At 38.9% G+C, this 72089-nt stretch overlaps 3 protein-coding genes across 6 annotated transcripts; all 3 read left to right on the top strand.

Moving 5' to 3' along the window:
* Positions 1 to 11808: 11808 nt before the first annotated feature.
* LOC105043609 (oxysterol-binding protein-related protein 2A) lies at positions 11809 to 42668 on the top strand. 4 transcript variants are annotated; one of them, XM_010921205.4, is made up of 11 exons: positions 11810 to 12401; positions 17192 to 17545; positions 19626 to 19722; positions 20094 to 20542; positions 34141 to 34296; positions 40438 to 40605; positions 40895 to 41035; positions 41110 to 41260; positions 41414 to 41559; positions 42207 to 42402; positions 42483 to 42668. In XM_010921205.4, exons 1-10 carry the CDS (start codon positions 12015 to 12017, stop codon positions 42375 to 42377), a joined length of 2220 nt encoding a protein of 739 aa, XP_010919507.1. In that variant the 5' UTR covers positions 11810 to 12014; the 3' UTR covers positions 42378 to 42402; positions 42483 to 42668. The 4 variants fall into 4 exon arrangements, 3 of the variants coding, with proteins under 3 accessions (XP_010919507.1, XP_010919505.1, XP_019705843.1); XM_010921203.4 differs by having other exon boundaries at positions 41110 to 41340; positions 41446 to 41559; XM_019850284.3 differs by lacking the exon at positions 11810 to 12401 and adding an exon at positions 12939 to 13194 and having other exon boundaries at positions 41110 to 41340; positions 41446 to 41559.
* LOC114914087 (uncharacterized) lies at positions 31641 to 33923 on the top strand. The gene is made up of 4 exons (XM_073255740.1): positions 31641 to 31837; positions 31926 to 32113; positions 32192 to 32578; positions 32679 to 33923. Exons 3-4 carry the CDS (start codon positions 32392 to 32394, stop codon positions 32885 to 32887), a joined length of 396 nt encoding a protein of 131 aa, XP_073111841.1. The 5' UTR covers positions 31641 to 31837; positions 31926 to 32113; positions 32192 to 32391; the 3' UTR covers positions 32888 to 33923.
* A 12373-nt stretch (positions 42669 to 55041) lies between the features above and the next one.
* LOC105043611 (vesicle-associated protein 1-3) lies at positions 55042 to 62421 on the top strand. The gene is given in 9 exon segments (XM_010921207.4): positions 55042 to 55293; positions 55600 to 55670; positions 55794 to 55875; positions 55990 to 56105; positions 56200 to 56355; positions 56499 to 56543; positions 57940 to 58017; positions 62022 to 62094; positions 62097 to 62421. Coding segments are annotated over 9 exon segments (720 nt in total). The 5' UTR covers positions 55042 to 55241; the 3' UTR covers positions 62144 to 62421.
* Positions 62422 to 72089: the final 9668 nt, after the last annotated feature.

Here is a 72089-nt window from a genome sequence, read left to right as displayed (position 1 = left end):
TGGCGACATAGTCGACCTCGGTAAGGAACTAAGGTGAGCTAAAGAGAGCCGATCAATGGCAGCTAGGACCCTTCATCTCGGGTGTAAAGAACACTAGGGTATCTCCATCTAGGTCGGTCACTTACCGATCGAAGCATTTGCTTACCCTTACTGCAATTCGATGCTTTGAGATTGATAATTTTTTGATTTCATATGATGATGTCATGTGGCCTGAGGTCGATTTAGTGCACCAATACTTTGTCTCCCACTTTCTATGTCCGTGGTGATAGTTACTAGATTAGACATTGGAAGTAGAAATATATGATATGAAGATTGAGCTTTTACTTTTGCTGCTTGTGATTTTATCAATCTGAAGATCAAATTTCATTTATGAACAACTTTACCGCTCTGATGGTCTATTCCCATCTGTGCCTTTTGAGGCTTAACCATCATGATGGTTGGACATTACCTGTGTCCTTCGAGGCTCCGTCGATCAGAAGATCGGACAATACCTGGGCCATTCAGGGTTTCATCGATCTGATGATCGGACAATATCTGGACCCTTCGAAGCTTCATCGATCTGATGATCGGACAATATCTAGACCCTTCGGGGCTTCATCAATCTGACGATCGGACAATATCTGGGCCCTTCGGGGCTTCACCGATCTGACAATCAGACAATATCTGGGCCCTTTGGGACTTTATCGATCTGACGATCGGATAATATTTGGATCCTTCGGGGCTTCACCGATCTGATGATGCCGCTGTCAGATATAAATGCACCATATCTTGATAATATTAAAATTAATTATTTAGTTGAAAATGAAAAGATCTGACCTTTCAGAAAATGATTCGTCGGATCTTCCCGCCATCGTTATCGAGAAAGGTGATTTTTGAAAACATCAGATCGGTGTGTGTCATTTGTTAGCATCTGATTGGCCAGTCAATCTAGCATGGCTGAATTTGGTTAAGATGCACTGAACCACCATCCAACAAGGCCACTGGATTGGTGCCAACTACCACAAATCGATGATAAAGTCAGTCGATCCGAACCGTTGATTCTCATATAAAGGGTTTTGCCTCCCAGCGACTGTTCATCTCTACCATTTTTCTTACAGAGATGCTGTCGAATTTTTTTCAGAAGCCTTCTTGTGTTCAACAATCGTCGGAGAGAGAGCTTATCGGAGCCGGAGAAGAAGAGCTTTTTCTCATCTCTGGGAGAGAGGGGTTTCATCCACTGTTCTTAGGTACTAGCCTTCTCTTCGTTCATTTTTTTTGAGTCACTGGATAGCCCCCTTCTTTTCTTTGCAATTTTCCTCTTCAATCCCCCTTTCCTTCTAGGGAAAACATGTCTGCTAGAGGTAGAGAGGGGAAGAAAATTATAGACGACCAACATATTAGGTCAACCCAACCCTTATTAACCTTTGAGATAGAAAATCCTCGAGAGAACCTAGATATCGATCTTGTGGATGAAGGGAGCTCGAATCTCCTATACGTGGTCTTACAGATTATCTTGGATCAGAAATCGAGATATCCATCTTGATCGAGGAGAATTTGGTTATCCGTAGGGCAAAATATGACATACTTGACGAATAGAAAATGCTGGTGCCAGATCTTGAAGGTCTGATTTTCTGAACTTTCTGAGGATCGCATAGCCTTCTATGATGAAGTCCTCTGATCTGGACTTTGATTTTCATTACACCCTTTTTTCTGCAATGTATTTGACTTTTATAGTGTCACCTTCTTCACCTAGAGCTTAGAATCTCCCTATTTAGGTCTGTAGTTTTGTTGAAAAGACATCCAAGTGAGAGAGATTGGTGGTACTCATCTTGAAAAAATTATAAATTCAAGCCTAGCCTTCTTTCTTCCATCCACGGCTGGAAAGACCACTTTTTCTTTGTCTGAACCCCGATACCATGGAATTTTAGGGCTTCTTGGGGGCTCCCAGACACTAGGCATAACTCCAAGATTGAAATCCTCTTCGAGGATGAGTTAGCTCATTTAGCCTTGATAACCATCAAAGTGTCAAAGCTTTTCAGGCTTGTTGATGATTAAGCATTGTATAAAGCTGGTATCAGCTTATACTCTCATCAGGGTAAGATCGATATTTTTTTTTTGCATCATCATATCATTTATAAGTACAACTTTTCATATAGAAATGAGGTTCAATCCAAATAGATTGGAGGATCATAAGAGGAAGGAAGGGCCGAAGCTATTTATTGCTGCGCCTGCCCTGAAGAAGGCTAGAGGGGCATATCCTCTTACTCGGACACCATCCCAATCTTCCTTAGCCACCCCTTCTCCCACCACCTCGAGGAGAAGTGATGCCTCTCGAGGAATATCAATCGAGCCTCGACCTCGTCAATTGATCAAGGTGAGAAGAAAAAATGATTCTTCCACACCGCTTCCTAAGGTGCCTGGCCGTAAGCCGACCTCGACCACTATAGCCTCATCAACTTCAACTGAGAGAAACATAGTGACCCGAATGTCCCTTCTGGAGTGACCTCGGTTAGATCGCAATCTCCTCGAATCAGTACTGTCGAGAGTCGATATGGAGGCACGCCAAAAAAATAAGCCTGAGGAGGTTGCAAATCTCAGCTTTGAGCATCTCATGCATGTGAGTCTCTTCTCCCCACTTTTCTCTTTCTTTTCTTCTCTTTTTTCTCTCTCTTCTTTTCTTTTCTTTTTTTGCATTGGTGTATAACCAATCTGAATCTTTGTCCCATAGGCTACCGTTGACTTCAAGATCAGGTACGAGAATATGATCTATCTACTAGAGAATAAAGAGGCCATGGATGTCAATTTACTGATACTTCAAGAAGAGAAGAAGGAGTCCGAATGAGTTGAGAGCCTCAAGAGTCAGCTTGGAGAAAAGTTAACCTCACTGAAGGAGAAGAATCAAAATCTCCTGAACCTCCAGCGAAAGATAAATGAACAAGAGAAAATTTTTGATCTACACATACGGGCTGAGAAGAATAAAGAATTAGAGCCAAGATTGCAGAAGGCAATTAAGGCCAATGAAGCTCATGAGAAGGCCATAGAGGTTCTGAAAAAGTAGGTCAAACAAGAGCAGGATAAGGCGCTCGATGCGGCGATTAAGATAATAGAGATGTACAAGACTTCTGACAAATTTGAGAAGGAAGTAACTGAGAGCTCCATGGGGGCATATGAATATGGGTTTAGCCAGTGTCAGAATCTGATTAAAAAATTGTATCTCAAAGTCGATGTGTCCAAAGTGACTCCAAAGACAACTATTGACATGGGCATAAAGGGGGACTCAGAGTCACCTACCGAAGTGGCTGAGGAGCTGGTTAAGGATGCAAGTGGTCAGGATAAGGCCGAAGTGAATAGTACCGAAGTCATCACCATGGTGTCAATAACCGTAATACCTCTAGTAGCAACTGAGACTCCTGAGACTACTAAGGAGCCAGGGTCCATAAACTCCATAGAACCTCCTGCCACCGGAACTACCAAAGAGATAGAGCAAGTTGAGGAGGAACCTACTAAGAAGGATTCCAGCACTTCAGTGGTCATCCTGTAGTTTGTTTTTGTTTTTGTTTTTTTTCTCTTGAGATGTATCGACCTAATATGGGTCTTTTTGATCGATAATCATTCGATACAGATCTTCTTTTGTACTTTCTTTCTAAATCAATGAAAGATATTTTTCTAATATGCCGTGATACAATATGAATATTTTTGCTAAGGCATGAACGTACCTTTATCCGATGTAGTCTTGAGTAGATCGGATTTTTGATAAGCTTTTGAGATAACCACAATTCGGAGATCGGTATAAGATAACCTTGACCCTTAGGTTGGCATGAGATGACTTCAATCTTGAGATCGATATTTCATAGAGTTTTTGGGTTACTTTGATCTGTAGATCGGTATTCAACAGAGCTTCAAAAGCATCAATTTGGAGATTGATCTGGAGATTGGTACCTTTAACAAATTGAGAGATTTTGTTGCCTTTCTGGCCCTTCGGGACTTTATTGATCCGAAGATCAGATCTATATAAATTAGGAGATTTTATCTCCTTTTTAGCCTTTCGAGGCCTTATCGATCCGGAGATCGGATTTATGTAAATCAGAAGATCTTGTCTCTTTTCCGATCCGGAGATCAGATTTATGTAGATATGGAGATCTTGTCTTGTTTCTGATCCTTCAGTGCTTTACCGATCTAGAGATCGGATTTATATAGATAGGAAGATCTTATCTCCTTTTCGGTCCTTCGGGGCTTTACCAATCTGGAGATCGAATTTATGTAGATCGGGAGATCTTCTCCTTTTCAATCTTTCGGAGCTTTATCGATCTGGAGATTAGATTTATATAGATAGGGAGATCTTGTCTCCTTTCTGATTCTTCGAGACTTTACCAATCCGAATATCAGATTTATATAGATGGGAAGATCTTGTCTCCTTTCCAGCCCTTCGGGGTTTTAACGATCTGGAGATCAGATTTATATAGATAGGAAGATCTTGTCTCCTTTTCGGTCCTTCGAAGCTTCACCAATCCAGAGATCAAATTTTCAGTACAACATAAGATATGAAAAAATGAACTCTTTAGAGTATTTTTATTGATAGTATTTTTTGAGATTTTTAAAATTTCAAGTATGGAGAATACAAGATCCGTCTAGGTTTTCAATTCTATAAGCTCTCGGGCAAACAACATCAGTGATCCAATAGATCCTTCCCACTTCGGAGCAAGTTTATCCTATTTTGTCGGTTTAGAAACTTTAGCTCTTCTCAGGATGAGGTCATCCCTTTAAAATGACTTCAGCTTCCCCCGAGTGTTATAATATTTTGTAATTTTTTGCTTATAAGCTGCCATCCCGATGTGGGCTTGCTTTCTGACTTCTTCAAGAAGATCCAGATCGATTTTCAATCAATCAGAATTTGTAGCTTCATAAAAATTCCTGACTCTATCGAACAATAGGTTAATTTCGACTGGAATTACAACTTCGGCTCCATAAGTGAGTTTAAAAGGGGTTTTCCTAGTAGGTATCCGATGTGTGGTTCTATAAGCTCATAGAACACTGTGAAGTTTCTCAGCCTATAATCCCTTTGCTTTTGTGAGTCTTATCTTTAATCCATGGAGGATAGTCCTATTCATGACTTCGGCTTTACCATTTGACTGTGGATGTGCAACGAAAGTAAGCCGACAATCAATATGAAGTTTAGAATAGAATTCTTTAAACTTGGGATTATCAAACTGTCGACCATTATCGATAATGATTATTCGAGGTAAATCAAATCGATAAATTATTGATTTTCAGATAAAATCCTGCTTTTTTTCTCAATGGTTTGAGCCAGAGGTTCTGCCTCCACCCATTTAGTGAAGTAATCAATAGCAACTATTAAAATTTTTTTTTATCATACTACCACTAGGAAAGGTCCAAAAATATTCATTCCCCAAATTGCAAAGGGCCACAGGGTGGTAATAGAAATAAGCTCAGTAACGGGTTGATGTTGAATGTTAGCATGTCTTTGTCATTGATCGTATTTGTTGACAAGATCGACTGCATCTTTTTGGATAGTTAGCTAGTAGTAGCCTTACCGAATGACTTTATAAGCAAGCGATCTACCCTCCAAATGATTTTCATATATTTCTTCATGCACTTCTTGAAGTGCATAATTAGCTTTGGATGGTGTCAGGCATCAAAGTAATGGAAGGGAATAGGATCTCTTATATAATTGGCTTCCTTGAAGGATATACCAGGGGGCTTACCTTTTAATGCTTTTAGCCTTAATCGGATCATCAGGTAAATTTTTTTAAGATATATAGTCCACGAGAGGATCAATCCAGCTCGGTTCATGACCGACTTGGAAGATAGAGAGAACCTCAATGTTGGATTTATCTAATTGCTCGATTAAAATTTTTTGATTCAGCTCAGGAAAACCCGATGTGGTAAGGTGCGATAAGGCATTAGTTCGGACATTTTCTAACTTTGGAATTTGGAGTACTTCGAGCTCCTCAAAATTTTTAGGCAACTCTCTTATATTCTGTAGGTATCAAGCCATTGTGGAGTCTTTAGCTTCAACCTGACCTCGTACCTGTTCAACGACAAGCTGCGAGTTGGTAAAAATTTTTAGCCTTTTAAGTCCGAGTTCTTTTGCCATCTTCAACCCGGCCGTCAGGGCCTCATGTTCAGCACCATTATTGAAAGTGTTGAAATTGAACCGTAAGGCTTGCTTGGTGATGAACCCTTCGGGACTTATCAAAATTAAACTAGCATTGCTTTCTTGAGAATTAGAAGCTCTGTCCGCATGTAGAATCCAGAATGAATCATCATCATCTTTTTCAATGTTTCTCGAAATTGATCCATAATCAGGAATGGTGCATTTCACAACAAAGTTAGCTAGTACTTGACTTTTACTATAGTTCAAAGTCGGTATTGGATATCAAACTTACTGACTTCAATGGCCTATTTGGCAATCTAATCTGAAGTGTCGATTCTCTATAGCACTGATCTAAGTGGTTGATCTGTCAACACTATAATTGTGTGGGCTTGAAAATAAGGTCGAAGCTACTGAGCCGATGTAATCAGAGCATATATCATCCTTTCAGCCTTATGATATCATGTTTTAGCATCTCATAGTAATTTGCTTGCATAATGTACAGGCCTTTGGATGTCCATTTCTTTTCAGATAAGAACTGAATAGACCGTATGGGGTGAGATAGATATGTACATATATAACTCTTCCCTTTGGACTGGCTTTGAGAGAAGAGGAGAGCCGAGATATCTTATTAGATCATTGAAAGCATTCTGACATTCTGTCCATCTAAAATTTTTAACTATCTTAATATCTTGAAGAATAGGAGACATCTTTCAGCAAATTTAGAAACAAATCGGCTAAAAGCCGCCACTCGACCAGTGAGTTGCTGGAATTTTCTAATTGAGGATGGACATTTCATCTCTAATAATGCATAAATCTTCTCGGAATAGGCCTCTATTCCCCTCTGACTTATGAGAAAATCGAAGAACTTACCCGAGGTCACTTCGAAAGCATACTTATTTGGGTTGAGTTTCATCTGGTGCCTCTTAATATTCTCCGAACGCTTCTTCTATGTCGGCAATATGCTGGTCTTTCTCAGTACTTTTTACTATCATGTCATCAATATAGACCTCCATATTTCGACCAATCTATCGCTTGAAGGCTTTGTTGATAGGGTGCTAGAATGTAGCATCTACAATTTTTAAGACTAAAAGATATTATTTTGTAACAATACAAATTTTTTTTCATGATGAAAGCTGTATTTTCTTCATCTTTCAGAGTCATTTGATCTGATTATAGTCTGAGAAAGCATCTATGAAGTCGAAGAGTTTATAATCTGAAGTGGCATCCACCAACTGATCAATTCTTGATAGAGAAAAGCTGTTTTTTGGACAGACGTTATTGAGATCTTTATAATCGATGCATATTTTTTATTTATCATTAACTTTCTTGACTATAACAATATTAGCTATCCACTTCGAATAATAGGCTTCTCTGATAAATTCTGCCCTCAGGAGCTTATCGATCTCCTTATTAATTGCCTTTTATCTTTTTGGAGCAAAACACCTCTTTTTCTGTTGAATCGATTTCAACCTCGGATCAACATTCAGCTTATGGATAATCATATCAGCAGGAATACTAGGCATGTCGGAAGCTGATAAGGCAAATACATCGGTATTTGCCTGAAAAAACTTGATCATTCTATCTTTCAGACTGAATTTAAGACTTATCACTATCTGGATTGTTTTTTCTGAATCATCTGCTAATGGAATAATTTTTAGCTTTTCAACGGGCTCACCTTGGATCTTTTCGAGCTCATCTAATGGATCTAGCACATCAACTGATACATTCTTCAAGGATTGCTTCATCTTGGAATCGATCATAAAATATTATTGAGCCACTATTTGATCTCCATGCATCTCTCCAATTTCTTTCTTTATCAGAAATCACACCAACAAGTGGTATATGGAGACAATGGCCTTGAGAGCGTTAAGATCAGGTCGGCCAAGAATGGTATTGTAGGCAGATGAAACTTTGACTATTAGAAAAATAAGCCACACCGTAGATTGTCTTGGTTCCTGTCCTACTGTGATCGACAGAGTAATTTCTCCTTCGATGGCTACTGGATTACTAGAGAATCCGATCAATGGGGTATTGACTTGTTTCAGCCGACCTGATAAATTTATTTTTGAGAATACATCATAGAATAATACATCGACAGAACTTTCATTATCAATTAGAATTTTCTTTACATCATAATTCGCTACTGTCATAGAGACGACAGCAGCATCATTATGAGGGATCTGAATCCCCTTTACATCATTTTCAGAAAAAAAATATTTTCTTCTATCTTCTGCCTCTTGGGAGATGGATCATTAATACTTTGTGGGACACTGGATATCATGTGAATGACCCCAGTAGTAGGTCGGTTGTGGTCCTCAGAGCTTCCTTCTGCCTGGGATCGGTATTCTAGGGTCTTGCCTGACCCACATATTTACCGAGGTATCTCCGGTGCACTAAGGCTTCTATATCATCTCGCAGCTGTCTGTATTCTTCGATATCATGAACATGATCTCAATGGAAATGACAGTACTTTTTTTATTATTTTTTTCGATATAGTCCTCATAGAGTTAGACCTCTGGAGGTATCCCTCTCCTTCAATTTCCATCAATATTTGAGCTCGAAGGGCAGACAGAGGAGCGTAAGAGTCAAAACACCGTGGTGGACTTCTTGACCTCTGATTTTTTCGAGATCGATCGAGGTCTTTGTCTTGTGGGGCTTCATTGTTCTCTCTCGATCGTTTCTTTCCATTTTTATCCTTCTTTGCCTGCCTCAGGATGGTCTCTTCCTCCTCGACTTGAGCATACTTCCATACTCGATCGAGCATTTCATCATAGATATCAGAAAAATTTTTATTTAGAGAGAAGATCAGATGATTACTCTGAAGCCCTCTCTTCAAGGCAAATATAGCAACTGCCTTGTTAAAATTTCTCATTTTCAGAGTGGCTGCATTAAAGTGGGCCACATATTTTCAAAGATCTTTTCTCTTCTGCTGTTGAATAGAGAACAAACTATCTGTGTGCCTCAAGTGAGGTCAGTTAGTACTGAAATAGGTAACAAATAGCCTCCTGAGTTGCTCGAAAGAAGAAATAGACCCTTGTAGGAGTCCAGAGAACCATACCTTCGCTGCCTTCTTAAGGATAACAGGGAAAGCAATGCACATTAGGATATCAGAAGCCCCTTGTAAAGCTATGAGAGCTCTATAACCTGCAATATGATCCATCAGATTAGTGGAGCCATCAAAAGACTCGATGATGGATATCTTGAATCGATTCAAAATTGACTCATTCAGAATTTTATAAGAAAAAGGAGATTGAAGCTATCTTTATTTTGGGATCGACCTCCTACTTGGATCTCTATCAGGCGCTTCTCAAGATCCAAGACCTTATGCTCCAGATCAACCCTCGTTTGGATTTTCTCAATAGTGGGGGAGATTCTTCATTAGCCTCGTCATCGATGTGGTGTTCATCTTGATAGACTGATTGATGGCTATACTGAGACATAACTTTTGAAGAAGGAGCTTCATTTTGATGTTGCTCCTCTTTAATTTGAAGCTGTTGGACAGCTGCTGTTAGAGCTTGAACTTGCTAAATGAGAAGGTTGAATTGATAGAGATCAACGATGACTGATGGTTGTGGCAGTGCCGCTTCCGACGCTTCTTTAAGAGAGGATGGAGAGGGTTATTGTGCTCATCCCTTGACTATCTCTCATAAAAAAAATTGAAGCCCTTTCTCTAACACCAATCTATTGCTGCAAGGCTCAAGATCAGGGAATACGGTGGATTTGGTGAAACCAAAATGGAAGCAGACCGTGATCTGGTCTGAATCATCCTCTAGGAATCTATGAAAGAAGTCAAAAAATTGGATGGAGATCCTCCGATTCTTGACCCTCCGATGCCTAAGTCAGTTCGAGCTTGGAGAACAGGGGTGAAAAAGAGTGAGAGAGCAAGAGAGATCTAGTAGAATTAGAGAGAGGGCTGGATGAAAATTAAAGCTCTTATTCGAGCATTGATAAGATTTTCCATTGACAATCTCTCCTAGTCCAAAAATTTGGACTTATCGATGGAGGATCCCTGGTCCTGTATTTATAGAGGGGTAGTGAGGTCGTTATAGAGTTTGTGAGGCCATTAGAGGGGTCTGTTACACGGTTAGAGATACCTGCAAGTGAGCTGGAATATAACCGTATGTACTAGCTAAGAATGAGATTATATTTAGTTGTATTTGACAACTGTATATGAGATGTGGCTAACTGTAGCTTAGTTGTGGTCCATCTTGATAAAATATTGAGGTGATATTGTTGGTGACATAGTCGACCTCGGTAAGGAATTGAGATGAGCTAAAAAGAGTCGATCAATGGCAACCAGGACCCCTCATCTCGAGTGTAAAGAATACTAAGGTATCTTCATCTAGGTCGGTCACTTACCGACCTAAGCATTCGCTTACCCGTACCATAATTCGGCATTTTGAGATTGATAATTTTTTAATTTCATATGATGATGCCATATGGCCTGAAGTCGATTTAGTGTGCCAACACCACCCATCAACTTGCTGCTACACTTAACCAACTTTTTTGTCAAATAATAATAATTTACATCATAGGTTGATTGGCTGTGTTTTTCTGCTTAGCCCCACTCTATTTTCTCTCTTTTTAATCTACTTTTGGAATTTAACTACAATCTCTATCACAAGGTAATGGTAAGTTATCAGCTAGCATGGGGGTTTGTAAGATGTCACTTGGTTGAAAAAATGGAAAAAGGAGTTTCTTTAAAGTGGCATTGCATCATGGTCAAGTAGTAAAGATAGTTGGAAAATTTAGGATTAAAATTTAGATTATAAAGAATTAATTAGTAAAGTCCTTTGTTTGAGGAAATTGTCAATAGTTATAGTGGCAAGGATCACCACTTTTCCTTCAAATATATATGCTGGATTGAGAATTGGATTATTAAGAAGAAACATTTCCTTTGAAAACATATGCCAGATTGAGAATTTAATTGTCTGAGATTATGTGGCTTGTTTGATGGTTTATATACATATATATTTTTTAATAAAAATTTTATTCTCTCTTTTTTTTTTGTTGGATCGATTGCTTTACAAAGCTTTTAAGTAAATATATCTAGACGCATCAATTATTAGCATATCCTGAAGATACTTCGACAAAGAAAAAGTGGTCTCCCACATGATACCTCTCTCTCAATAATATTGACCAGTACATCAATCAAGTCCGAAATATATTTAGAAGGTACATAACTGAAAAAAAGTCGGGTTAAATAATAATATAAAATATTCTTTCATCTCACGACAATCAAGCTCAAAAATTATAACATATTTTTCCTTAGTAATGCAAATGATACCTTGACAATCAAGCTCAAAAATTTTTTCTCTTGAATATATTGCATTGCATGCCCAATATAATGTGCCTACGTGGTAATGCAAATGACAACGCAAAAAACCACAGGTACGTTAGCGCGCACACACACCACAAAGGGATCAGGCTAATCATAAAATAATGGCACTAAATGAAGTTAGAAATTTAGACGACCAAACTCAATGCCTCTTGGGAGAATTATGCTGCTTTGGCTTAATAGTGGATTCCAGATCATTGACTCATGAATCTTGCAAAATATTTAATGAAGTACGAACGAACAAACTTCGAGCATAAGATAGGATCATAATAGGGCTGCTAAAAATCCGATCTTTCGCTCTCTCCCAGTCACCCGACCGTCCAACGTCACCACCGTCACCAAATTATATAAGCTGCCCCAGCAAAGCGCAGAACCTCATCTTCCCGTATCGGATCTTCCCCTCCCCGTTTCCAAATAATGATATTCTTATGTATTCTTAATTAATATATAAACCCCCACTTTCTCTCTCCCTCTTTCTGAGCTTATATTAACCAAGAACTGGAAGCGAAGCCGTAATTTAATGAGTCTTCTTCTAATGGAGGCCTCGGACTCCGAAACCTTGTGAGATCGAGAGCTCGCGCGATGCGAGCGGGAGAGATGCACCCGCTCTGCTGCATATGTATGGACTGGCCCGGGATCGGCGACCGCTCGCCGGTGCCGGCGGACCCGGAGACCGAGCTTGGGGGCGGCGGCGGGGGCAAGGGGGAGTGCGAGGGCTCATCGTCGACGGTCGCCGTTGCCGGGGTGCTCTACAAGTGGACCAACTACGGGAAGGGGTGGCGGTCCCGGTGGTTCTCCCTCCAGAACGGTGTCCTCTCCTACTTCAAGATCCCCCGCCGGGAGGAGGTCCCCTTCTCCGAGGGTGACGGCGTCCGCCTCATCGGCACCGCCGCCACGCGGCTCTCCCGGGCCAATGCCATCGGCAGCCATCGGAACCCTCCGAAGCCTGTGGGCGTCGTTTATCTCAAGGTAAGCGAATGCCGGAGAATGGTAAAGATCGATTCTTTTGTTTACTTATGATGAAATTTAGGATCAAGAATTCGATCCTTGTTGATTTGTCTCGAGATTTTTGCTACAACTGGAGTCCATTGGATCCACAAGGTCCGAAAGCTCTTCCAATTCGGGGCTTCTCCGATCGATTCTTGCGTCTTGTGGATCAAGTTGAAAACAGTTGGATTTCTGGGTCCCTTCTCTTCCTCTCTTCTGTCTAAAGAAAAGCAGCTGTTTACTGTTTCTGAGCACTTTCTTTTCTTTTCTTTTTACTCTTTCGCTTTATTATTTTCTCTCTCTATGCACGGAACCAAGAAAGCCTTTGGCACTCCACTTCTTTACCTTTCTCCGATAGAAATCGTCTTTTTAGACCATTTGCGCGTTGGCGAGCACGAGCAGGATGGGGAGCGAGGTGGGGACGAGAGGTCGTGGGTCACATCTCCGCGTGCGGGGGTTGACGGAAGCGATACAAAGCTGTGAGGCGTTGCAGTGGATGACGCCGTTGTGAGATGCTTTGCCCCTTGGCCTCTTCTTTTTTGGTGTCATTTTCTTGTGGGGGAGAGGATGAACAGAGGGCTTCTTGTTTTGTTCTTGTTGATGCGGATGTGGGCTTTGTTTCTGTCTCGTGTTTCTGTGGACTTTTGGGGGTGGCTTGGTGTCTCAGTGTGGTGTTGTTTGGAAGGGCGGGGTGTCCCCCACAGGACTTGTGTCCTTGCTGTAGGGTCCTCTAGTGCTTCTTTCTTTATCTCTGTCAGGTTCTGAGAGAAAAGAGGTACAGTTTTGTTAGAAATTTATATATTTTTTCTCTGTTCTTTTCTCTGTTTGTGCTTTCTGGTCTGGAATTTAAATGTGGTTCGTTACACTTCCCTTCTAAAATTTTGATCTTTTATTTCTTGCTTTTGCTTTTGACATTAAAGTAGGTTCAACCATTACTCGTCAAAAATCTGTATTTATGCCTGCTGAATATTTGACTTCCCCCTCTCCCCCTCCCTCCTCCCTCCTCCCTCCTCTCTCGGCGTCTTTTTTTCCTTTTCATAACTGATATTTGGTGGGCAATTTTGCTGTCTAATCTTTGTTTTTAGTATTATGGACAGTTTAATGAGAATTTCATGCTTAAAATGTGTTCGTTGTAGTTGTTTCATAATCTTGATTTTTTGGTTTTTACTAGCAGTAAAGAAATTTATGGTGGCACGTTTTATCCAGGCCCATGATTTGGCACTTAAATTTTGAATGGCTTGGATGCCTTCTTGGGGTGCCTGGAGCATGACGCTCTGCCTGGAAATGACAGGCCCTTTATGGCATAGCTTGGTAATTCTAACAAAAAAGGCAGTGGTATGATTTGTCCATATGTGGCATACGACCTTACATGTTATTTAAGTCTTGGCAAGAGTTAGGTATGTAGGCTGTTGATGTAGATCAGTGATTTTGGCAAATCTATTTGGAGCTCAACATGATCGAAATGTGTGCTGGCTTACTCTATGATTGCATAACTTATAATATTTAGTTTTTTTTTTTGATTTTCTTAATACATATTATACTACAATCTTTTATTAAATAAAAATGTAGTAGTGTGAAAATGTGGTGCAAGTGGATGGGTTAGACTTGGTTTAACTTGCTGGATTCAACCAGATTTTGCATTAGATGTATAATCTAGACTCTCAGACCATGCATATAATGGGCCAACTTGGGTGTGGTGTTCTTCTAGGTTGAGCTTCTATCATGCTAGGCCTCCATTATTGATTTTTTCTTTTCTTGATGCGTTATTCTTAGCTCTGAATTTGAAGCAGTATGGGTGTGAGGTAGTGTACCTCTGAAACAATTATAGGATGTGGGGCAGCCTAGGATGTATTTTAGTCAAAAAGTATATGTAATATATTTCATATATAGCTGTAACTTGAAAGTGGTGCATAATAATACAGGGATAAAATAAGTGATACTTATAAAAGCTAGAAAGAAGAGGTAATACATATGTAAGATGTGGTGGACCCACATGCATCCTTAATTTTGAGGAAAAAGGAGTCAACTTGCATCCCTGTACAGGAATACGAAAATTAGACACACACATATTCAAATAGAATTGAATAGCAAAATTCAAGTACCAGGATAAGATTTAAAATTTGAAAAGCCAATCATGGTTGATGTCTATATTTTGACTTTTTTCAAAGGAGAAATGATATAAAGTTTGGGTTCAATATGTACTTACTGGTAGCAAACCAAGCAATGGAACTGTGCTGAAAGCAGTATGGCTGCTAACCAACAATTTCTTATATGGAGTGTGTGTTAATGCTTGATTTGTTGATCTAAATCTTAGGTGCAATTTGTGGAATTTTCGTGCCTCCAGATTGATATGTCTACATTCTTGCTTCTATAGTTTTAACCCCACCATGATCTATCTATTGGCGTGATTATTTTAGTCTGTCTGATGCTCTGACTGTTTAGGTAGGCATTGACTTTCAAAATGCATTTCAAAACTTTTTTCCTATTGCACAAAATGTGGAATTTTTAATACCCTGAGCTTGCTATTTCCCTAAGTGCCAAACTCCATGGGAATTAGCCTGTTAATATTTGGAGATTCTGAAAAGCAAGCTTTAAAACTTATTGTTTCTTATGAGATTTTCATAGATTATTTAGCATAAATATGGAGCAGAATATTAGATTGAGAATTTGAGTTGTATTTGGTTAATTTTAAGTTCTTTAATCATTTAAAACAGGTGCTAGAGTTGATGTAATAATAGTCTAGATTTAATTGGTACGATCTAAGACTGAAGTAATCATGATTCATGACTAATATATGAAAGGCTGGTCCATTCTTATTGAGTAAGGTTTCATACATATTAGTTCATTTTTCATGCCCCATCAAGAATTGACTCTTCACTAATGATAAAGATATCCCTTGCAGCAAATGTCTGCTTATTGTAAGTTCTCTTTTCTTATGCTGAGTACAGAAAGATAAGCGTGCTATTAACTGGAGAAACACACGACATAAAATATACCTGCACATATTATACATGGTCAATATGCTAGAGGTATACAACTGCAAGTTTTAACAGGCTAGAAATTCTAGGACTTGATTCTTGAAATTTCATTCGCATATCCATACAACCATAAGATCTCTTTTATAGGCAGGATATGAAAACTCGGTCTCAGTAAGGCCTATTGAGTTTCAGTTTCTACAATTTCAGCAATTTTGGTAGAATCCAACTTTCAGAGTTTCAGTCAACAGAATCAGCAAAATTTTAAAAAAAAATAATAAATATGTTTCATGTTTTGGGTAGTTTTGGGGCAATTTGAGCAATAAATGTGTGTACCTATAAGTTCAAAAAATAAATTCATAAACAAGCTAAAATATACCCATAGACAAAGCAATCCGTTTGAGCTTGTTTCTGTATGCGTATAAGTTCATGTATGCATGCAAGAGACAGGAGTGGCATGCATGCAATGATTCTAACTTATAAACATAGGTGTGTTATTATATTATATAAGATATAGGTAAGTATCCCATGAAGTACACTGAAAATGACACCTTTGATCAGGCATACAGATGTGAGTTTTTCTTAAATTGGCAGCGTTTAACAATAAAAATTATAAATATAAGTGCTAATGACTACAATATGGTGGGAACGTAGCAGCTATATTTATAAATAGCTTTCATCACTCTTGTTGTGCTACTGAATTCCAGTTAATTGATGTGACAGTTGTTTTTGATAATCAACCTGATTGTCCTATGTTTACTTATTTTAATCTTCATGTTATAACTAAACATACAATTTTCATATACTTGTTTTGGTGGAACCTAGAACATAGTGAATGAAATATATGATCAGCAATTTCTTCAGAGTAAAAAAGTATTTCATATGATGAGTTATGTACATCAATACTATCTTCACAATCTGCACCCTCTACAACATATATATAAAACTGCCAGCATCATGATCTGTATGCCTTCAGTTCAGGCTTTCCATCAAATTCATGTATTGTGGCATGCTTAGCTATGGTACTACCAAGGAACCACATTCATTTATATATTTAAACATTTTTGAATGTTGCATGCTCATTTGCATGTCAATATAATTCATGCTGCTTAAAATGAGAAAGGTTCTATAGGCTGCTGTCTTTGATTACGCTTCATATTATTACATGAGGTTGAATTATGTCAGGACATAAGGATTTGTGGATTAAGTTTTCCATTCAATTTATCTGATAATCCAAGAGTTTGGTTTTAGAGTTATTGTTCCTAGGCAGGAAGAATTCATTGCTCAGTCGTTGTTTTAAGTAAAAGCTAATTGCATGGGCTGTGATCATTGAGTGCTCATTTTTTTGGTCTTGAGATTGTTTTCAATTTTATTTGTTAGTTATAACTGCATTTTGTTTTCATTTTTGGTGTGGTAAATGTGAATCTCTGTCTTCCCCCCTCTTTTCCCCTCCCTCTCTTCTTTACCTCTCTGTTCATTAATTGTCTTTTATTGGACATGTCAAATTTGCAGGATGTAATTATGAATGACTTTCATGCTTATCAATTTTATCACTGCTTCTTTTGTGTTTTATTTAAGATGAGGTTTGATTATGTATTCTCTGATTGACATAATTGTGAATAGGATGATGATATAGTTGTAATAGCTCCTTGATGATAAAATGGTCATGCCAATGACAACATATCATGCTATATCATTTAAAAAGCAAGTTTTTGGAGAAAAATTCTTATCTATTTGCCTGGCTCACTGTACATTCCTCTAATTCAAACTTAATTAACTTTTCTGAATTTTTGCTAGATCTCATCTTTTCGTGAAAGTAAGACAGATGAAAGACGATTCTATATAGTTTCTCCGACAAAGACACTTCAATTGAGAACTGATTCAAGGAAAGATCGTGTTGCCTGGATTGAAGCTTTGGTCTCAGCAAGAAGTAAATTTTGTCTTGATGGAAGGATGCCTTTTATCCAGAATGATATATCTATTTCAACCAAAAAGCTTAGAGATCGCATGCATGTGGAGGGACTAGATGAGGAACTTATGAGGGATTGTGAGCAGATCATGCTGTCAGAATTTTTAGAGTTTCAGAGACAATTAAAGCTTCATTACGAAGAACATTTAAGTTTTCTTAGCACATTCCAGCAGCAGCTTGAGGTATTTATTTCTGTAATAATAGATATTCTCAATTGAGGCATTTAGTAAATATGCACATTGCTTTTTTCATGTTGGCAAATGGAGATGTTTTTTATGATTTCTGATATAGGATAAAAGCATTGCTTTCTTTAATATTATGCAATTTGTCTGTTATTTTAATCAAAAATTTATTTACTAAAGTTTTTGACAAATGAGTAGGATGTAAGGCAAGATTGTTTTTTGAGGTCTTATTTTTTCACCCTGGCCTTTCTCTGTTTGGGTAGTCCACCAAGATAATTCAATATGCTGTATTTACTATAATTATTATACACTTCCCCTTCCTCATTTTTGTTTCTTCAATATAGTTGACCTGCTTGGGTGTCTTAAGCATTGATGTACAGAGCTTTTGTGTCCTAGTTTGTAAGATTAGTGTCTATAGGTCCTACTTTAGGTCCCCATTGGGTTAGAAAAGGTTTTAAATGATTAGGATTATGGTTTGGCTTGACTTTATCATTGTTTCTTTGGTTTTATAGATATTTAAAATTTTCTATCTCTATAAAGTTTGGGAGTATCTTGTTTGAAAAAACCATAAAGGCATCCTAGTTAATGTAGGAAGCATAGTTAATAAATCTTATTATGCCTTTATGTATCATAGATAAGAGACGGTGTAAAATTAGGTTTTGTGATCCATGAAAGCAGTTATATCCCTTCCATCCTTTTCCCTCTTCTTGTCCTCTTTCTTTGAGCTTGAGCATTCACCCATACATTGTGGAGACATTTGCCCTTTTAGAGCATAGTTTATTCCTTGTGCAGGTTTTTACACCAAGATCTTAAAATATTTCAGATTTTATATTTTATTTTAGATCAAAACTACAGTGCATATGCTCACCTTATATTCCTGAATAGATTTACATTACTAAGCCCCTAAATTATTTGTGGCTTTTCAACTCCCCCTCCCCAGAAAAAAGAAGAAGAAGAAGAAGAAGAATCTGTAGCTTCTCTTCCATTATTTAGAAGCCCTGTCTTTTCCTCCCAATGTCTCCTCCCTTCCTATTAGCACCTTTGCCAATTCCCATCCTTTCCAACTCTATGTACTCCCTCACCCCCCCTGCCAAAAAAAGGGAGGTAAATGAAAAGAGAGCAGGAAAAAAGGTCCTCTTGTTGTCTTTGGAATGGCTTTTTGTCTTCGGCTTTTCAATTCTAATCTAAAATATTTGTGCCTGTTCTTTAGTCATGTCCAGTTTCATAAAAGTCTGAATTACTATTCCTTAGCCATGAGATATATGACATCCCACTTGGGTGGGGAGCAGGGCATAGATCTAGGTCACAACTAAGAGGGATAGAGAGACAAGGGTCTAGGGGAGATAGAGAGGGACAAGAGTGAAGCAAAGATGAGGGAAGAGCATATAGTTTGAAGAGAGCATATAGTTTGGAGAGCTGTGGGGGCCAAGGGTGGTGTCATCGAACGGCAACTGGGAACAATACTCAATACTGGATTGGTCACCAATATGGCTTTATGGATCCATCTTCACAAGTGAGCATGCCTTCTGATATGCTAACTTGCAACAGTAGCTTTATACATCAAATTGCTTAAGGTGTGATCTTTCATGTCTGGTATCCTAAAGCATTAACCGAAATTCACTATCTTTGCTGGTCTTAGCAGCATGATTTGTGAATTTAGTTATGTGATCCAAAATATGTGGAGATGGATTACTCTAGCTTTAAAGAGATGGAATGAGGTTACTGCAGTTTCTTGTGCGTAGGCAGTTGCCATTGTTGTGGTTTAGAAGATAGGTTGTCCACCGTGGGTTGTAGATGTATAATTGATCTATTTATATATCTGTATGGGTTTTAGGAATAGAAGGCTTTCAGATTTTTGGTGTTGTTGGTCATTTTACTCAGGTAGCTTTTCTCCCAACACTTTCATATGCTTGTATAGAAGTTTTAGTTACTTTGTCATGAAAAACAGATTACTGTGTGAAATTAATTCTTGTTATGTAAATGATCAACATGATTGCTTTTCTTAATTGGGAAAGAATTCATTAGGAACATACAGTTGATTTGTTTGTTGAGTTTTTTGACATGACATTTGTTTGTTTAGGAAGTTAATGCTGATGAGGTGACCACAGCAATCCATGAAGGCCAATTGCAGTTGCCAAAGCATAAATGTCCCTGCTTAGAGCGTGGAAAATGCAGTGGTATTTCATATTTCTACCTCAATTAAAATCAAGTTATAATAAATGATTTTATTTCTGTATTCCAACAGCTTTTCTGTTATATAATCTTTAGAAATCTTCACTGTTCTTCTAGAAAGTTACTGTGATGCGTTAGATTCCTGTCTTAACAGTTGATTTCTCATGCCTACGAAAGATTGACATTCAAACTTACCCAACGATAAAATACTGGCTATACATCTTATAATTATGTTGAGAAGCTATATTTAATTTTGGAATTTCAGAATGGCATATACAACTCTTAGAGGCACATATTGTAAGCGTAATTAATGTGGTTTTGTCATTTTTAGTGATTTAAAGTTTTTCCTCTTCACAAAGTTGTTTGTTTTGGTCAGAGTATAGTACCACAGAATCATCTGATGATGTGGAAAAGCAAGAGCTAGATGAATTGTCAGATGAGGGCAAGCCTTGCTTCTTTGATGCGGAGGAGAGTTTCAGTGATTCCACTGTTGTCTGTCCCTCTAAAATAAGAGCCTCAGACCATGCTGCTAAAAGCTGTGGTACTGCAAATTGCTCAGGAACTGTGGAAATGATGGATCTTGAAATAGAGCCAAATGGTCATAATACATTTCCATATATCAAGAGGCGTACAAAATTGCCTGATCCTCTTGAGAAAGAAAAAGGCGTCAGCCTTTGGTCGATGATCAAAGATAATGTTGGAAAAGATCTCACACGAGTTTGCCTTCCCGTTTACTTTAATGAACCACTATCAACACTTCAGAAGTGTTTTGAGGACTTGGAATACTCTTATCTGTTGGATCGAGCATATGAGTATGGGAAAATGGTAAGGATCATTTTTCAGATTGGCCTTTAAATTGATGTGAAATTTGATTGTTGCTAAAAATCTCATGTATCTTTATGTACTTGTACAGGAATGTCTAACCCATCTATAGATTTTTATTTTAACATTTTGCTCTCTGCTATTGAAGATGAAAAAAGGGACACTCTTCATTTTTTAATAATTCATTGTGTAGTCTAAATCCTAAGAAAGATCATGCTTCTTGAACTTCATAAATGTTTTTCTTGGTATCCAAAAATCATCTTAAAAGAAATGATCTGGAAAATGACTGAGCCATAAGCTGAATTCAAGAACCTTTCTGTTATTTGCTTCTTAAAACATTAACTAAGACCATTATTCTTTGAGGTAATGGATTTCATTTTTGGAATAGCATGGTTGGGTACAAGAAATATTTCCAATTCCAAGATTATCGATTTAGCCTAGTGTTTTTTTTATTTTTTTGGAATAACCTCAGTTTATTGAATTTAAAAAAGGGAACGGAGACATCTAAATATGCACATCAATGCAACAAAACATGAAGGAAAATTATCACAACGAAAGCAGGAGAACACTAAATCTGAAGTAAAAAATAATAGCTCTAAAAATGTGCAAAGATTTGTTAATACCAAGAAAAAAAATTAAGGTAGTTTAGGGGATGGGGGTTTCAAAAACACAAGAAGACTGGTAAAAGGAATCTATAGAAGGCAATAAAAACCCTAGTAACTTGTAGCACCTCAACCCTTTCCTGGAGTCAAAGAGATGAGGTCTTCCTGATGTGTCAATCCAAACGAAGCATTAGCACCATGTGGCTTAGACCTTGTGGAGCCAGCACCTTGTGAGTAACCTGTAGAATCGAAAAAGGGCTAAATGAGAGGAGTGGCTCACAGACATGAGACTCTTGCATATCAGGGGCTTTGTAATTCTGGGTTACCACTTCTTGGGAATCTGGAGCAGTCATTTTTTTTGTAATCCTTGGATTTACTCGGCTTTGCTTTGTGAGGTGGGGATTCACCAATTCTGTGGCCAGGATCACTGACAACCCCCTGGGTCCACTTGGTTCTATCACCATGCTGGTGGTGTCCTACTAGACTAAGCCGATCCTTCAGTGCCCCCATCCCCATTCACTTGTGTCCCCTCAGTGGCCCTCTGAACCATTTACGGGAGAGCGGAATAATGCTTCTTAGTTGCCGAGTTAGGCAAATTACTTTTGGTTGCACTGATTCTTCCCTTTAGTGATATTCATTTGATTAGAACCTGAGGCATTAATGGTTGGGATGGCCATAACTTTTTTTATATCTCTGGTACCTAATTATTTGTGTTTGCAGTATACAGAATTTTCCTGCTTTTTTATCACCTTAATGGCCACAATTTGTTGATTGAAGCATCATGATTGTAAAATCCTCGTTTTCAAGAAAATGATCATCTGTTGGATTATGGTGAGCATTCATGAAGAAAACAGAAATTTAGAGAGAATTTTTTTGTATATTTTTGAATAATAATGCTCTTTACATAGCTCCTATTTATATACATCCACTAATACTAAAATAGGAAGCTAAATAATTACAAAAAGAAATAGAAATAATTAGGAGAATCAGCTATATACAGAAACTGAAATTAATTCCTAATAATTTGGAATTACTATAATCATGGGATTCCAACAAATACCATAATTTGGGATTTCTATAATCATGAGATCCCAACACTCCCCCTCAGGTTGGTCCATGGATATTACATATGCCCAACTTGCAAACTAAAGTATGGAATACTCTACTGCTTGGTCCCTTAGTAAATACATCAGCCAATTGCTCCTTCGAAGTCACATGAGAAATAGTTAATAAGCCATCCATTATCTTCTCCTTCATGAAGTGTCGACAATCTCTATGTGTTTGGTCTGATCATGCTGAATTGGATTGTAGACAATATTAATAGCAGCCTTATTGCTACAAAACAAGGATAAACTATTTGTTTCTAACAACTTCAACTCTTCCATCAATTTTCGTAACCACAATAGTTCACAAATACCCTAAGCCGTAGCTCTATATTCTGCTTCTGCACTTGATCTTGCTGTCACATTCTGTTTCTTGCTTCTCCAGATAATCAAGTTATCTCCAACAAATGTACAATAACCAGATGTTGACCTTCTATCATCAAGAGATCTAGCCCAATCTGCATCAGTAAAAGCTTTTATCTGTAGGTGGCCATGCTTTGAGAAAAGTAACCCTTTTTCCGGTGTAGATTTCAGGTATCTCAAAATGTAAAACACAGCTTCTAAGTGGGATTCACGAGGATCATGCATATATTGGCTCACCAGACTAACAGCATAAGCTATATCTGGTCTAGTGTGTGAGAGATAAATCAATCTTCCAACTAATCGCTGATATCTTTCTAAATCAATCGAGTCCCCAACTTCTGCTTGCAATCTGTGATTAGCCTCAATAGGAGAATCTGCAGGTTTACATCCCAACATGCCAGTTTCTTCCAGGAGATCCAGAATATATTTTTTCTGAGAAATAAAGATTTCTTTATCTGACCTGGTAACTTCTGTTCTAAGAAAATACCGCAGTTTACTCAAATCTTTAATTTCAAATTCTTGGGCTAAGAGCCTTTTTAGATGGGCAATCTTCTCCTTATCATCTCTAGTCACAACTATATCATCAACATAAATAATAAGTAATGTGATCTTATCTTTACAGTATTTCATAAACAAGGTATGATTAGCATTGTTTTGATGGTAGCCAAAAAAAATCATGGCTTTGCTGAATCTGTCAAACCATGCTCTTGGTGATCGCTTCAGGCCATATAATGCCTTCTTCAATCTGTAAATCTTTTCTTTGGTTTTCTTATCATCAAACCCTGGAGGAATCTCCATGTACATTTCTTTCTCTACATCTCCATGTAAAAAAGTATTCTTGACATCAAACTGTCGTAAGTCCCACTCAAGATTTGCTGCACAGCATAGCAGGATTCTAATAGTATTCATTTTTGCAATAGGGGCAAAGGTCTCCTGATAATCCACTCCATAGGTCTGTGTGAAGTTTTTTGCCACTAATCTGATCTTGTATCTTTCAATTGAACCATCTGCTGTATGTTTTACTGTGAACACCCACTTGCATCCCACTAGTCTCTTTTCCAATGAAAGAGTAATAAGATCTCATGTTTCATTTTTTGCCAAAACCCTCATCTCTTCAACCATAGCTGCCTTCTATTTTGGATCAAGGTACGCATCCTTCCAACTTTGTGGGATGAAACAGACAAGCCAAAGGCTCTATAAGGAGACAGAATCATAGGAAACAAAATTGAAAATGGGATGTTTAGTACAAGTTCTGTCTCCTTTTCTAATAGCAATGGGAACATCAAGCTCATCAGTAGAAGAATTAGGATTAGAATCAGAATTAGAATCATCAAGGATCGAAGGAAACTCACCACATAAATCTTCAGAATGTTCAGGAACTGAATTCAAGGATGCCGGTTGATCAGGTGTATCATGCTCAATGGCTGTATCTGTCTTGTTCCGACGTGCGTAAGTTTTCAAATCTAGTCTATCCAATCTCCTTAGGGGTTGAGGTGGTTGGTCCTTGTTATTCTCATTAAGGTCTGTCCCAAGCCTAAGAATCTCTCCCTGAAGAGGATAACATGAGAAGGACACCTCTTCATTCTTATGCTCTCCTGAAGAGGTGACTGAGTGGAGAAATAAGGCTCAGATTTTCTAAATGTGACATCCATGCTAACAAAAATTTTCTTGAAGGTGGGTGGTAACATTTATATCTCTTTTGAGTACCAGAGTAACCCACAAATACATATTTAAGAGCTTTAGGTTCTAACTTTCCAATATTTGTCTTATAAACAAAACAAACGTAACCAAAGATCTTTGAGGGAACAGTACAAGAATTACTACCTGGTAAAATCTCTAAAAGACTCTTAAAGTTCAGTATTCTAAGAGGCATTCTATTGATAAGATATGCTGCAGAAAGAACAGCATCCCCCCAGTAAGGTGTAGGAAGGTTCATAGTAAATATAAGGGATCGAGCCACCTCAAGTAAATGTCTATTCTTTCTCTCTGACACTCTATTTTATGCACTAGTATTTACATAACTAGTTTGATGCACAATTCCATTTGAATCTAAATAGGCATGAAAGACTCCATTTATATATTCAGTACCATTATCAGTTTTTAGAATCTTAACCTGAGCATCAAACAGTATACAAATCATCTTTGTGAAATTGTTGAAAGCAAGAAAACACTTCATTTTTTGCTTTCATCAAGTAAACCCAAGTCAATCTAATGTAATAATCAAAAAGTGACAAACCATCTATAACCAGACAAAAAATCTGTTTGGGTAGGCCCCCATACATCAGAATGAATAGTCATAAAAGGAACCAAACTCTTATTATTTATTGGAGGATAAGAATGTCTTGTGTGTTTAGCAAATTCACAAGCATCACAAACTAGCAATTCTGATTTGCATTGTCTAAACAAAATAGGATATAACCTTTTTAAAGCAGAAAAAGAAGGATGTCCTAATTGCCCATGCCACTGGATGATCTCTTGTTCAGCACTCATAGAATATCCTAACAAAGCTTGGTTGGGATCAGGATTCGAGAGACCACAACTGTCATCCAGAAGATACAGACCGTCTTGCAATCTACCATTGTCAATCATTCTCCCTGTTTTCAACTCCTGAAATATGCAATGAGTAGGAATAAATTCAATTTCGCAATTGAGGGCTTTAGTAATAGAACTAACAAACAAAAGATTAATAGGAATGCTAGGAACATGAAGAACTGAAGCTAGATTTATGGTGGTAGTACATTTAATAGAACCTGTTCCAAAAATAGTGGCTAAGGATCCGTCCGCTATGCGGATTTTTTCTTTTTCTGAGCATGGAGAATTGGTTGAAAATTTATTTGGAGAGCTTGTCATGTGTTTGTTTGCTCCAGAATCTATAATTCAAAAAGATTTTTAAAGATTTGCAAGAAAAGCATTATCTGATTTGACAAAATTGGAAGAGACAACAGTAGTAGATTGAGATTCAAGCTGAGACAACAAACGCCTTAGGGACTGAACTTCTTCATAGGAAAAATCTCAATATTATTTGTTTCCTCAGAGAAATCCACTGTCTCGGACACATTCGCTTGTGGTCTTGATGAACCCATCCACTTACCACCATACCTTTTGGTTGGGCGACCATGCAGTTTCCAGCAATGTTCTTTAGTATGTCGAGACTTGCCACAGTAGTCATAGTGTAACTTATCTTTGTCTGGAGGACCTTGATGAGGAACATGTCATTGCTCTCGTGAAGAGGCAGCTACTAGCCCTACCTTATCAACAGAGGATGAATGGATCATGACACTCCTTCGACTCTCTTCCCGTTGGACATATGAGTATGTTTGCCTCAAGGAAGGCATAGGATCCTTTTCAAGTACTTGGATCCCTATCTGATCATACTCTATATTCAAGTCAGCAAGAAAATCATATATGCGTTCCTTTTTAATCAATTTTTGAAACTTAACAGCATTAGTAGCGCATGTGGCTTGAAAATCCGGATAGTAATCCAATTTCTACGATAAACTATTTAATTCAGCAAAGTACTGTGCAATAGTCATCTCATCTTGTTTCGTTCCATGAACTTTGTTACGGGGCTCGTTAATCTGTGCATCATTGCCCATTTGAGAGTAGGATTGAGAAACTGCATTCCAAATAGTGGCTGCACTGTTCAACAACAAATACCTCCAAGCAATCTGAGGTTGCATAGAATTGATAAGCCAAGACATCATAAGTGAGTTTTCTGATTCCCACTTGAGTATAACTAGAACTGATAATTTCTGATTTTGGATTATCAGTAATATACCCTTGTAGTCTCCTAGCTTGAATGAACAAAAGACAGGATCTGGACCATGCCAGATAATTAGTTCCATCGAGCTTAACGGGACTGATTTGTAAAGATGGGTTATCACTTACAAAGTCCATTTTTGTTTTAGTCACAGCCTTCTTTCCCTCAGTCATGTTTCAGCAAATAGGAGAAAAAGCACTGAAGAAACAAAATACTTAGCACTAGTAAAAAGAAAAGCAAACCAGGTCAAGAACCAAGGCTAGGCAGAGGCGCAACACACAAGGAAGGACACAGGAAAAGGAACGGTCGGAAAAAGCTATTGGAAAAGAGGTCCATGCGCCGGCGCGTGGAAAGGAGGCTGTGGCTTGTGACTGCGCGTGGAGCCACGCGCTTCATCGGACGGCGATGATTTTCTGGTGGCGGGCTGATCGGCAGTTGGGCTTCCTCCTTGGGCAGGCGGTGACACTCAACCACCCTCCCTCCCCCGTAATAAGTCGCTAGAAGCTTGACCCAAAAACCCTAATATGGCTCTGATACCATGAAGAAAACAAAAATTTGGAGAGAATTTCTTTGTATATTTCTAAATAATAATGCTCTTTACATACTTCCTATTTATATACATCCACCAGTCCTAGAATAGGAAGCTAAATAATTACAAAAGAAAACAGAAATAATTAGAGGAATCAGCTATATACAGAAATTGAAATTAATTCCTAATAATTTAGGATTCCTATAATCATGGGATTCCAACAGATACCATAATTTGGGATTCCTATAATCATGGGATTTCAACAATTCCATAAATGGTAAGTTGTTTGTCAAATTCTTAAAAGAGCTTAGATGGAATCTCTCTAGGATAGAGTTGATTGTTAGATGGATTTTTTGAAATTAAGGAAAATGAATTTAAAAGATAATTGCTTGGCTTTTCATTCAAGGCAATGATTCATTTACTAATAGGATAGAATTAGATAAATTAGCTTGATGGTCAAAACTCCAACAGGTCTAGGCAATACTGCTTGAAATGTTTCAAAAGTCTAAAAAGCCAATAACTTGTCTTTCAGTCCAAGGCAATGGTGAATTTATAAGTGATTTATAAATGAACAAAAACTGGATTGCTGGTTAGGATTATACAATATGAAGAAAGAAATATTATTATTATTTTTAGTTAAGCAAGAAAGAAGCATTGTATAAAACCAATAATGTCTTATGAAAACAAAAGGAGGATCAAGTCTATGATACCGTAGCCTATTTGGTCCATTTAATTTATTGAAGCATTGGCCTTATAGCTCAGACTTTAGGCACATGTTACTAGAGTTGATGGCAATTTTTGTACTCATATTGTTGTATTGATTGCTACTCTTTGAGTGCTTGTACTAGTTATTCTTGTAAAGAACAAGTATATATCCATTGCTGACAGCTATTTTTTACTATTAGTGATGGGCCCACATGGAGAAAGTACATATCATCAAGGAAACATTCCGACTCTACAACTTATATGAATCCTCTAACTTGTATGAGGTTCATGGGATATGCATTTTGAAGCAAATGAGCATAAGCTACAAGTTGAGTTATAGACATATATAGAGATGGAATATGTATCTATAGCTTATTAAAGAGTTAAGTCACCACTAAGATTGGATATTAGAGGAACAACTTGTTGCACAAATATGGGCAATGGGGTGCCCAAAATCATGACCAGTGAGTATAGCCCTAAAGTCAAAAATTTGTCAAGACTGAGTAATACAAGATGCAACAAAGATGCAAGTTAAGGTTAAAGCTTTAAATAACTAAAAAGTTTGGAGCTATATCTATTAAATTTACATTTACTAATGTTGGCCAACTAGAGATAAATTGCTTGAATATGAGAATTGTGAAAGTGAGATCCTCTTAAGATTAACCTTGGTAATTTGAAGTTTCAAAGTAAGAGTAATTAATCATGTGCTAGTCATCAGTCTTGCTTCTTCAAAATCATGCTTGTTTTAGATGATTTGTGCATTTATAGTTAATGCACCACTAGGAATTGGGGTGATTGAATGATAGAAGAGGTTGAAATGCAACAACCACCACAAATTTAAGCCTTGAGTTAGGTGGAGCTTAATAAGGTACTGACTGAGTTGGGTGGCATTCAGGCCGTGCAACAACATCATATTAAAAGTAGTTGTTGCTGCCATAATTTGGTTCAAGGGTTCACCACATGAAGCACATGTTGATGATGAGGCTCAAACTTGAGGCAATGGTACATTGGAGATTGATGGCTTGCTGTTCGAAAAATTTGCGAGTATTAAATTCAATTAGAGAGAAGAAAAGATTTTCTTTAATCCACTCAACTCAGATCTCTCTAAGAGATAAATAGAAAATAAGAGAATTTGCTAAAGTAGGGTTCTAAGTCCCTTTTTTGTTTTGTTTTTTTAAACTGACTATAATCTCTCTATTTATGCTAGTGAGAGTATGCCCTTACAAAATCTGAGTCGGATTGCTCTTTTAACTGCAAGAGGTTGCAGCTTTCTTAAAATAGCTATGATGAGTGGAAATAATCACAAAAAAGGTAAAATCCTCTTGGAGTTGGATCTTGACTCCTATATTAACTTTTTCTTCAGTTCCTTTATCTAATTCTTTCGGGATTGTAAGTTATGCCTGCCTAAATTATTTCCCAAAAAGAAAACCTTCTCGACTGGCTTGTTTGGAGGCCCAAACATTGTCATATTCCCCTAATGGTTGCATATGACAAACGTTTTAGGGGTCAACACATCATCATGAATCTCGAAAAATTACCCAGTTTCAAATAAGAGAGCACCTCAATCAGATCTTGTATGGAAAATTATGGCCTCTGTAAATTGGGTGAACAATTTGGCTTTCGATATGATGGATCTTGCTTTTGGATCCTGTCTTGACCTACCTAAAATGGATAAAGTGGTCCACAATAGGTTCGGTGATGATCCTCCTAGATCAATCTTTGTCAATTATTGTCTTTGTTGTTAGAATCGTATGAGTCGCGAGTTGACTCGTATGATTCGCGATGATTCACAGTGTGGTCGAGTCGAACCGGAATGAAGAATCGGGAAAAGAGAAGAATCGCACCTGAATCGCGAGTCCATCGACTGAATCGTGCGACTCGAGGAATCGTCCGATACCGTCAGATCGGAAAAGATAAGTTCCAATGGTGGCTTCTCGCCGTTTTTGGAAGCCGAAGAGCCAGAGAATCAAAATAGATTATCGGATTTTGGCAAAATTTGCTTTCAAAATTGGTTCGCACAAGCAAATCAAAGAGATTTCTCACCTTTGAACTCTTTTCTGGCTGCTTCAAGCCTTCGAAGACGACGGCGAGAAGAGGAAGAGGTCGCGTGGGGAAGAGAAAGCCTTGAAGCCTTCGAAGCATCGTTGCAAGTTCGTCGTAGGTCCGGTAGGTTTCTCTTTCCCGTTGCTTTATTTTTGTTCCTCGGTCTCTCTGTTTTTCCTTCCAAAAGCTTTTTTTTTGATCAAACCGAAGCCTTCTTCTTCTCCAATCTCTTTGTTTCTCTCCCGAAACCTAAAGCTTTTTTTTTTTAATATTGGACCGAAGCCTACTTCTCAATCCCTCTGTTTCTCCCCTGTTTTCTTCCCTGAAGCCGCCTGAAACCCTTTGTTTCTCTTCCCCGATGCCGCCTGCAAGCCTGTTTTTTTTCCCGATCGGACCGAAGCTTTCCTTGGCTATGGTCCTCGTCTTTTTTTTTTAAAAGTGGGACTTCTCTCGAAGCTTCGAAACCGAGAGGCGAGAGGGGAACTGAGAGAGGTCGGTGACTTAAGAGTTAAGTCCCGTTCTGGTTCCGTTGCCACCAACAAGCAACAACCACTCAAAAATGACTCACCTTCTTTAGATAAATACTTATCCACTTAAATTCTCACCCAAAAAAATAAAAATAGTAGTAATAGTAAGATTAAGTTTTTTTTTGACAATTTTTTTAACAATTTTTATTTTTTTAATAGGAATTAATTTACATACTTGCAGTGGAATTGTGTATTATTATTTTATTGAATAATAGCATCTAGAAAAAAATTTAAAGTTGTGGATCCCACTTGGAATCATTGTAAAAAATTTGATGATGGCAAAGGAGGTGATGGAAATCGATTACATCTTGTATGCAATTATTGTAACAAGAGTTTTTGGGGAGGAGTGAATAGAATGAAAAATCTTGTGGGTACACATAATAATGTTTCTCCCTGTACTCAAGTTTTTGAAGAAATTTAGAATTTTTTTAAAAATTTGTTGGGGGAGAAAGAAATAGAAAAAAATTTGGGTGATGATGTTGAGTGCTTTGAAGTAGATGAGCCAAATGCAAAAATAAGGAAGGGAACTATGGATTCATTTATGATGAAAGGAAGGGGAAATGAATGTAAACAATGGATAATGAATGAAATGATAAAAAAAAGAGAACCAGTGGTTAGAGATATTTGTAGATTTCTATATGGACATGCATTGGCATTCAATTTGGTCAAAAGCCCTTTATTTGCTCAAATGATGAAATCTGTTGGGGAGTATGGAAGAGGATTGAAACTTTCTTCTTATCATGAAGCCAGAGTTACTTTCTTGAAGAAAGAGGGGGAAAGTGTTAATGAATGTTTGATAAAATATAAAGATGAGTGAAAAAAAAGGGATGTTCAATCATGTCCGATGGTTGGACTGATGGAAAAAATCGGTCTATTACTAATTTTCTTGTGAATAGTCCAATTGAGACAGTGTTCCTCAAATCATTGGATACCTCTGATGTTAGTAAGGATTTAAATAAATTATTTGAATTGCTTAACAGCTTAGTAGAGGAGATTGGAGAGGAAAATATAGTTCAAGTGGTGACAGATAGTGTCTCTGCTTATGTTGGTGCGGGTAGACTCTTAAAAGAAAAGAGAGTATCTTTTTTGGTTTCCATATGCAGCCCATTGTTTAGATTTAATACTTAGTGACATTGAAAATATTTTAATTTTTTTTAATACACTTGGCAAGGCAAGGCAAATTACAGTTTATATTTACCACCATACTTGGATTCTTAGTTTGTTTAAAAAATATTCTAAGATTGACAAGACCGGTGGTTACTAGATTTGCAACATCCTATCTCATTTTTAGAAGCATACTAGATAGGAAGATTGCTTTAAGAGCTATGTTTGCTTCAGAAAAATGGGCAAGGAGCACTTATGCATGCAAATTTGAGGTTAGAAAAGTTCAAGAAATTATATTGAGTGATAATAGATTTTGGAAAGCTACAAAATATTGTTTGAAGTGTGTCTTTCTTTTGGTCAAAGTGTTGAGACTTGTTGATGGAGATGCAAAACCGGCTCTGAGTTATATTTATGAAGCAATGGATAGAGCAAAAGAACAAATTGGCAAAAATTTCAACAATGTTAAGAAGAGATATGATCGGATTTGGGAGATAATTGACATTCGTTGGGATTTGCAACTTCATAAACCACTCCATGCTGCAGCATATTATCTTAATCTCAAGTAAGTCACACTTTTTTAATTTACATTATTCCATTAGTAAATTTTATTATTTTAAATTTAAATTTATTTTTTGATTCTTGATCTTTAGGTTTCAATATGATTCTAATTTTAATGCTGATGCTGAAGTAAAAATTGCATTGTTCAAGACAATTGAGAAAATGTATCTAGATATTGAGACAAGAGTCATCATTGATTCACAACTTCAAAAATTTAAGAAGGCCGAAAGTTTATTTGGGATGGACAAAGTGATATCAACAAGAAATAAAAAATAATCAGGTAATTATAATTATAATTTTATGAATTCATTTTTACCTGTCAAATTTAAATTTAATTTATCTTATTTTATTTATCTAGCTCTATGGTGGGAGAGTTTTGGAGAACGGTGCAAAGAACTTCAAAGGCTAGCAATTCGAGTACTAAGTCTTACTTGTAGTGCCACTGGATGTGAAAGAAATTGGAGCACATTTGAACATATTCATTCAAAAAAAAGAAACCATTTGGAGCAACAAAGATTGAATGCCTTGGTGTTTGTCAAGTACAATATTCAACTTGAGATGAGACAACAAAAAAGACAAGAAAAGGGGGAGGCATATGATCCGATATACTTATCAGATATGGAATCAGATGATGAGTGGATAACTGAGCAAGAAGAGCCATGCTTATTGGATGATGTGCCTTGGTTGGATGTAAATGAATGTTTTGATATTGATGAGGGACCTAATAATAGAACAAGGAAGAGAAGTATGCAAATTATTTTCTAATTCTTTTTTTTTAGTTAATTTTTTAAACAATTGTATTATTTTCTTATTTGGCTTTGTTGATTCTTAAAATATTTTTGTAGGACCAAGAAACTTAAATGTTGATGGTAAAGGTAAAGGGAAAGAAAAGGTTGTTGAGGAAGATATTGAAGTGATAGAAGAAGATGAAGGTAATGAGGAAGAAGAGGAAGAAGAAGAGAATCAAGAGATGATTATGCTTGAAGATGATGATGATGACGGCGGCGGCAGCGGTGATGGCGACATTAGCCTTGAGGATGATTGTGATGACTGAAGATTCTATTTAATTTTTTGAGTGAATAGTGAATTAGTGATATTTCATGTTTATTTTTAATTTATGTTTTGGACTTAGTATTTTAAACTTATCTATACTTTTTGGACATCTTTTTGAGTATTCGTTAATTAATAGATTGGTATACATTTTGATTGTGCTTTTTGTTATTGAATCTTACGATTCGAGTTGCGATTCGAGTTAAGGCATGGACGATTCACGAGTCGAATTCCGATTTGACAACATTGATTATTGTAGCTTGAAACAAGCATCCAACATAAACCTTTAAACATTTTTTATTTGAATCTTGAGGTTTTGAATAATAGAAAAGCCTCTTTACATGGTTTGTAAACTGTCCTTAAAATCACTGTCCCTATTAGGTTTTACGCTTCCTTCTGCATATTTTTAGCATCCTAGATGGTCAATATGAGGTACTTGCTTAGACTTGGTTGTTTCTCTTAACTTTTTCCGGGCCTTGTATTAAGTATTTTCATTGCTCTTCTGATGAGGTAATATGTGGCATTAATTGGAAGTTCTAAGAGACCTCTTGTCGTAGGTGTTTTGCCCAACTATCCCATATGTCTCTAGTGAAAAGTCAGTTAAAAAATCTGATGCACTGGGCTGCTGCAACAGTACCACTGTGACATGCCAACCATCAAAATGCCCACATGATGTTATACTTGGCTATGTGTCATCAAGCATACTCTCTGGCTTGTATCTTGGTCTGTGTCTAGTTGATTTTATGATTGCTCATGCTGCAAATTAACTCATCTGGTATGATGATTTATTTATTGGTGGTAAATTTAATTGGCTTTTGCTGAAATCAATTGGATATTTTGGGGCCTGTAAGATAATATAATTATCATGTCTATTTGTATCCTTTGACTGCTGAAATTTATTGAAGGTGGTACCTGCTATCTGTGGTAACTGCTTCATGGTACAGGAGTTTATGTGCATATATGAATGAGTAAATTGAACTCTGTTATGCTTCTGAATTTCTTGTTCTTAATTGACTTGAAGATTGATTTAATATTTATTGTGACAGATGAAGTTTCTCCATGATAGCTCTAGTAGATATGGCTTTTAGTAGCATTCCTAATTCAAGTCCCAACATGTTGTGTGCTTTGTATTTTTCTGCATATGCTGTTATGTAAAAGAATGTCCCCTCGACTTATATATTGGTATGCGTTGACCTTCACACCCCCCCCCCCCTCTATTTTTTGTTGCTTACATTGAACTTTTCATGTTGTGTTTAGGGGAACAGTCTCATGAGAATTCTGAATGTAGCTGCCTTTGCGGTCTCTGGTTATGCTTCTTCGGATGGCCGCCACTGCAAACCATTCAATCCTTTGCTAGGGGAGACTTATGAAGCTGACTTCCCTGAAAAAGGAATTCGCTTCTTTTCTGAAAAGGTCTGTATTTGAATATTAATGTACCCACAGTGTAGAGTATGTCTCATGGTATTATTTTCTTCCTCACTCCATTAGCTATGTCAAACTACAAAAAGCATGACCGGAAAACAAGGTACTTGGCACTCTATTTCTGGCCATAAGAATTTGTATCTTTTTTTCTTTTGTTGGGGTTGGGGTGGTGTTGGCGGGGGGGGGGGGGGGAGGGTATGGTGGGGTTAAGTTTTCATATGATCTGATCTTAATAATGAGATCCATGAAGATCGCTAGGGGATTTCCAGTCATTATCTGGCTTCCCCTTACAGGGAAACACACTAAAAAGGAGGGGAAAAAAAAAATCCACTTTTGCCTCTAATCCTATGCTACTTAGCAACAGACTATGCTGTTATATTCTGTGCAGTGACTCATGGAATAAGCGGTATCATTAACATGCTTGATTGCCTTGATTTTACATGAGTTAATTCGTTAGTTGTCTGTCTTATAAATATGATCTTCCTTTATTATTTTCATTTGTGCACTTTTGGGTTGATATGGAAGTATCTCTAAGCAGCCACTGTTAAATTAGTGACTCATGTCACTGGACATGAGAATAGCTATCTCTGATTTATGGACACTGAAATTTTTGGAGTGCCATTTCTTTAGTAAACAATTCATTCAAAGAAGTTTTGGTGTACTGGAAACTAGTGCAAGTCCTTAACCTGGGCTTTGATTTTTCGTAGGGCTTTTCTTAATCATGTAATCACTATCAGATGAGCTATCATCCGGACTCAATATTAAACATTTAAACTTTTTCCCTCCATTATGAAGGGTAAGTCGGGTTCAATCCTGCAACCTGTAGATTCATCAAATATTGTCACACACTGCAGTTTAGGAATTTTTTGAAGTTTGATTACCGCTGGCAGACACATCTCACTGCAGATCACTGGACATGAGAATAGCTACTTCAGATTTGTGGGCACTGTATTTTGTAAGGGACACCTTTAAGTGATCGATTTAGTCAAATAAATGAACATGTACTAGAAATTAGTACTAGTCCAACAACTAGTCCGTTGACCTACATATGGCTTATCTTGATCTTGGAGGCGGAATGAGATGAGCTGCTTCAGACTCAATGTTAAACATTTAATCTTCTCCCTCCATGTCAAAGGTTAAGTTGGGTTACAATCCCGCAACCTCTGGAGTTAGCAAATATGGTTGTGTGCCTCTACGTAGGAATCTCAGAAAATTGTTGCAGAAATGCATACATATTACTTTTTTTCCAGCCAGCTGTCTAAATACAATATCATTCTTTTGCTGGCAATTTCATCCATTTTAACATATACATAATTAAATTTAACATATCTTACTTTAGAAAATTTGGTTATCACAATAGAAACTACTTTGAGACGTTAAGCTAGATTTTTTTTTTCTTGTTGGTTTTGTTACCATGTGCAAGCTGTGGAATGTGCTTCTGAAACATTAAAAAAGGCTAAAGATGTTTCAATGAAGAATTTTAGAATAGAAAAAAGGTTCTTCAGGGTGGTAGGGCATGGGTTTGAAATGCAAAAACATGGTACAACTTTGTGTCACTATTTATTGGTCTGTCTCAACACATATCATTGTGATAGACATTGATGTTAGCTGATACACATAGAGAAAAGGTGGTATGGATGGAATATAGTTTTTCACTTCTTTACCATGCTGATGGACTACTGGTATGATATATGTTATAGATAAACATTTTAATAGTTGCCCAGAAAGGGTTAGCTTTCAAACTTTTGGTGCAAGCCTAGAAGTTTCAACATCTGATCACCTGCTTACAGAAAGAGTTGAGGAACCATGACTTATTTAGGGCCTGTTTGGATATATATAAATTCCATGATATTTCATGAGATTTGGGTCCAAAATACCATCGAAAACCAGTGATTCCATGGGAAAAGAAAAAAAAAAAATCTAATATTTTAATTTCTTCCCCATGTTTTGCATGGAAATCTCTCTCTTGCCATCTCAACAAGATACTTGTCGCTCCTTCCTGAATGAAATGGTCACTCATCCTGTTTCTTCCTCCATGCTGTCTCCATCGCTCCCTAAATCCTTTTTTCTTCTTGTTCTCTAACTATTCCTTCACTCCCTGTAAGCCCCTCCTCCACATCACTTCCCTTGGTGACCAATGCTGTCCTTGACTTCCTCTATTGTTGCACCGGCCTCCCCCTACATCGGATCCAGTGCTTCGTTTGCTGCAGTCCCTGAAAGATGGCATTGGCAATAGCCCCCCTCACCAAAGAGCTTGCTTCCCTTGTCACCGCTTGTCTTTGGTTCCACCCACCTTATCCCTACCATCGATCTCCTCTGCTTCCTATTTGATTGTGATGACCATAGCATCATAGTAGTCCTTCTAAGATTTAACTATAGAAGAGTTATTCTGGTAATACAGATTATAGGAATGCTTGATATGCATTAGGAGTTGAATTTTAGCATGCTAGGAGCTCCACTATGGCCACCTCTTTTCTTATACTAAGGTGCTCTTTATGAACTACTGCCAGATAGGTGGGCTTAAGTATTATCTAAGATCATAGAAGAAAAATACTTTCTTATAAATAAGTTATGCATCCTAATAGACAAACAGACAGATGGATAGATTGATCCATCGATTGGTAGATAGATAGATCGATAAATAGATTGACTACGCGACACTTGTGTAGTCATCCCCAAACCAGGTCACCCCCATTAGCATTCGATTGGCGGAAATCTCAAAGGTACTAGGGCATCCGTTACCCGTTAAGTGGAGCCGTCCCATAAAAATAAAATAAAGAATCCTTGAGTAATTAATTGGATCAATTGGATGGGATGGGACACGCCAGCCATACCTGCGCTTGTCCCTCAATACCATGACCCCTCATCCCCTCATCTCTTCTAACCCTCTCTCTCTCTCTCTCTGCCTGAAGCAACCCTCTCTATTGGAAGCAACCTCCAAACCCTCTCCGCTGGAAGCCTCCCTCTTTGGATCCTCTCTCTTAGTCGGAAGAGGGTGGAGAGGAAGGCTTCTGGTAGAAAGGATTTCAGTGTTTGGGTGTTGCTTCTGGTTGAGAGGCTTGTCTCAGGTTGAGAGAGAGGGTCGGAGGAGATGAGGGGTCAAAAAATGGAGGGATGGGTGTGGGTGTGTGTGGCACATCCTGTCTTGTCCCATTAATTATTCAAGGATTTTCTGTTGTTATGGAATGGCTCTGCCTTATGCTTAGCATATGCCCTAGTACCTTTGAGATTCGCCCCAATCGTATGCAGCGAGGGTAATCGAATTTGGGGCTGGCTACACTTGAGTGTAGCATACTCTCTCTCTCTCTCTCTCTCTCTCTCTCTCTCTCTCTCTATATATATATATATATATATATATATATATATATATATATATATATATCAGCTAATCCTTTTTTAACTCTTGATGTTGTATGATGCCAAAAATTCTTATTTAAGGAAAAGAACCCAACTTTCTTTATGGACAAAAAGAGAGAGAGTTCATTTGACATAGAGATGAAATTTTGAACCTTAACATTGGAGTTTTTAGCTATAGATGGACAATAGTTGATTTTTCCGATGTATTTCCCTATGATCAGCCAAACATCAGAGAAAAGATAAAACCATTATAATTTTTCTCTGGTATTCTCTTGCAGTCACTCCATCTCCAAGTTATTCAATAAAATGGTAAGCCTGACTTCCGATCCAAAAAGGCCCTTCTAGGTTGTTGTATCATAGAATTTATATTATTAGGACCTAACTATTGTAGCATATTCTATTCTTTCAGCCACCTATAGCAGTTCAAAGAGGAAATGAGTATGCTGGTCAATTACCTTCTCCTTTTCCTCATTCATTTCTCTATTATTCTCGTCATATTATTCTTTCTACCTCTCTCTCTCTCTCTACACACACACACACACACACACACGATTGTGCTTCTGTTATCTGATCAGTTGATAGAAGGTATATGTTGGATTACTTAGCTTCAAGACTTCTCTGATCCATTCTCTCATCCAAGATATTCATAATAGTTGGTGATAAGATCGGAGGATTTATAATTTGACCCAAAAAATTTAGGGTAACTTTGTTGGTTACTGTTATAGTTTTTTGTAATATGAAACTTGCAACAGATTTATATAAAACTGTCATAGCAAGGTGCATCTCTTTTTGTAAATGGTTAGCCATGAATTTTTGATATTAGAATCTAAGGGACTTGTCAAATGTGATACAGAATCAGAAGCAACAAATAATCACCATTTGCCATTTATTCCATGCTCAGAAACTTCATCTTTACAGCATTATATGAACCATAATAACTCCCATTTTAGGAGAAAATAAGTATTTTCTTCCAAGAAGTTATTATTTTGAATCTTTGATTATGAATATAAAGAGTGTGCACACAAACACATGAATGCATGAATCTATGTGACTCCGTGTGTCTGTGCATATTTTGTATGTATACATATATTAGCCTTAAGGGTTTGTATGCATTTTTATTTTTGCAAATCTATTTTATCTATAAGACATTTTCTTTTATGGAATGACAATAATTATTTTGGCATAATCAGCGATAGATACTGAGTGAATTTTATGTCATGTTTTTGACTAGCATTTTCCTGAAGCTTTTTCACACTAACTTCACTTCCATTGTGAATATAAGGTGTGCATGCACATTTATGCATAAAAAGGAGTATATCTACAAAGATATGTCTAATTGGATGCATTTCGTATACTTATTTTGGAGTATCCTATTTTCAAAATTTAAAAGAGGTTTCGGATGCTTCATGGGTATTCATAATTGTGGGGTATTTCCTAGATATGCCTAATGTACTTCCTTGATATCAATAGGAATGAGGAAGAGAGCTTTATTTCCTTTATTTTTTGATGAATGTAAGCCTCTTATCGATAATATTTTTTTTTTGAAGTATGCTATGTTGATATTATTATATGGAGTCATGGTCTATTAGTTTGAATGATAATTAAATAATAAAATTTGTGGATGCTAATGCTGCATTTAAATTGTGTACTATGTCAGGTGGATAACCCACTATGCTTCATCGATATTCTTTTACATATATACACAGAAAAATACATATTTGTTGTCATATCTTAGCTGTATCATATCCTATTTCTAAAGATTTATCATATTAGCATATCGGTTTCATGTTGTCTTCCATGCATCATGGTACACATGTTGCTAGAAGTGCTACAATAACCTAGAGACCAAGAATCATATGTTTTGGAGGTCCTGAACATATGCATCGAGCAGGTGTGTAAGGATTTTTCAGTCAAGATGCCCTATCATATATTTTCATGCATTAGAGTATTTGGTAAATTCTATTTTGCGCCCAACTTGATGCGACTTAAAAGACCACTAAAACATATGATTTTTGGTCTCTAGTATTTTAATAGTTGGCCTAGCCTTGATTATCACTGTAGAACCAGTGACTGGTACATAATTGATTTTTGAACCATTGATATTTTACAAAAGATTTAGATCATTTGATGTACAATTTGTAGTCTAGCTCTGCACACGTACTTGTCCAATTCAGATTTTTGTAGCTACATCTTTTGATCCTATGTCTGGGAATTTGCAAAACCTGCCACTCTGTAGTAGTGCCACAATGGCACCCATACCTGAGTGCAAGCAATATATCTTGATTATGATAACATCCACAACCCATTAGAGCAGATAAATAGGTTACTTTTTTCCCACATTAAGTGAACTCTTAAGACATAAATTTTGTAATCTTGAAAAATCCTTCTGTTAATTGTAACATCTCCAGCATGATTCTACTTCTCTTTCTGTCCTGGTGAAAATGGCTTAATTGCAACAACCAATGTCCCGGAGTCATTACATTGTTGTAGCTTTTATATTATTCTATCATGGTATCCTCTTTGACCATTTTATAAATGGGTTCTGTCGGTTCAAGCAATGTTGCTTTTATTTGACTATTTACGCAAACCATCTGAGTGTTACATGATGGCTGATATGCATTCACCTTTTGAAATTTTGCACTTGACATTTTTCTGCCTCATTCCAAATCACTGGTCAGCAGGCATCATGCCCTTTTAACTCTATGTATCAATTGTCTGGAATTTTCATAAAGATCTCCTTTTGGGATATAAGCTTTTGACTATTGCACATAATAGGTTAGCCACCACCCAATGCTCATTGCCTGCCATTGTGAAGGCAAAGGTTGGAAATTCTGGGGCGACAGCAATCTCAGGAGTAAATTTTGGGGGCAAACTATTCAGCTAGATCCTGTTGGTGTCTTGACCCTGAAATTTGATGATGGTGAAATTTTTCAATGGAGTAAGGTATGCAGTGTAAACATATATAATTATATACACGAGTCCACATTCATCTCCAATAAAATTTACTCTTCAGCCATGTCCCCATGCACATGAACACACATAAATAGACACATGCACGTGTGCACATTCACATGCATTTGCACAAATGCGCATGCACGTGCGTGCACACACACAGCGAGAGAGAGAGAGAGAGAGAGAGAGAGAGAGAGAGAGAGAGATTGATCTACCATCTCTGCAACTATCTGTTTCCTCTTTACTCCAACCAAGTTGATCTTTTTGTTTCCTTTGTTAGGTCACGACGACCATTTATAACCTCATCCTTGGTAAAGTGTACTGTAACCACCATGGAACAATGAACATACTGGGCAACTGGCAATATTCATGTAAACTGAAGTTCAAAGATCAATCTTTCCTTGAACGCAACCCACGTCAGGTAAGAAAATAGATCCTTATTAGTGTCTGATGTTGACTTGTTTGCGAAGTCTGAGGTCTAACCGTTCCACACAGGTGCAAGGCTTTATTGAGGATGTCAATAGCACTAAAGTTGCTACTTTGAAGGGAAAATGGGATGACAGCATGTACTACACGATAGATGATGATATGTTCAAGACCAAGAGTTGTATTTCAACACAAAATGCTACCTTATTGTGGCAAAGGAGTAAGCCTCCTGCTAATCCCACTCGGTATAACTTGTCATCATTTGCAATTATGCTGAATGAGCTAACATCAGAACTCCAGGTAGATGTGACATGAAATCAACTTATTACCTTCTACTTTTTTTACTCTCATTCATTTCTATTTTCTGGTATAGTTCTGATCCCAAATATTTGGTCACGGATTAAGGAGAAACTTCCACCTACGGATTCAAGACTTCGACCAGACCAGAGGTACTTAGAAAACGGGGAGTATGAAAAGGCAAATGCAGAGAAGCAGCGATTGGAAAGAAGGCAGCGCATGGTATTCCCTAAGTCTCTCTTTTCATGATTTTTTCCCCTCTTTTTTGGGCCTCAACGACTAGTGTCCACACATGTGCATGCACATTGTATCTTAGATTTTTTGAGAGTCCTTATATCTTTGTGGAGAAAGACAAATCATTGTAGTTTAGTGTGGTAATTTCCGAGATAGCTAAGGTTGTGTAGTTGGGACAAAGGCTTGATTGTTTTGGCATGGTAATTCCTGAGATTGAAGTTCTATTCATTGAAAAGCTAAATTCTGTTGGCTTTTTTTCAATAAAAAAAATCCTTAGCATTTTGCCTTGCGTTTGTGTATTTCATTCACTATAAGGTATTTGAGAATTAGTGCTCGTCTGGCTCTATCATATCTGTACCCAACTTATCAAGATCCTGCAACTCCACCATAGGTTGAGTCATTGTGGAAACCACTTATTGTTGTATACAAGGTGACCATCAAGTCATCTACATGGAGAAAATAATATGGGTAGAGATATTTCTTTCAAACCATGTTGACCTTTGATGACATGATCACCTCCAAGAATCTGCGGTTGATGTCCATGTTTCTTTGATTGTTTTTAAAAAATGGTTAGCTAAGTTCTGTGTGTGTCTTGCACGTCAGTGCTGATACTTGGTGCTGTTCTCTTTGTGCAGTCAAGAAAGTTACAGGAGAATGGATGGAAACCTAGATGGTTCAGGAAGGATAGTGAGAATGGCTCATTTTGCTACGTGGGTGGATATTGGGAAGCAAGGAAGCAGAAGAAATGGGATGATTGCCCGGATATATTTGGTGAATTTTCTGAAGGTCAGAATGTTATCCCCTAGTAATTAAAGAAAACCAAGTTATCAGGTAAGTATTTCAGTGGATTACATAGCTACTATACTCCTTTGTGGTGAAGCTATTTACTTACACAGGCAATGAAATTGCAGATGCCTTGTAGAGCAATGAGATCGCTGATCGTCCACTTATATATAACATCAACCAATTATTCTTTTATTGTTTTTTTTTTTCTTGTGTTATTCATGAGATGGACGTGGTACTTTGCTGATGATTTATAGGTTGTGCAAGCAATCAATGGCAATCTTTAGAAAGCAGTTCTCTCAGTTTTCCTGTAATTATTACAATTTTTTGCCATTAATTGTATTCAGTGTTCTTCAGTCATAGATATGTGAAAGACTTGTTGGTGTTTCTCATCGAGCTAGATAGTCAATTAAAAACTTGTCAATTTGATTCTCAATGGAATTGTATATAATGTGGTTGAGTCTTGAGTGGCTTGAATCTGCACTAAGGATGGTAATGAGTTGGATATGTGTCGGATTGGTTCATACTTGTATTTGTCTTGCAAGTAAAAATCCCATATATAGCCTGTATTCGTCTCGGATCGAATTAAATCGAATTCATATAAATAATACAAAATTATTATATTTTTAAAAAGAGATATATATTAAGATTATATTGGATCAGATTTATGTTGGGACGTACTATTATCCATATCTGATTTGATTTTATTTTGAATAATTTTTTTTAAAATTTATATCCGTTCCGGGTTTCAATTGAGTCGGATAAAATTTGCCTCATTCAGATTGGGTTGGATCGGATATTTAGTGGATCGGTTCAAATTACCGCCTTTAATGTGTATCAAGGCTCACTCTGAACTCATCCCTTGATGAAATCAATGACTCTCCACGGAGATGTTGTATATCAAAGTTCATCTTTTCCCTTCATGTTTGTTTGTACTGTGTTTGGCGTCTAATCAAACTAGTGTCAAAGTAGAAAGCATAATAATTATGTTCCTTTAATTTTTTCATAAACATGCTGTATATTATTTGGGGCCAGAAATTTATCATTATCAACAATCGAAGCATCAAACTTTAACAGAGAGATCTGTGCATGGTATAAACTTTGTCAAAACATCACTTGCATTAGATGATTGCACACGTGATGTTATAGTCTACCTAAATCATGGGACGAATGGCTAATAGCCTTTTCTCCTTGCATGAGATCAGGATCAAACATTATTTTGGTTAATAAAATGCTACTTGGGGTATAAATTGGAAGTTTTCTACCTATTACCACCTCGTTATTGTTATGTTACCGTCAGCATATAATAAAGAGTGGCCCCCGTTACCAGAAAAAGAAAAAAAGAAAAAAAGAAAAAAAGAAAAAAAAACGTCGCACCATGTCTTGCCAGGGATGCAGTTTGATTGGTTTGGTCGGGCCAAGCTCAACCAAATCTTACCCAAATTGCTTCACAGTAAGGATTTAAGCTCAAATCCTCATTTAGAGTAGAGATGTGGGTACGTTTGATTTGCGATTGGGATGTATTGGAATGATTATATTCCTTGGTATTAGATTTGATAATTACATCTGATCCAGATGGAATATGATTCTAATGGGTTGGTTTGGTTAACGTGTTGGTTGGATTTTGATTCGATCCGAATCCGATAAATTTATATCTCAGATTAAATCGGGTTTGGATAGTAGCTATCACGACCTATTATCTAATTCGCATCCAATCGGATCTTATGTATATATATTATTTAAATATGGGTTGGTTGTATGAAATATGGGCTTTATGGCCTTTAGACTTAGTTAAGATCTCAAGAGCTGAAGAATGGTAGTGGACTATTTGTCAATGCTTCTATTTTCATCTAGAAAATCTCATTTAGATGGAGCAGGTATCCGATCAGATAACTCGATACCCAATCGGATAGGATATGGATAAAGAAATTGTTGACCCGTCGGGTCATGGGTCGGGTTCGAGTCAAAATACGAGGATATTAGATCGGGTTCGGGTCGATTCAAATCCGCACCCAACCCAACCCATTGCCAAGTCTACTTGACATATTTGGGGTATGCTTGGTTGGGAGATTTGGGCTCTGGAATAGGAATGAATGACTCCCATTTCAGCTGTTTATTTGGGGATAGTTTTATTCCTGTTCTCAAGGAAAATGAAACATGTCCCAATCTCTTAGAATTCAATCTATACTCTCCCTTAATGTTCAAAGCTTATTTTGATTTCGGTTATGAACCAAACATGTTGGGAAGTAGGGCCGCTCCGAATCCCATTTCAAGCATTTTGATTCTGATTTCAACTCTAATTGCAAACCAAATATATTCTTAATTCATGATTGGAGTTGAAATCGGAATAAGATTTGAATATTAGGGGAGAGTCGGAATTGGACTTTGAAAAATTGAAGCATTTTTCTCAAAAATTAGAATAGGAACATGACTCCCACCAACCAAATTACTAAAATAAAAATCACTTATTTCTATTATCATTTTAGAGTCTAAATGTTTAGTTTTCTTCAATCAAATATGTCTTTAATTTAAGAAAATAAATTTTATCGTATGCTAGGAATGCATGCACGGTAGTTGACAGCATCTGCATGAGATATGTTTGAATAAGATAATAACCCATTGCCCTCGGAAAGGTAAGATGATAATTTCTCCTGCAGATGACCCTTTGATCATTCATATCTATTAAAATGAAGGCATCAGCGTCTGTCTACCACGTGTTTATTTTCTCCGTCCGTTATGTGCTTGGAAAGAAATAAAAAAACGATGGTATTCCAGAGAGTCCAAAGGGAAAAGAAGAGAAGAGATCATTGAATCTGAATTGAAAGGGATCGAGAAGGAGTGGTCCGCGATGGTGATGTCAATGGCGAGATTGGGGCTCCGAGCGGCGGACACCACCGCCTTTCGTGGAGGAGTGAAGAGCGGCTCCTGTCCTGTTATTCGCAACAAGTAGAGCTTCTCCGCCGCGATATCCATGTCGAGATCGGGGCTTCGAGCGACGACTGTCTTTCATAGAGGTGCGAAGAGCCGCTCCCATCCTGTTATTCCCAACAAGCAAAGCTTCTCCGCCTCCGCTTACCATGACGATGCCTGTTTGTTTCCCCAATCCCGATCTCTTTCTTCTTCTTCTTCTTTTATTCTTCTGCTTCTGGATTATAGTATTAAGGTTTAGGTTTGGGTTGTTTGATATCATGGCTTTTTGTTCCATTTCTTCAGATGAGACCGTGAAATGGGAGAAGATTACATACGCTGGAATTGTAACCTCACCATTTTGTCCATCTATAACCTCTCTACGGGCTATCCTCACCATTCTAACCCCCCAATAGTGATTTTTCTGATCATTTTTATCCTAATTTAGTCTGCTATGTGAAAGTTTTTTTTTTTTTTGCTGTAATTTGTATGCATATCTGCATATAATTCTGATATTTTTTGTATAATTTATTTTGATTATATTATAAAATTTATTTTTGGTAACGAGGCTTTATGATTGGGGTGGAAGGTGATGTGGTATATATATTTTACGATTCTTTGTATGATGGATAACGTAAGGCGGATTTTGTTTTCATTCCTGTAATTTATTTGTTTATTAAAATAATTATGTTTTAGAGCTGAGGTTGCAGAATTTGACCAGAAGTCTTATTATCCATGGTAATGACGGTGTTGCCGGTGTTGGGCTGACCGGCGAGGAGGATGGCGTGGCTGGCAAACTTAGTCTCATGGATAAGTTGGAGGATGAGGCCATCAGTCTTGCAGATGGATTGTTAGTCGATCATCCCTCGAGATGGTGCAGACTCTAAAGTGGAGTCGAGTTTGAGATTATGGATGTGCAAGTGGCATTGATATGCTCGATTCGGATGAGGTTCCACCTCTCCTGGAGCATTTTGAGCTTCACCATGGCAACAAAAAGAAGAAAAAAAAAGCTTCAAAGACAAAGAACAAAACAGGAAAGAATAAATGTTAATATGAAAAAATGACAAAGACTTTAGAAAAAGACAGGCAACAAAAAGTCCGCAGGGAATTTCAAATTAAAAAAAATATAAAATAATTTATAAATAAATTATAATTCATATTATGTATAAAATATATTTTTTATTATTTTAGTTATTATAAAAAATATATAAATATATATTAATGAATTAATAAATAAAATATTTTTTTAAGAAAAAAACATATTCTGGCATGGGGTTATAAGCTAGTGTTACATGGTCATGATTATTTTCAGTTATGGCGCGGATCTACTTAATTTTTATGCAGGTGCAGTCTGTAGACATGGCTATCCATGCACATGCAGACATTACTCATCCAAAGCAGATCTTACACTTGCATGGGACATGTTTGAATATGATAATTACTCATTGTCCTTCAGGAAGGAAAAAAATGACCATTAGTGTGAAATAGCCTTTTGATCCTATGTTATATGAATATTTGTTTTGTCGTAGCCTGGATCCACTTTGGTTTTATGCAGGTGTAGTCTATGGTACATGGTGTGCGCACGCACGAGAGAGAGATGGATATTTGTCACTTCCGATCCGAGATTGTGAATCGAGGATCATGGCAACCGCGCATACTTATGAAGAACTCTCTCCATAAGCATGCAAGGCATCTCATCACGATATCAATGCATCACAGTGGAATAAATTTAAATAATTATTATTCAATCTTAATTCAAGTAATTAAATCAAATGTCTTACGTCCAATAAAATTTTACTAACAATAAAACAATAGGTCTAAGTTCAATGAAGTTGACAATGCTAAATCTCGCCTCTAAAAGCTCTGTCCCAATATTTCTTCCCACGCTCGAAATTAATTATCTGAATTTGAAAAATAGAAAGAAATGTAATGAGCTAGACACCCATTAAGTAACAAATATCTCAACTAGATAATTCATATATTATATAATCTTCAAGAATAATGTTGCAAATAAACATAAGAGTATATTTCATGCTGATTTAATACAAATCAAATATTTTCAAATATCACATATAATATAATCATAAATCCGATTCGATTCAAAACACTCGTAACTTAACAGCCTTGACTATGACCAACGTTTAACCCTCATTGGCGGGGTCCACAGAATACCAGCCACAACCCCCACTGGCAGGGTCCACAAATACCAGCGCACAACCCCCACTGCAGGGTCCACAAACACCAGCGCACAACCCCACTGGCAGGGTCCACTGAGTACCAACGTATAATCCCATTGGCGGGGCCCATGAAACATAGTTAGCTGAGAGCATAAATCCGATCTGTATCAAAACACTTTGTACCATAATATATCATAATTTTTTCACTGAACATGTGCATAAATCGATATACCATAATATTTCAAAAGCACTTTTCTTTCAAAATATAATTTCATAAATCATACATAATTTAGAGAATAATTATTTATTTTCAGAATAAATATGGAATATCTCGAGAAGATGATTCATTACTTACCTTTCACGGAGCACTGATTGAACAGATCGACTAACTTCTAGGAGATTCTTCCGTGCCTATTATCCAAAATTATTTTTTTCATTAATTTTAATTTAAAATTCAATCTAAACAAATTCCAAATCAAAATCTCACTTAAAATCAGACTCTTCCCTAAACTCGATCAAAATCATCAGATGAAGCCTTCCACTACGCTAATCTAGAGGAATAACTTCAGAGAGAGAGAAATCCATCAAGAGAGAGAAACAACATAGAGAGAGAAAGTAGAGAGAGAAAGTCCAATTTCAGAGAGAGAAAGTCAGGGTTTAGACTAAAAGAAGAGAGAGAAAGTAAGGTTCATTTTATTTATTTATTTATTTATTATATATATATATGTGTATATATATATATTTTATTATTATTATTTTTTTTTCTTTTCTTTTCTTTTCTTTTTTCTTCTTTTTCTTCGGGCTCCTTCCAGGCCGAACAGGGGACGCAGTCCCCTCCTTGTGCCGGGCCGTTCAGGCCACGACCGCCGGGCGGAGGCCGGCGGCAGAGGGGGCCACTCCTCCGGTCACGGAGGAGCATGGCCGACGATCGATTATGATCGTCGGCGCCAGAAAATTCACGGAAAAAAGAGATCAAAACAGAGGTCCCTTTTTCCGACCGAAAATCGGCGACTCCCGTTGCCGGCAGCCGCGCACAAGGGCACGGGAGGAAGGGGAAGGAAGAGGGGAAGAGAAAGGAAACTCATCTCGACCTCCGTGACCTCGTCGGTGAGCAGTCACGACGAGAACAAGGCGGGTGTCGCGGCTCTAATTCGAGAAAATGGAGAGAAAGAGAGGGGAAGAGGGCCGATGATCGGCTTCAAGGGAAAGGGAAGGTCTTTTTATAGAGGACCTTGGACTCCGAGAGGTCCTAGGATTCCGATCTCGCCGGATCTCACCAGAGAAGAAGACTCCTATCGGGAGTCTTCTTCCCGATTTTTCCTCTGTTTTTTTTTTTTTTGGGCTTGGGTCTCGACGGTATGGGCTTGGGCTAGGTTTTGGGCTTTGACATTCTTCACCCCTAAAAAAAAATTTCGTCCTCGAAATTTTTCATACCTGTCACCAGTGTATTGGAAGCCTGTGCATTCTGTTGAGTAAGCGCATAAACTCTTCCTGGATTTTAGAAATCTGTCCACCACCCTTATGTTGTCCTTCATGAGTTCTTTGGCCAACTTGATTTTCAGTATTTAGCGGGCAGCTAGCAATTTTATGATCCATCTGACCACATTTGAAACAAGCACCTGTATTCCAATAGCAATCCTTGTCTGCATGATTTTTGCCACATCTGGAGCACGGCTCACCATCAATCTGTTGAGTCTTATTGTCTACTGCTCCCTTAGCTGATCTTTTGATATTTTTATTATTCTGCCCTTGTGTATCATTTGATTTTGCTCTCTTTCTTTGCTTTCTTTCTCTTTCCATACGTTCTTCATTGACTTCTCTTTCAATTATCAGTGCTTTGTTTATCACATCTGCATAAGTTATCAATTCATATGGAACCACTTGTTTTTGAATCTCATTCTCAGTCCCATCTCAAACTTGTGAACACGTTCTTGCTCACCATCCACTAATCTCGAGCAAATTTTGCTAACTCTGTAAATTTTGCTTCATATTCAGTCACACTCATACCCTTTTGCTTCAAATAAATAAACTCTTGCTCTTTCTGGATCCTTATACTCGAGAAAATATTGATCGTAGAATGCAACCCGAAATCTTTCTAGGTAAGTATTTCACCGTTTGTTCATGCTTACGCTGTAGTCGCTGACACCAGTTGTATGCTTTTCCTTATAGTAAATAAGCTGCATATCGAATCTTTTCTTCATCAAGACACTCTTGGACAGTGAAGCCTTCTCATCTCCATTATCCAGTTATCAGCCTCCAAAGGTTCAGTAGTCCCCTTGAAAGCTGGAGGAGCAAGCTTTTTAAATTCTGAAATGTTGTTCCGTTGTACTGGTTGCTCTCCATGTTGTGGTGGTGGATGCTGATGTTGTTGTGTATCTCGTTGTATCTGCTGTTGTTCAAGTATTTGCTGCTGTATTTGTTGTGTGCTTGTACTATTCTGATTAGGATCTGCATTAACTGAGCCATATCTGGTTCTTGACGTGCTCTCGAAGTACTCCATTAGGATCTACGACTCCCTCCTCCTGAGGGGTGCCACTGATCAGATGGGGAGTGCTATCATCCCGTGGTTGTGATGTCTCTCTTGCAATTCCTTGAGTAGTTCTTGTCATTCTACGGGGAGGCATGGTAACCTTGTAGTAGTAAAACCTTATTAGATTCATTTATCTATTTGTTAGGATAGATTTATTATGATGCTCATACTTTAACGTCCCAATATTCCTAATGTTTACCCACCTACACTCATACTATGTCAAATTCTATGTGTCATAATTTATCCACTTATGATCTGATACCATATTAATTGTCACACCCCCGACCCGAGATTGTGAATCGAGGATCATGGCAACCGCCGCATACTTATGAAGAACTCTCTCCATAAGCATGCAAGGCATCTCATCACGATATCAATACATCACAGCGGAATAAATTCAAATAATTATTATTCAATCTTAATTTAAGTAATTAAATCAAATGTCTTACATCCAATAAAATTTTACTAACAATAAAAAATAGGTCTAAGTTCAATGAAGTTGACAATGCTAAATCTCACCTCTAAAAACTCTGTCCTAATATTTCTTTCCATGCTCGAAATTAATTATCTGAATCTGAAAAATAGAAAGAAAGGTAATGAGTTAGACAGCCCAGTAAGTAACAAATATCTCAACTAGATAATTCAGATATTATATAATCTTCAAGAATAATGTTGCAAATAAACATAAGAGTATATTTCATGCTGATTTAATACAAATCAAATATTTTAAATATTCACATATAATGTAATCATAAATTCGATTCGATTCAAAACACTCGTAACTCAACAGCCTTGACTATAACAACGTTTAACCCCATTGACGGGATCCACAGAATACCAGCGCACAACCTCCACTGGCAGGTCCACAAATACCAGCGCACAACCCCCACTGGCAGGGTCCACAAACATCAGCGCACAACCCCCACTGGCAGGTCCACTGAGTACCAACGTATAATCTCCATTGCGGGGCCCACTGAAACATAGTTAGGCTGAGAGCATAAATCCGATCTGTATCAAAACACTTTGTACCATAATATATCATAATTTTTTCACTGAATATGTGCATAAATCGACGTACCATAATATTTCAAAAGCACTTTTCTTTCAAAACATAATTTCATAAATCATGCATAATTTCAGAGAATAATTATTTATTTTCAGAATAAATATGAATATTTCGAGAAGATGATTCATTACTTACCTTTCACGGAGCACTGATTGAACAGATCGACTAACTTCTAGGAGATTCTTCCATGCCTATTATCTAAAATTATATTTTTACATTAATTTTAATTCAAAATTCAATCTAAACAAATCTCAAATCAAAACCTCACTTAAAATAGACTCTTCCCTAAACTCGATCAAAATATCAGATGAAGCCTTCCACTACGCTAATCCTAGAGGAATAACTTTAGAGAGAGAGAAATCCATCAAGAGAGAGAAAAATCTAGAGAGAAAAAATTTAGAGAGAGAAAGTCCAATTCCAGAGAGAAGAGAGAGAAAATCAAGGGTTCAGACTGAAAGAAGAGAGAGAAAGTAAGGGTTCATTTTATTTATTTATTTATTTATTATTATATATATATGTGTATATATATATTTTTTATTATTATTATTTATTTATTTTTCTTTTCTTTTCTTTTTTTTTTTCTTCTTTTTCTTCGGGCTCCTTCCAGGCCGAACAGGGGAGGCAGTCCCCTCCTTGTGCCGGGCCGTTCAGGCCACGGCCGCCGCGGGGAGGCCGGCGGCAGAGGAGGGCCACTCCCCGGTCACGGAGGAGCATGGCCGGCGATCGCAATCGATGCCGGCGCTGAAAAATTCACGGGAAAAAGAGACCAAAACAAAGTCCCTTTTTTCGATCGGAAATCGGGACTCCCGTCGCCGGCAGCCGCGTACAAGGGCACGGGAGGAAGGGGAAGAAGAGGGGAAGAGAAAGGAAACTCACCTCGACCTCCGGTGATCTCGTCGGTGAGCAGTCACGGCGAGAACAAGGCGGGTGTCCGCGGCTCTAATTCGAGAAAATCGAGAGAAAGAGAGGGAAGAAGGCCGATGATCGGCTTCAAGGAAAGGAAGGTCTTTTTATAGAGGACCCTAGGACTCCGAGAGGTCCTAGGATTCTGATCTCGTTCGGGTCTCGCCGGAGAAGAAGACTCCTATCGGGAGTCTTCTTCCCAGTTTTTCCTCTGTTTTTTTTTTTTTTTTTTTTTTTTTTTGAGCTTGGGTCTCGATGGTATGGGCTTGGGTTGGGCTAGGTTTTGGGCTATGACAGTACTCATGTAGGATGTGCGCCTTTTGGAAGGGAGGGTAAAATATCTCTCTTTATTTCCTCTTATTTTGTGATGCAAGATGGATTCCGGTTCCGTTCCACTAATTTCTGATTGGCAGTCAGGTTGGACATAATGAGTAAGCAAATATATATAATTTCTGGGGACAAATCTGAATTTTATTACTGAAGCATTCTTCTTATTACCCAAAAAAAGGTAGAGCATTGTTATTGACCAGAAAGAGAGAATTCATTCACCTCTTAAAAAAATAATACTAGCTATGATAATCAACAAAACCCTAACCTCATTGTAAAGGAAGAAAATTTACAATCTAGTTTTTGCCAAACCTCTTAGGACTTTCAGTTTACTTGGTTCCACTGTTATAAGGGGGATCATGGTGGTTGAGGGTGCTAAATGGTGCAGTTGGTCAGGTAATTTGATGTTTGTATCGCTGATGTGTTCAAATCCAACCTTTACGTGATTTTTGACCATGTTTTCTCCCATCTTAATTCTCAAATAAAAGAGATCATGGCAATTCGAATTTCTTAGCTGGCTATACATCTTGAAGATTGGGTTTATTCAAGCTAGAAATGCATAGCTAGAGATAGATTCTTTCACCATTTAACGCATCAGATGCTTGGACTGCAATACTGACCTCCCTTTCTTAAAAGATACTACTTGGTGGAGGGAAATGTGCATATAATTTGGAGCTCACTAACTAAGGGCTCCTAAAAGAAGGGTTAAATTGGTTGATAACTATCCTACTAGTCGGACTTTGTCGAGCATGTACTACTTAGAGTTTCATGTTTTTCTCCATTTGTTTACTAAGGTAAAAAATCTTGATGTCATCACTTTTCTTTCATTGCTTATTGTTACGCTACTCGCTACTCGCATATTAATTTTTTTTCATTGCTTATTGTTACACTACTCGCAATATTAAATTCTTGAAGTTTATTTGTCATGTACATTTAATAGAAGAGATTAATGCCCTAGTGATCTTTCCATAATTACTTGAATCCACCTCCAATCAATTTATGATACAAGATCATCCACATGTGGTGAAGAAGCTTAAAAATTATTTATATCATGAACATTTAGTATCATATCATATTGGCCATCTATCTGAAACTAAAAATAATTTTAGTCTCCAATTGCTCAGAAAACTATTTGCATGCTTCTTAGTCTTCTTAATTATCATGAAAATAAATAGTTGAAAAATCGCTAACACCTTAGTTGAGAGAGAAGAATAGGAGAGAAGAAAAAAAAGAAAAAAAAAAAAGAAAAAAAAGAGGGAATACAAATCCCCTCAAATCTACAAATTTTTTCTCCTCCAAATCGAATGGAATTAGAGAGAAAGAAATTGAGAATTAGTGAATCTTTTATAATTTCATCTTACTCTTTTAATGATAAGAACGAAATTAATATTATATTCAATCTTAAGGCTTATTTCAAGTATCTTATCTAAGCCTCCCATTAGATTGAAACTCCCGTGGATGAAAAAAATTAATGAAAATAAAAAGAAAGATGAAAAAAATTAAAAAATAAGATCTTTTTTTTATTTCTTTCTTGAGTTTGTTAGGTTCCTTTCAAAAGTATAATAATAAAAGAAGATTATGATATTTTTTTTTCTTCTTTGCTTCCAATTAAGAAGAGAATTTTTTTTTCTTTCTTCAAACTTTCAATCAAAAGAAAAGAGATATACTTTCTTTTCTTTTCTCTTCTCTCCTTACTAATATTTTTTTTCTTTCCCAAACTCCTAACCAAGGCGTAAAAGCTGCAGTGGTTAAGGTGTCAAGGTCTTGAGCTAACCAATAGGTGGGTTAGCCGCCAACATAATTATGTTTAAGTTAAAGTAAACAAGCATTTCATCAAAAAAATAAAAAAAAATTAATACCAGTTCCAGAACATCTTAAATTCCAAAATCCATTCTTTTGAGAATTTTTTGAATTTCAATATTGTCACATTAATACATATCGATGAACTAAAAGGCATTGAGTAGCTAATCTCTCGTATACACGATGTTCTTAAAAAGAAAAAAAAATTAAATAAGCTTCTCATTAGAATTATCCAAAAAAAACTTAGGAGCATGCAAAGCGGCCACGAAGTTGACCTCTAAGATTGTATGAGATACATTATCAAGTCTTAGTATTATTAGAATTTTTTTTTTAAAAAAAATGTTGGTCTATATTAAGTTAGTTTGAGCTTTAGATTCAATGTATTTGAATTTATTTTCTAAATGAAAGTGAGAGATAGTGATGATTTAATCTTTTAGTGGGAGATGGTTGTTGTCACACGATTGATCCTTGGATCAAAATTTTTACAAAAATCTCAACCTTGTGCGGCATTGGACCACCCTTCTAGTCAGCAGCGAGGGTCTAACAGTTGTCCTACAGCCAAAGAGAGAGTACATGGTTTTTGACAAGAGTTGCACGAAAAGGGACGTTAGAAGATGCCTGAGAGGCCCTTTGAGGGGAGAGAGGCTTTGTGAGAAGGGGGCTGAACTTATTGTTTCGATTACGTATATATGTATTTATTTATTTTGTTATGGTTATTTGATTTAATTGATGATTGCTGAATCCTATATGGACATATTTGACCTACGTTCCGTTCTACAAAACTGAACGTACGTTGTTTAAATATTGGCTGAATGGCTCCTTTGTTGGGATGTGCCGAAGAGCAAATCCGGCAAGTCGGTCAGGGAATCTACTCTCCCGTGGTCTGGATTGCGGGTGCCGTTAAACATCGACGGATATCGATCTAAACCATGGGCATTTTCGTCATTCCAACTGAAGCTATGAAGGTTTAAAGCACCCACGTCTTCTCCACTGCCCGAGAGAAGGGCTCCCCAAGATCTCGATTGTTCGTCCAAAGCAGATAAAAACAAGCACTATAATTAAAATATATAAAAGATAAAAGAGCAACGAAAAGTTCCTCTCGCTCGCTCGCCATCGATCTCGACGGAAGCAAGAGGAGAACCCTCGAGCTCTCCGCTGGCAGACGCGATCTGGGATCATGAGCGGCATAGGGCTTCTTAAAATCAAACCCTCGGATCTCAAATTCCCATGTAAGTTTACTCCTTAACCCATTCTCGATCCTTTTCTTTTCTGTTTATCCTCTCTTTCGAGATCAGAAAAACTTCTTGATCCCTAGCAATCGGTGCTCCGAGCTTTGATCACTCTCCCTTGCCAAGAACCCATATGTTGATCTTGTTGTAGTTGTGATTTTAGGGTGAGGAAGTTCTTTAAATTGGCAGTGCATTCTTGACTGGGTGTTGATTTTTTTTTTTTTTTTTTTGAACGTTTGAAATATTTTTGCTATCACTGGGTTGTTTTTCTGATGATATGATCGCCACTATGTCTGTCTCGAAAAGTTGAACTCAAGAAGCCGATCACTTGCTGCATGCAACTGACCAACAAGACCGATCGGTATGTCGCCTTCAAGGTAATTCTCTTGATTTTTTTTTTTTAAACTTATTCTTTTCTTTAAATATTTTCTTCCTTTTATTGGTGTTATTATTGTAAAGATCTATATTTGGAATGCGTTATACTTCCTTTCTTTGTTTAGGTTAAAACAACCAATCCGAAGAAGTATTGCGTGCGCCCCAACATGGGAATCATTTTGCCCCATATGACATGTAGTGTCACAGGTGAAAGCATGTTTTCAACTGGATTCTATGATTTCAACAACCATAAATCGCAAATGTATTGCTTCAATTGGAGCCTAATTTCGCTTCTTCCTACGTCCGTTGTTGGTCTATTAGTCCAGATGCAAGCTCAAAATGAAGCACCTCCTGACAACCAATGCAGGGACAAGTTCCTTATTCAGAGTGTTGTGGCCGCAGATGGAGCGGCAACCAAGGACATAACCCCTGAAATGGTGGCTAGATTATACGGGTTCACAATTTTTGTTGAACTTTGACTTTCTATAGTTTGGGATTATTGTGATTTTATTGAATTTGTTGAATTGTTAGTTCAATAAGGCACCTGATAAGGTAGTTGACGAGTTTAAGCTGCGGGTTGTTTATATTCCTGCTAATCCTCCCTCACCAGTTCCTGAGGAACCAGAAGAGGGATGGTCCCCAAGGACATTAGATAAAGGAACCCAAACTTCATCCTCGTTCGACAATGTAAGTAATTGCCGTGCAGTTTTGTTCTTTATTTTCCAAGTAATCACTTTCTCTTGCATTTCAATTTTTTTAGCTATATGTAATTTATCTGTGTGCTCTTCATGTTTGGGATTTCTACTGAATGCTAATGAAAATGATTTCAGCTATCAAATTCTCATGAAGAACCATCAAAGGGAAAATCTCCAGAGGTGTTTTTTATTCTCATTTTGTTCAGTTGATTTTGTTTAGAGAATTTTTTAGTTTCACCTGTTGTAGGAAACATATTCGCATTTTCTTGTTTGCTTTACATTGAGTAGACATCTGCAATTTGGTGAAAATAGGATTGCTAAATGTTTTGGTGTAAACATTTTGAAAACCTTCAAAATTGTCTTTCGTAATTCCTCAAGCAGCAAACTAAGGTTGTCCACGCTCGATGCACTATCCTGGAATTTTAGGTTCGCAGATTCTGAAGGCTTTCTTCCCAATTGTTTTTCTCTCACATAATCTTTCTAGCTATTTTGCAAAGAATATGTTGAACTCTCGGCTGATGCATGGTGGAATACACTGTCATATAACTATTGTCAAATACTTCCCAGAGTTTCCTATTGATATTCTTCCACTCTGCATCATGCATGTCTTTTGGTTTGAGTCATCTCCTTATTAGGGGCATATAGATCTTTGCTTACAAAATATCTTCCATGTGTGCACAAGGTCTTTGCTTTTGGATATCTTACAACATATAGTTTCTGATGATGGGGCCATACAAACCCTACAAGTGACTAAGGGCTTTTTCAATTTCTTCTCCCAATCGCCTCTCTCTCTTGCTTTGACTAGGAAACATGAGGAGGGTGGTGGAGGCTTAGCACAAAGAGAGAAGGGGCGGGGCTGCATGAGGATGGCCGCTTGCCTATCTCTTTATTCTTTTTTTTTTTTTTTTTAAAATTTGAAAAGCATATCACTGACTTGCTCTTTTCATTACTCTTTTGTTTCAAGTTTTCACTTTCCAATGTCAAAGTTGTAGTTTGTCACATATGAGATTATTTAAATTAAATTAAGGGACATGGAGCAAACTTCTATTTTATGTGCCACTTTTCAATGTTATTACTTGTCTCCGTCTACCCTTTTCTTTGAGTACATGTCATGCTCTCTATTTAATAATCAATCACAGAATCCCATTTTTGAGGTCCCATTCACACCGATCCAAGGAACCACAAATTTTCTAGAAAAGCTTGTATCAGTAAACCATGGATGTAGAGTTTTAAATGTGTGCATCTAGAGAGCAATTTACCAGAATTCCATTCCAACTATTTTTTATGTTTGACTTAGATTGGCCTTTTTTTTTTCAACCTTGATAGTCCTTTTTCCTTTCATGTTTTTTTGTCTTTTAATTTCATTGTTAGAGTTTTTTTAATTGAATAGTTGATTGGGCAAGTGATCTGATCAGAACAGTAACTTGATTTGTTAGCTGAATTACTGTATTCCGTCCACTGTCAAGCTAAGAAGATCCGCTGTTACATGCTGTTGTAACTTTTTATTAGTACTTGAAAGGTTGGCACGGTGATATTTACCTGTTTCAATGTTTTCTTTTCCCCTCTTTAATCCTAGGCACTAACCATGATTTCCAAGTTAACCAAGGAGAAAAGTGATGCTATTCAGCAAAATCAGGAACTCCGACAAGAGCTGGTATGTTTACACAGTTTCTTTTGATGGAACCTTCATTTCCTTATATTAGGGAATCTATGCATATTTAAAATGTATTAGCCTGAAAGGTTAGTCAGATATAAATTGAAGTCTTTCTGCTGATTTCAAGATCTTCCGTTTTCATTTCCGTTTTCCTTTTCTTATGCACGATAGATCATCATCTTGAGACCTTTATTCCCATTATAATCCACAATTTTGGTTCATAGCCTACTGCCATGACTTGTACATCATTGCTCTTCTTAGTCTTTTTTTACATTGTAACTATCCCGCATGAGAACACATAATGAATTATCTTTCTATAGCACAATTATGATTCTTTAATGGTAATAGTTCCGTTCCTTGATATGTCACAAAGGTTCAACAGGAAAGGGGAAAGGAATAAGTAAATGGAGGCAACACAAATGATCAGCTTCCACAAGAATTAAGAAAATGATCAGTTAGAACACTGGGGCAATTACTAGCATGACTTTTGTGATCATCCCTTAACTAAAGATTTTAACAAGTTCAATATCCTTACGATGGATATACAGCTTAGTGATGTAATTACCAAGGAAATTTGTTGTGTAACTTATGTCCAATTTTTCTACATGTTTTTGGCACCTTCAGACCAGAAACTAAATCAACTTCTTAAAAGAAATATTAACGAGATAACAGCTCGCTCTTTTCTGTCTGGTTGGTGTTTAAAAACAACTTTACATGATTTCCTCTATTGTTTCTTAACTTTCTATGGTATCAAAGCATGAAATCACTATTTCTATTCCTTCTCAACATATTGGGAGGTTCAACATGAGACACTTCTTGTTAACCAATTGTCACTGTTGAACTGAATTGTCTTCAACTTCTCCCTTTACAATAGTTGATCCCACCCTTGCATCCCAGCCTAGAGCCTCGGCAACCTCAATGGCAGTCAAGCCACACAGCAATTTCCAGAGCATCCATGTTGGTCTGGTCAGCTTGCATGCAAGTTAGGCAGCAAGCAAGTTGGATGGGTTTGGTCCATGTGGGTGGAAATGGATGATAGAAAAAAGTCTTGAACGGTGAATGGTAGTAGTGCAGTGGTCATTGACAAGAATAGGTTTTCTTTTTCGCCTGTTGTGTTTTCCCCTGCGTTCTTCTATCTTCGTCCCTTCTGCTTTTCTGCCTCTAACTTTCCACCATTTCTTCAGCAACCCTCTTACCTCTCCATCTCATCTTCTCATTCCAGTTTTCTATTTTTTTTTTATGTCTTGTTTTATTTATAAATGCTGTTTAGTTAGTAGCTGCATGGGTACTGGCTCAGATCGTAGCATAATGCTTTGCCATGATGTTTTTATGGGTTGCTTGTGCCTCAATCTTGTTTTATGCAAAGCACATTTCCTTGCTATTATCTATGTCATTGCTCCTGTCCATTAAGCTTTGTTCTGTTGAAAGCACACTCATCAGTGTACTGCCAGAATTCATTGGTGAGCAATAGAGCATGTTGGAAGACAGAATTGATGGGTAGTTGCCGCTGATGGAAAATGTCAAGACTCCTCAAGAACCAAATCGACCAAAGTGTATAAAAAGCAGTAGGGACGAAGACCTTTGCAAAGAATTTGAATTGGGAGTGGTAACGAGGAAGACCTTGGATAGAAGTCAGCTCACAAAATATGAGTGATGATACTGTTCCATTAAAGCCAAACTCCTCTTACATTTCTGCAATTAAAGAAGAGGTGATCTAGTGGTTTAATATCCTGATTTCATCTTTAGATACTGGATTACCAATGCTCCTAGAGTTCAATGCTAACGATGGCAGTTTTTCCCAAGCCAACTTCCAAAGAAAACAAAGTGTCCTGTCATGATTTTTCACTTTTAATACTGAATTTAAATTAGGCTTATCATGACTTACTACTGGGAGCATGAGATGGCACCTCCTCCACTTTGATTCTTCACCTCCTAATCTCTCCCCAACGTAAAACATCATCACCTCAAATGGATGTGGGAACCTGCAAAATTTGATGGATCGGTGTGGTGAGAAAGAACTCAGCAATAATTTGAGAATTCAATTCACCACTATCATGGAGTAACGTACCAACAGTTGTCAAGCGATTCAACATTGTTAGCAAATAGACATTTGTCACAAAGGAGTGGAGGAGAACCAGGGCTGGGTGACTGTGTTAATAGCTGTACCTTAACCAAAAACCCATATAAAATGATCTTGAAGAAGCCTTCTCATTTCTTCAATAGGATTCCATAAAAGTGAGCTACTTGAAGGTAGAACATAGGAGTGCCACTCTCCATTAAAGCTGCATCTGAGAATCAAGACTCTGAAGGTGGCTTTCCAAGATTGTGGCATGTTTCTGGTTCTCATAAAGTGCTTAACGCATTGCTGATGTCCTGTTTGACTATGCCTCAATAAGCTTTGTAAAAACCAAGGGGAGAACCATCAGGGCTGGTCTCTATCAGATGCCATGGTTCAGAGAGCTGCTTCAACCTCATCTTTTCCAACCTCACGACAGCAGTGGTATTGATCCGCAATTGATAGAACATTTGGCACAGGAGAATCCAGTGGGATGCAATTAACTTATTAAACCTGCCCGCTAGTGTAAAAGTTACAACTCATCCTTAGTATTCTGATCTTCATCAATGGTTTCTCCTGAGGCTCTGATGATGGCACAAATTCTGTTACTTTGCTGCTTGATTCCGGTGGTTTTGTTAAAAAAGCTTGTTAGCTGAAAATCTTGTTCTGTGTTTTCTCGATTTTTCTTGACGTTTCACATGCAGGATCTATTTTCTTCAAGTAGTGTGCTTTCGATGAACATTACCGGTCCAACCATTTCACAGGGCAAGCTCTTGGGTTAGCCAATGCGGTATCACTTTTTATCAACATGACATCAATTGGGTCCACAATAACTAACATGTAAAACATCTTTTTGTGCCCACGTGATGCCATGCTAATGAGAAAATATGAATGACCTCGTTATCCTTTAGAGTCTGCCCCATAAAGCGATCCGTAAATGTATCTGTAGTTCAATTTGCAATTTGGCTTTTTTCTATTTAGCCAGGCTCAACTTAATCAGCAAGCACTCCATCAACGCTTGAGCTTCTGGAAGCCAGATCTTCAGTACAGTTTTATTAGGATGCAATGAAGGGACCAATAGGGATGTTGGCATTTGCTATATGCCCATGAAGAACAGATAAGTGTGTTTGGTGCTTGTAATAAATTGCAGAGTTAAATAATTAATGTACTGCCATGAGAGACTATTTAGTCATAAGTTTTGACTTCATATTATTTTTTGGGATTTCGTCTAATGAAAAAGGTTTAAGCACATAAAGTGGACGTGGAACTGATGAAGTGTCAGATAGGAGTTTCTGTATCACTTACAGTAGTGGTGGAGACTGCCAAAAGGTAGAATTTTGTGCAGTTAAAAAGTCTCAATGTCTTCTTGGGCTGAAAGGTTCAATTTGGTTTAAGAGGAGGGATGCTCCAGCATTTTCTAGGGATTAAACCTTCGTGGACAGAATGGACAAGAAAATGGAAGTGTAGTGTGGGTACCATTGTCTCTGTTGGACCCTTGATGATATCCCGTTATGCACAAGGAATGTTTGGACAGAGAGAGAGAGTGTGATGTTAAGCATTCCTTTCATTATCTAGGAGTAGATATCTCTTTGCGTGTCTGGAAGATCAGGTTTAACAGGCCTTGTCGTGTGTCCTGAACTTGAGTTTGTGACACCAGTTTTTGTATATAGTGAGTAACAATATTCAGCAGACCATGGAGTATATTATTCACATGTTCATGAATGATGATTTTGATTCCATGATACTATCATAATCTTCCGCGATTGTAGGTAGCAGTGATGCCATTATTTGTTGTTGAATTGGGTGATAAACATAGCAATGATACTATCTATTAATTTTTTTTAATACTGAATTCCACTCGTGTTCATCTGATACTTACACTTGATTCTCAATTTTTGCTTCTTTTTCCCTGAATTCCAAATAACAAATAGCCAAATTTTGTCTCCAGTTTTCATTGCAGGAGCTGGTTAAGAAACAAAGAAATTTACATCGCAGGGGTTTCTCAGTAATGTTTGCGGCAGTTGTGCTTTCTTGGGTGTTCTGTTCGGGTATACCATCAAGAAGGGTTAGAAGAAAAATATGAACTCACACAAATTACACCAGAAGTGTGGTCTAAGGTAAGAGCTTCATTTGTGTGTCTCATACGGGGAGAAAAGAGGGAGGAGGAGAAAGAAGGGTTTATTTTTGGGGCAATTCATTGCATTTGAAGAGGAAAAGGTTTTTCCATCTTTGCACAATTTTGTGATTAAATTCTTGGATTGTATTTGGAATTTAAATCCTCGACTTGATTCTAAATTTTAAACAAAGCATTTAGGAATACATAGAACCAGCGATGGTCATTGTTTGCACGTTCAAAAGAATTGCCTTGCTATGGAACTATAAAAGAGGTATGAATGTTTGATGGGAAAACAAATTAACATAGATTAGAAAAATTAATTATTACACATGCAGCGAGCAACTCCAGAAGAACAATCAGACATGCAATGTAATGAAATTATGTCATTTGAAAAATGATAATAATAGGGAACCAAGGAAAATGCTACATTCAGGTCTTCTCAAATTAAAATAAACAACAAAATAACGATGAGAAACATGAAAGAGTATAAAAAAACACAGAAACAAAAGAAAAAAAAAGGGGAACGCAGAAAAGATTGATCATAAGGTCTATCAAGTTGGCACAAGGAAAACTTTCTCCTCCACCCTGCTGAAGTTAGCGGCCAACCCTATCACCATTGCAGCCAGTGCCACTGCTGCGCTTATAAAACCACACGGCAGGCTGCCAAGCCTGCACCTTTTCCTCTGCTGCTCGCCCATGTCTTCTTCACTCCTCTCTGAACTCACAACTTCTTCTTCAATCCTCTCCGTACTCATAACTTCAATCTTGTTTGACATGGGAACAAAATATTCCGGTTCCGGCACACAGTCATCATCTTCTACCATGTCGTTGAAGCATGAATGAGTGCATGAACACACTGAAAGATCATCAACATGGTCTTCCGGCGGCACCCCAGAATCAACCCAACTGTGGAAGGCATCCTCAAGGGCCGCCAGCCTTCTGGCAATGTGAGGAAGATGGTGAGGGGTTCCGTGAGCGTTGGACTCCATCTCGGCCGCATGCAATGTCTTAAGGAAACCAATCCTTGCCACTATCTCATCATAGAATTCACTCTTATCCTCCTTGTTGGCTGCATGGAAGAATAATTCGTTTAGAATGGATTCGAGTTCATCCAGCTTCTTCTGGAGAACTGCGTAGGGTCGTTCCATGGCCGGCCTCCTCTTCATGCCTTACTGTTGGATGGTTTCTTCTTGGGTTGATATGTTTGGATGGTGTTGGTCTTTGGAGGGGATCGGTTACTGATTCTATGAAGGGGTGGGTCGTGTATCATATAACCGCACTCTTGGGTCCGAGAAATCGCGACGTTTAAAACCTCGTGCGTGGCGGCATTTGGGTTGTACCATCGTGGGATAGGTTACTGCCTTGCATGTATGTGCCCTCGTACGTTTCGATTTCTACGTGCTAATTAAGCCTTTGGGTCTTTATTGAGATGAGGAACATAACTTCGGTTTCCTATTCTGCCAGTCCTTTCTATTTGGCAATGAAGTAGAGTGGCAGATCCTTTGTTATCGCCTTGCATCGACCTTCATATTTGGTTGGGGAGAGGAAGAACACGAAGATAACGGAAAAAAAATAATGATAATCATTTAGTTATTGCCTTAATATTATATAGCTGGTATTTGACACTTCCAAAGTCAATTCATTTGAATAAAATAAGAACCTCCTCTCCTTTTTTAAAAAACAGTATCCAAATGCCTTCATTCCTCTGCTCCCGGGTCTGGTTAGTCTTGTTCTTGCATATGAAAAGACAATTTCTATGTTTCAAATCCATAATAGCCAAATTAGATAGAGCAACCTAACTTACCATTACACTAAGGCCCACCCTCAAATTTTTTGTTGAAAAGAGAGAGAGAGAAAAAAAAAAAGCAAAAATTTGGACTGACAAGTGTAATAACAAAGGTTCAAATCCAACAACCACTTTGTACAAAAGCTTACCATGGTCTGTTCCCGGTTCATCACTCCAAGTTCCCGAATCATTTGGACACAACTAGGTGCTCATTGTTTTAATTATTTTAATGTTAATAGTTTAGTTTTTAGTACTCTAGAGTTTGTCTATACTTTGTTAGTCTTTAGTGCTCCCAAATTTATCATTTACATAAAAACAACTATATTTTCCTCAATTACCAATTTTCAAATAAATTAAATATTATATATATATATATATATATATATATATATATATATATATATATATATATATATATATATATATATATATAATATATATATATATATGTACATATACATATATATATACGCATATATATATATGATCATCATCCGGACTTCTACGGGAACCAGACTCCGACTGAACTTCTGTAGCGGACAGATTCCGGACGAACTCCTACGACACACGGGCTCCAGCAGCCGAACCTCTCCAGCGGGTGAACCTCTCCAGCGCCATCCGACATTCACTGCCGGTCGACCTTCTGTCGGATTCTGCATGAAACCGAACTTTGTCCACAGAAGTCCCTGACCGAGCTTCTACAGCAGATGACCTTCGCCTGCAGTACTAGCGCCCAAGGCACCCAACGGTAGAAGGCTCGCCAACAACATCCGAGCTCCTCTCAGACGAAGAGCTACCCTTCTCCACCAGACACCCCAACCGAGCTTCGGTCGGCAGGCCTGGATTCCCTGGCAGGCCACAGTAATGGCCACGACTCTGCTCCACTTCCTGCAACGGATCCCACGCGGCTCCATCATGCTCTGGCAAGTTACGTCAACGGACATCACTCCACTCTCCACAACAGGCTCCACGTGGCAGGCCACGGCGATGGCCACGACTCCACTCTACTACTCTCCGTAACAAACTCTTCATGCCCCGAACGGCCCACTACCAGATGGTTACAGACGTCGCTGTCAATCTGTTACGCCCTCCGCCTATAAAAAGGAGACCCCCAGATACGTTATTCTCTAAGCTCTAATCTCTATCTCAAAACTCTGCTAAAATTTTCGTTCGAGCACTCCATTCTTGTTGAGGCAGAGAACTGACTTGAGCGTCGGAGGATCTGTCGGAGCACCTCCAACTCTGGTTTAGACTTTCTTTGCAGGTCCCGGCGCGACCGCGACTCCCTCGACTCCAGCTTCTCCGATGCCGGTGGATTTTTGCACCAACAGGATTGGCGCTAGAGGAAGGGTCTGTGTCTTCGCAGTATCCTTGTTCTTAAAGGAGCGCTCAACGGGACCACCTCCGGTCATCTTCTCCGACATCTCCTCCTCCGGTTGCCTGCCTGATCTCCACCTGATGCCTCCCCGAAGGGCATCCACCAAGCGGTCAACGACCTCCGCGGCCAGATCTCAGCAAGCTCCGCAAGCCCCGGCCTCATCTCCGGTTTCCTAGGCTCCTCTTCCTTCGACGACGACAGTCGGCATGGAGCAGTTTGACCTGTTGGTTCAACAGGTCAGAGGCCTCACCGAAGCAGTACAGGCCAGCAGCAGCAGCCGCAGGCATTGGTGCGGCTGGAAAGAGCGTCGTCAGAGTTTCAGAATCCGATGATCGGGCGGGCCACATGGGCCAGCCACCTTGTCTTTCCCAGAAAAGAAAAATAGAAGGTGGAGAGTCCTCCGTCCGATCATGATTCAACCCCTGGAGAGTCCCTGCCTCCGCTCCACCAGAAGACCCTCGAGGCCCGCAATCGAGAGGACCTCCTGGATCAGAGATTCCAGGAGATGAACTGGCGGATCCAAGAGCTCCGCCGTGCTCCCACTGCTTACGATGAGGACATCTGTACTGACCCTCCTTTCTCTCAAATGATCATGCAGGAACCAATCTCGCCGAACTTCAAGCTCCCCAATTCGATAACTACAACGGGACCTCAGACCCGGTCAACCACCTGGAGGCCTTCCGAACCATGATGCTGCTCCATGGCGCATCAGACGTCATCTTGTGTCGAGCTTTCCCATCTACCTTGAAGAAGCAGCAAGGAACTGATACTCAACACTGAAGCTGGGTACAATCTTCTCCTTTGACCAGATGAGTCACCAGTTCGTGGCTCATTTCGTCAGCAGCCGGCATCCCCGGTGAGGTTCGGAGTCCCTCATTAACATCAAGCAAAAGGAGGGAGAATCCATCCGGAACCTGGACCAATCGGTTGCGATGGCCGCCTTAAAGAGCGGCCTTCAAAAGAATGACCTCCTCTTCTCCCTGGAAAAGAAGTATCCAGAGACTTTGCCGATCTGCTAGCTCGGGCCGAAGGATATGCCCGAGCGGAGGAAGCCTTCAAGCTGAAGGACGAGGAGGCCGCGAAGGAGCGGCAGGCGAGCGACTCCAGCAGGCCCGCAATTGAACTCAGCCACGTTCTCGGACTCCTTCCAGGCACAAGCGCACCCAGACTCCTCTCCGAGCACGCAGGCAGAGAAGCTCGGACCGCAGAGTTCGGCGGGCTCTCCCCCAGGAAGATTCCGCAGCTATGCCCCCCTCAATGCATCGAAAATTCAGGTGCTGATGGAGGTCAGGGAGCAGCTCCCAAGGCCGGAAAGGATGCGCACACACCCCGGAAAGCGCAATCCTAACAAGTTCTGCCTCTACCATCGCGACCACGGCTATGACACAGAGGAATGCATTCAACTCCGAGACGAGATCGAGGAGCTCATCAGACGAGATCGGCTCGACAGGTTCATTCGACGCCGACCTGAGGGTAGAGAGGATCGACCAAGGGCCCTGCCGCAACCTGAGCCATCGAGGAGGGAAGAGCAGCCCGAAGATCGGCCTCCAATCGAGATCATCAACTCCATCTCTGGAGGACCTTGACGGGATTTGCATATCTTTTCCTTTCGGCATCGACTCGTAACGACAGGGGATAACCCCTTCAGACAACAAAAACAAAGTCATGTTAGGAACAGAGGAGAACCTCGTCCTAACATGAGCAAAGTTGGAAGTCCGGTTATTTTAAGACCAGATGAGGGGAGAGGCCCATATAACGGTCCTTATGTACCCCCACGGCCATGTTAGAACAGGAGGAGGACCTCGCCCTAACATGAGCAAAGTCGAAGGCCCGATTCTCCTTAGACCGGATGGGGGGAGAGGCCCGACAACACCCTTATGTGCCCCCACAGCCATGTTAGGTACAGGAGGAGAACCTCGCCCTAACATGAGCAAAGTCGAAGGCCCGATTACTTTTAGACCAGATGGAGGGAGAGGCCCTACAACGTCCTTATGTGCCCCCACAGCCATATTAGGAACAGGAGGAGAACCTCGTCCTAACATGAGCAAAGTCGAAGGTCCGATTACTTTTAGATCGGATGGGGGGAAGGTCCTGCAACGCCCTTATGTGCCCCCACAGTCATGTTAGGGACAGGAGGAGAACCTCGCCCTAACATGAGCAAAGTCGAAGGCCTGGTTACTTTTAGACCGGATGGGGGGAGAGGCCCTGCAATGCCCTTATGTGCCCCCACAGCCATGTTAGGAACAGGAGAAGAACCTCGTCCTAACATGAGCAAAGTCGAAGGCCCAGTTACTTTTAGACCGGATGGGGGGAGAGGCCCTGCAATGCCCATATGTGCGCCCACAGCCCTGTTAGGAACATGAGGAGAACCTCATCCTAATCTGAGCTGAAATCGACTACATCAGGAATAGGAGGAGAACCTCATCCTGACGCCAACTAAGATCCGATCGTTCAAGACCTGATAAGAAAAAAGAGAATCTTCTCGATGGCCCCTCTCCGCTCCCGCGACTCCGTAAAGAGTTGGGGAGAACCATTACTTAAAAAGAGGAGAGAGATGTGAAGAAAAGCGACGGACTACACCAGTGAGAAATGGAAGCCAAACTATACCAAAGACACAAAGCACCTCGCCTCAATGAAGAAGGAGACTCCCCATTAAAAACCCTTAGTCTCTAAGACGGAACTCAACACAGGCCAAGGATAAGACGGCTTCCTCAAGGCGACGAGAAGTTCAGACCCCCGAGCTCAAACTTCGAAAGGAAGCGTCAAACTCAAGTGGCCCCGGATAAATCTGCGACCATAAACAAAAGGGACAGGTCAATGCGACGACGATTGGGTACCTTCGAATGACATCGATATCGAGCAAGGCAAAAATAGAAAGAAGTTCGGCAAACGACAACTCAACACATAAGTAGAAGAGGTAATGAAATTTTTTTTTTCATTTCATTAGCTAAGTATGCATTACAAAGCCCTGAAGGCCGAAAAAGAAAGACGACAAGAAAAGCAAACCAACGTGGCGACGACCAGGAACCTTCAGACAACATCGACATCGAACGAGATAAAAAAAAATAAAAGAAGTTCGACGGACGATAATTTAACACAAAGTACGGACAAGATAACAAAAAATCTCCTTTTCATTTTGATTAACAAGGTATACGTTACAAAGTCCTGAAGGCCAAAGAAAGAAGAACAATACGACAAGACCTGAAAAGAATACATTAGAGACCGCTTCAAGCTTTCGACTTCTTCTTTCAGTTCATCTTTCTCAGCAGTATTTTTCAGTACGTATGATGAACCCATCGGCTCTCACCCTCCGCCTCGTTCCGCCCCATTGCCGAAACCCTAACCCTAAGGGAAAAGGGCGGGATAGAACTCAAGGGGCGGCGGCGGCGACGACGGCGGCAACGACGACCTGCTTCAAGAAGAACCGGAAGTACCCCGGTGGCCGCGGTAACGCCGGAGGCATGCACCACCACCATATTCTCTCCGACAATTACCATCCTAGGTACTTTGGCGAGGTCAGCATGTGCTACTTCCACCGCCCCCGTGACAAGTTCTACAGTTCTGCCGTCAGCACCGACCGCCTCTGGTCCCTCGACCCCGATGACGTCAAGAAGCCCACCGCAGCTTATGACGGCAACTCCACCCCTTTGACCGGTGTCGCCCCGTTCAACTACTTTAAAATTCTCGGGCAGGACACACTCACCGGCCAGTTCCGTTATTAAATCTCTGTTGTTAAAGAAATTCTCCCTCGAGTCTCCTTCGAAGCTGTGGGAGCCTTCAGTGGCAGCTCAGCAGCCGCTGAACTTGTGGGCCATCGTTTCCCTTCTCCTCCTCCTCTCGATCCGTAGCATCCCCTCGAGACGGACCTCCGGGGCAGAAGCCCTGGCGGGAGAACTCCTCAAAGGGCTCGGGGGACTGAAGGCTCGGCGTCGTAAAGGACGTCGACGGCGAGGGTCGCTCGGGCAACTTCTACGTCCGTGCCAGCAACAAGAGAAAAGAAAGAAGGAAATCCCGAAAAATCGAGAAAGATTGCGAATAAACCCTCGGAAGCTAAATAAACAAAGCAAGAAGAGGAAGGAACAACAACGATGACAAGAGAAGTTTCGGGACCAACCTAGATTGGCCCGACGTAGGTGGGGAGCTGGCGGAGATGGTGGGGGTTGACGCAAAGAACGCTTAGGGTCGAAAAGGGGGCCGATGGGCGGCAGAACTCTCAGATAGAAGAAAGGCGCCAACTGGACTCTTAGGCGAAGTGAAGTCCCTGGAGGGAAGGAGTGGGTTTAAATAGGCAACAGGGCTTGGCACAGTCATGACGGCGGATATCCCTAGACCGACCAATGCCCGCCATGTGTTCCACTCACCATGGCGTACGGTTGACTGCTGGCGGGGCCATTATTGCGTGGCACTTGGGACAGTGCTCCAGCAAAAATTTTGAAAAGTCTCTTCGGATCATTCCGATTTGAAAAGACTCCGACATGCGTGCATTAAATGTCAGGATATCTGAGGCGATCGCACTCAGAATTCAAGGGAGCAACTTCGGCTGTGAAAATTTTTCTATACTTCCTTTATTCGAAACTCGAACTCGAAAGTAGGGGGACTGGTGTTGGGTATAAAATATCCTCCAGCCGAAGTTCGTATCAGGAGTGACCCTTTCGAGACTCTACCGACATCCGACCTTGGGCGACATCTTTTCGAATCTCTCCAGCGGCCGAGCTTCCGCAATGTTCCCAAGTTCTGTCGACGGATAAACTCCCACAGCTTCTTCCACAAGTGTCGATCGGATTCCCCCGACGGATGAACTCCTGCTGCATCTCCCGGGCTTCTCCAACGATAAGCTTCTTCGGTCGTCTATCAGGTTGCTCTAAGTGCTCTCTGGATTCTACTATCGACCGACCTCCTACAAGGGTCAACCGTTCTCCGGACCTCTTCCAGATCTTTTCCAACAGGATTCGATCGACTCCAATCTAAATTTCTTCCAGAACTTCGTCAGTTCGTCAGTGGCTGAACTTTCCCAACAGCAGATCTCCACGACGGACGGACTCCATCCAAGTTTCTACGGTGGTCGACCACCTTCTGGATTTCATCTGAGCTCCTACGGGAGCTGGACTTCACCCTGAGCTCTTATTGCAGGTAGACCTCACCCGAATTCTTACAAGGGCCGGACTCCGAGCCTCCATCGCAAGCGATCTACTCCGAGCTTCTACTACAAGCGATCTACTCCAAGCTACCACTACAAGTGGTCTACTTTGAATTTCTACTACGAGCGGTCCACGTCGGATTTCTACTGTAAGCCTCCATCTGAGCTTCTATTGTGAACGAATTCTTTTCGAACTTCTATTGCAGGCAGGCTTCGGTCGAGCTTCCTCAATAAATGATCCCCATCCGGACTTCTACGGGAACCAGACTCCGACTGAACTTCTGTAGCGGACAGATTCCGGACGAACTCCTACGACACATGGGCTCCAGCAGCCGAACCCCTCCAGCGGGTGAACCTCTCCAGCGCCATCCGACATCCACTGCCGGTCGATCTTCCGTCGAATTCTGCATGAAATCAAACTTCGTCCACAGAAAGCCCCTGACCGAGCTTCTACAGCAGATGACCTTCGCCTGCAGTACTAGCGCCCAAGGCACCCAACGGTTGAAGGCTCGCCAGCAACATCCGAGCTCCTCTCAGACGGAGAGCTATCCCTCTCCACCAGACACCCCAACCGAGCTTCGACCGGCAGGCCTGGATTCCCTGGCAGGCCACAGTAATGGCCACGACTCTGCTCCACTTCCTGCAATGGATCCCACGCGGCTCCATCATGCTCTGGCAAGTCACGACAACGGACATCACTCCACTCTCCACAACAGGCTCCACGTGGCAGGCCACGGCGATGGCCACGACTCCACTCCACTACTCTCCGTAACAAACTCCTCATGGCTCCGAACGGCCCACTACCAGGCGGTTACAGACGTCACTGTCAATCAGTTACGCCCTCCGTCTATAAAAAGGGGACCCCCAGATACGTTATTCTCTAAGCTTAATCTCTATCTCAAAATTCTGCTAAAATTTTTGTTCGAGCACTCCATTCTTGTTGAGATAGAGAACTGACTTGAGCGTCGGAGGGTCTTGTCGGAGCTCCCCCAACTTCGGTTTAGACTTTCTTTGCAGGTCCTGGCGGCGATCGCGACTCCCTCGACTCCAGCTTCTCCGATGCCGGTGAATTTTTGCACCAACAGTAGTCATATCTCAAATCTATGATATGGTTACTTATAACCACTGCTATACCATTATGGCAGTGGTTACTTACCTGCTGTAATAGATTTATAGCAGCGGTTAATAAGCAACCACTGCTATAGGGTCTAAATATAAATTTTTTTATATTTTTCTCCGAATATATATAATTTTAAAATTTATCTTTACTATTTATTAATTAAATAATTATCGTTAGAGTATCGTCATAAAAAATTATTTCAATCTGACAGTCCTAGCTATGTCGATCAATAAAATTTGATTTTGATGGTCACAAACAACTGCATGATGATCTGATAGATAAAGATCATCAATGGGTTCAAAAATTTATAACAATGATCTTGGTGATGTTTGTAATACACTATCAAAATTTTATTTCAATTGGACATCATTATCATGGTCAATTTAGCATGAGATTATTTCAACCGTTAAATATAAAATGAGTGATCAAAAGACCAAATGGCATTCGATTATAAAATAATTTTTTAGATAAATAATTTT

Source organism: Elaeis guineensis, chromosome 4, assembly GCF_000442705.2.
Source record: "Elaeis guineensis isolate ETL-2024a chromosome 4, EG11, whole genome shotgun sequence".
NCBI lineage: Eukaryota > Viridiplantae > Streptophyta > Magnoliopsida > Arecales > Arecaceae > Elaeis > Elaeis guineensis.
Note: the sequence above shows the minus strand (reverse complement) of the source record. Positions and strands in the feature narration are given on the sequence as shown.

Bases quoted from the DNA above. Each gene is read 5' to 3' on its own strand.
- LOC105043609 (XM_010921203.4), top strand. From the start codon at position 12,015: ATGCGAGCGGGAGAGATGCACCCGCTCTGCTGCATATGTATGGACTGG. The intron at 12,402-17,191 runs GTAAGCGAATGC...AATTTTTGCTAG, and splicing joins TGGGCGTCGTTTATCTCAAG to ATCTCATCTTTTCGTGAAAG. The intron at 41,560-42,206 runs GTATTCCCTAAG...CTCTTTGTGCAG, and splicing joins TGGAAAGAAGGCAGCGCATG to TCAAGAAAGTTACAGGAGAA.
- LOC114914087 (XM_073255740.1), top strand. From the start codon at position 32,392: ATGAGACAACAAAAAAGACAAGAAAAGGGGGAGGCATATGATCCGATA. The intron at 32,579-32,678 runs GTATGCAAATTA...ATATTTTTGTAG, and splicing joins TAATAGAACAAGGAAGAGAA to GACCAAGAAACTTAAATGTT.